Genomic DNA, 70,242 nt, shown 5'->3' on the forward strand with positions numbered 1-70,242 from the left:
ATTATTTTGTTAAATTGTAAAGATTCAAATGATAGAGAGACACTCTCATGCAAACTATGGAAGGAGTAGAGAGAATTTGATCCAAGAGGAGCTCTACTAGAGAACTAGAAAATCTCAGTGCTTGTGAGCTGTGACTCCAAGCTGCGGACTGCAAGACAGAGTGGTTTTATATTGCCACTTGATCAATTGATGATGATTAGTTCACAAAGTTATGGAAGAACAAAATGAGAAGGCCAAAAATACAGAGATCCAAAATTTATTTGCATATTCACAAAAGCTACATTGAAAGCATCAATCTCCTATCTTCTATTATGAAGGAGTTTTGAAGCCTTTCAGATTTTTCACCTCTCACTTCAGTACAAACAGAGAAGATAGAAAAACCCCAAAAGACAAAGACCCTCTAAAACTCACATCTAAGAGTCTTCACCTCCCTACACCCTAAAAACACAAGAAAAAAACAGCAAAATCTACTTGCACCACATCACCAGAATTTACAGCAACCTCCTCTGTTTCCTCTGCCTCCAGCACAGACCAAAAGGGCCAAAACTAGCTACATGTAGCTTCAGGTCATGTCTCTATCTCCTTCCAGTAAAACCCTCCACAGTTTTCTCATGTCACATTCACAGTGTCACCAGCACTCAAGAACCAAGGGTGCCCTGAAAATCAAAACCCACAAGCACAATCAGAATCAAAACCCCATAGCAAAATTTCAATTGAGAAATGCAAAGTGAAAGTGAAAACAAGAACATACTCAATGCTTGTTCAGCTGAGATTCTGTTAGAAGGGTCTCTGCAAATCATCTTCCTCAAGAGATCTTTAGCAGCAGGAGAAACATTCCGGAAGATTCTAGAAGGAAACCTGAGATTCCCCCTAATAACCGCCTCAAAAATCTCCGCCGCAGAATCACCGTAAAACGGCGGCGTCCCACTCAACATTATATACAAAATCACCCCACAGCTCCACACATCCACCTTCTCCCCATACTCCCTCCCCATCAAAACCTCCGGCGCAACATAATACGGCGTCCCAACCACCCCACTCATCCTCCTCCCGTCACCAAACCACTCCGCCGAACCAAAATCCGCCAGTTTCAGATCTCCACCACCACCAAACAAAACATTATCCGGTTTCACATCACGGTGCGCAACTCCAAGGCGGTGACAGTGCGCCACCGCTTCAAGAAGCTGCTTCATCAGTCCAGCCGCTTCAACCTCCGGGATGGAGGTTCCATTAGCGGCGACGATGCGGTCGAGGAGGGTTAAGGGTTGGCAAAGCTCGATCACCATGGATAAAACGTCGTCGTCTTCGAAGACGTCGAAGATCTGGAGAATGTTAGGGTGAGGGGAGAGGAGGGACATGTACTTGGGCTCGTTTTCGAGGCAGTGACGGTCAGTGGAGTCGGCGAGGAGGGATTTATCGATGAGTTTGACGGCGAAGGTGTCGGTGGAGATGGGGTGGAAGCATCGGAAGATGGTGCCGAAACGGCCGCGTCCGATTTCCTCGCAGAGTTGGTACTGGCTTTTCAAGGCTTCACACATTGCTTACTTTCTCTCTCTAGATTGTTCTGTTTTGTTTCTCTCTCTAGTTTGTTACTCGTTTGGTGTTGCGGTTAGAGGGTTTATATAGAAAAACGGGAAGATGAGAATTAATGAAGGAAAGTGACCTAAATTGAATGTGCTTTGGTATATAGGAATGGAATATTCGTTCGGTGGATTCCGCCACGTGGGACCGGTTTTTATGGGCCGTTGGGTTTTTTTTTTCTGTTATATGGGCCGGTTTATTTTTTTTTTGTTGCTGTTTGATGTTTGTTTTGACAGTTTTTGACCTTGGAAATAAACGTATTTCTATGATTGGTTTTTTTTATTTATGAGATTTTTAGGTGGATTTAGCTCGGATCAAATTAGAATATGCTTCAATACTGTAGATTGTTTATAAAGATATCAATGCAGTACTTAAATCACTATGAATATTGAACTCTCAGGCTTTGTTTGGTTTGAAAAGAAAGTAAGAGGAAAGAAAAGTGGAAGGAAAGAAAGAGAGAGGAAGGAGAGAGAACGGAAAGGGAGATGATTTTTTGGGTTGTTTGGTATGAGTGAATGTGGAAGAAAAAGTAAGAGGAAAGAAAAGGAGTTTAATGAATAATTACTATTTTATCCGTTCCAAACATAACCTCAATCTTCTTAAAGGAATAAGTCTCCCTTACAAAGTCCAGCATGTGTTGGTATCATACTTTATTGGCTAAAAAACACTTTTGGCCCCTGATGTTTCAAGTTTGTGCAAGTTCTGCCCCTACTCTATTTTTGTCGATGTTTCTACCCCTCATGTTTTCAAACAGTGCACCGTCTACCCTCCTATCGGTCAAACGTTAAAAAACTAACGGAATGAGCTGATGTGGCTTTTTTTTATATATTTTTTGGAACTGTCACGTGGAAATTACAAGTGAAATTGGAAAAAAGGGGCAAGGGAGATTCAAATTCAAGACCTGTAAGTAGCAAAACATGCATTTAACCAGTTCAATTACATGCATAATTGATATATACATCAAGCAAAATTAATTTATATCATTTCCTTGATCATCATCAACTTCATATACTCTTCTTCATCTCTCCAATCCACTCAGGAACCTCTCCTAAGAAAGCATGACTGATGGAGGGGTAGACAGTTGTTTACACTGATTTTTGGTAAACAAATATCCTCTTAGTTCGACTAAAGGAAGTTTAGATTTCAGGGTCCTTTTGAGAAAACGCTTTGCCAAAGTGTTGTGTGTGTGAGTGTTTTTCGACAACAACGAATCGGTTCAAATAGAACTGGATTTCATTAAGCACGGGTTAATTACAAAGAAGTCACATACATCAAAATAACACGAAAGCTACGAGAAATGTGGATTTCGACAGGAAAAGTGCATAAAGGAACTGGAAATTAACAAGCTTAATACAAGAAAACTAAAGTGTTGGTTCTGCAACATACTCCTCCATCATCACGTCTTGCTCCTTGAGTCTCATTGATGCGGACGTTTAGAGCTTTTTGGTGAATTCTCAGAGTTTGAGTTGGGAACCCCTTTTTTCTGCTGCTGCTTCTTCTATTTATAGTGTTGTTTCTTCCTCCACGTTCTTGGCGGTTTTTCTTCAATGCATGATGGCTTCGTGGGTTTGAATTTTGGCGCCTTACCCCACGTTTAGCCGGTGGCTTTGCGCACGTGACTTTAGTTGGTTTGTTTGCGACGTGGGTAGCCTTGAGTCGTGGGTAACCACCGCCATTTGTGGCATCGTGGGTATGCACACGTGCTGATAATTGCCCACCACTTGGTAACTGCCTCCTTCGTCGAGCTTGCCGGTTTGTCGAATTCTCTTTACTTCCTTGACTTTGAGGGAGTGTCGCCTAATGAACCTCGAGCTTCATCATGGTTCTTCCTGTCGGGGAGTCATCCTCCTAACACCGGTGTCGATAATTGTAGCATTAGAAATCTTGGCTCAACAACAATGCATTATTTGAAAACATGAGGGGTAGAAACGTCGATAAAAATAGAGTAGGGGCATAATTTGCACAAACTTGAAACATCAGGGGCAAAAAATGCTTTTTAGTCTACTTTATTATATTTTATCTTTTTTTTTTTTTTCTGTTAATGTAAACTAAGAAGTAGTTTAGAAAATAATAACATTGATATATATCTAAATTATGTTCTTCATTCATTTTTCTAAAAAAAGTTTATTTAATTCACGTCAACTTAAACTATTATATGATTTATCATTTTAGTTTAATTTAAATTATTTTTTCTAATATGATAAACAACAGCTCCTACCACTTGAGCTATCATACGGGGACACAGTTATTGAATATGAGTGTAAAGATTTTTTTTTTACATTTGTAGTATATATACATTAAATCATTTAATTGTTTTTCTTAGTTAATTAATAATAAGCATTGAACATGGTTTAATGATTTTCGACACAATTTGAACATGGTTTAATTATTTTTGACGCAATTTGAACATGGTTTTGGTAATAACGAATATATTCAGGGGCTCCCCCCTATTGTCTACCAAATTCTTTTTCATCAAAAGAATAACTAAATATGTTAATCATATTCATATTCAAAATATGATGGCAAACTTCCTATGAATAACACGTTTGATTCCAAAATAGAATGCTTTTGAACAATTTCTGATAAAAAGTTTTAAGAATGTGTTTGTTATTTCCTTTTAATTTTCTGAGGAAGAATATTGAGATAATGGTGAGAGTAGGTTTAAGATCACATAAGTATATAAATTTTCCCAGCAGTAAAAGCAAATTCACCCAATTCATCTTTTTCATTCAGTTAGTAGCTTTTTACCGGCCCTTTTTACCTCATCATAATGTGGGTTAATGTACATTGAAGAATGGAGATGTTTCTAACCGAAAAACCAACTAAAGTACTCTCGAAATGTGGGTGATCAACTGTCCACATAAATTACATTCACTTTCAATAAAACAAATGCAAGATATTTTCTTTGAATTAAACAAATTGAGGATTCGTGGGGCACGTAGTCGGCAAAGTGTTCTCACCACCACGGCACCATGTCAATTGTTTTTTTCCTGTGAATCAAATTAAATTGCTGGGTGGGTTCCATTAGGGGTCCATTATATTCTAAGAAGCTAGTGTGCTGCAATCCATTGTCTTTTATTAAACTACACAAAAGCTAAAGCAATTGAAGATGGAAATCCAACACGAATTCATGATAAGGATATGGACCAAAACTTTTCTAGATATGAAGCCATTGTGAAAAGAGCACCTTAAAAAAAGATCCAAGATTATTTTCCTTTTTATAAATGTAAGTGGTACACGATGGTACAATGCTAGGACATTCACTTGGTGACTGAAGAGTACTATTAGCATATTTAGCAACACGTTGCATGACTTTATTGAGTCCGTCCAATGCGACCTTTCTTTCTACGAAAAAAAGGGAACAAATGTACGGAGGAAGAGGACGTACGTATACGAAACTTCCCTTAAGATTCTGTGGCCAAAGTGGGCTTGTTTTGAGAAAAATCTCAATTTCAAATCCACTGATCAAGACAAGTTAGGAGGAAAACAACAACACTGTTAGGTTGGCTTTTTCTAAGCCATCTTTAATCTCATAGCCATATTCAATCACAAGATGCAGAAAATGTGGGAATTTTGTCTGTGGGCTTCTATTAATGGGTCATCTTGATTTTTTAAAGAGGGATATTTGCATACTTAAAACAAATTAAATTTTTTCATAAAATATCCTTAAGTGACTTTGAATACTTCTAAAGTTATTTCAGTACTTCAGAAATTAAAGTGTATTTATTATGCGTTTTCCCCGTCTTGAACTTTTGAAAGTTAAATTTTTGTGTTTCAAAACTCAGTGTTTGGAAGTGTATTTTACATTTCTATTAGTTGAACTTACGGAACACAAAAACGTTGGTTTTTAGAAGTGCAAAATAAATATACTTTAAAAAATTCAACATCTGAAAGCTTAATTAATTTTTGTGTTTCGAAAGCTTAATTTTTGTGTTTCGGAAGTTTAACTATCAAAATTCAAAAGGGTATTTGTTTTGCAATTCCGTAACTTGAATTTTTGGAAGTTAAATTTGTGTTTCTTAAGTTCATCTTGCGGAAATGCATAACAAATATAGATTCGGAAGTTCAACTTCCAGGACCTCCTTTCTTGTGCTTCATATGTGTAATTTTAACTCCCAGAAAACAAAAATCTAACTTTTAAAAGTTTAAGTTTCAGAAGAGAAAAAAATTTCTACATTCATTCTCGATGACCATTCGGGATAAAGGAAAATTACATTTTTAAATATAATCAAACATGACTTAACAAAAATGATTTAGATGTGTTAGGTTGTGAACATAAACTAGAGCTATAGTGGAGAGGGCATTCGAACGAATGAAAAGTTACATAAAAAATTCAATAAATAATGAGCGTATAAGATGTGTAAATTAATAGTAATTTCTACCTTCAAATATTTTTATTTAAACGATTTTATTTAAAGGGTAGTTTTGGAATTATAATTTTAAAATAAATTGGGTGGCTTTTATTAGCATTTTGGGTGTGCAAAAGCACCTCCCTATAACAGGTTGAGTGTATAACTTGATTTTTTTTCTTCCTAAAAGCCTATAATTATTTGATCCATTATTTTTTTTTGTAAAAATTCATTATGAGTTTAAGAACCATCAAGTATAATATTTATATTTATTAGGCTTAAGCCCAATTGATAAGTATGTTGAATTATTTGTAGGGCCAAATAACGTAGGGCCCATGATGGATGAGAGCTAGGGTTACTATCATATTATACATATAGTCATGATCTCTTCTCATCTCTTGAACTCTGACTGCGCAGTCGGTCTTCTCATCAAGAGCTACTGCTACTAGATTCTTGAAGTTGCGATTGTTCTCGTTATCTCCGGAAGAGGTATACAATTTATACATTATCATGTTGATGTCCTAAATCCTAATATACTTTCATTTATATTATCACATGTTTCATGTTTATAAGTGTTATAATCGATTTGATATTTCTTTTACAATTGATTCCAGTTTCAAAATTGATTTTGGAATAGATTCTTGAAGTTGCGATTGTTCTCGTTATCTCCGGAAGAGGTACACAATTTATACATTATTATGTTGATGTCCTAAATCCAAATATGCTTTCATTTATTTCATCACATGTTTCATGTTTATAAGTGTTATAATTGATTTGATATTTTTTTTACAATTGATTCCAGTTTCAAAATCGATTACGGAATGAAATTATAGATCATAACTTTCCATTTGAACATAACTATGAGATTTTACAACTAGATTTCACATTATCTTTAAAAATCAATTTTTCGTAAATTCTTGCAAATAACCACTTCATTTTAAACCAATTTTACCAAAATCAATTGTATCTCCAATCTATTCTAATCATGTTGGTCCAAATACATACAAAATGTAATTTATGCTATGCTTGGATGTTGCATATGGTTTCAATCCTAAGACAAACTAGAAATGGTACAATTGACGTCAGCGTCAAAATCAGTAGTAATTGTAATTTACTCCATGGACTTTTCATTCGCTTAATTTTCTTTTTTTGCTGATTATAAGTATTTTTATAGTTTTTTTTATTCTTAATTTGAACTCAAAAAAATTTATAGTTTTACTCGGGCCCAAAAAAAATTCATGGATATGCCTTGTGTCTCATTCATGTCATATGAGGTGAGGGTAAGTAACCCTCATGAGTCATTTAGTCAACATTTTTTATTAATCATCAATATAAATTTTACTTTGAACTTTAAAATATCATGCATATAATCTTTTTAATTTAAAAAAATAGTTAATTACAATAGAAAAATAAATTTATATAGATAAGTCTGTAGGATATCAAAACCCAATTTGGTAATTAAGCATTCAAAATCAATTTTGACAAAGTTTTTTTTGTTGTTGAAAGTTTTGACAGTTATTCAAACAACGTACCTAATGGATATAACTTTTCTCGTAAATGTACTTAAATATAAATTACTACATTTTATCATTATATATTTATTAAAATCAGTTGAACCCAATATTTGACAAAGATGATCCAAGTACGCAAATAAGTTTAGTTTTGGCACAAGCACAAACGTGCTCAGGAGATGTGACAGGATTGCAAACAAACACATAAAATTAAGTTTGCATAGCTGGGTGCTCTTATATAAGTTGAAATTTATGACTCAAAATGGGTCCCTGAAGTCTGCGCCTAACCAATCAAGTTATCAATACGACTTTGCCAAAATTAAATGTATAAAATAACCAAAACAATTAAATGTCGATCAATTGACTTCTCAAGATGCCCATCTTGAAGAATAATCTTCTATACCTAGATTCTGACTTCTTAGTCGCTGAACACGCCTGGATTCAATATTTGTATAAGTCAGACAGCAATACCCATGAGGCCATGACGATTTCAAAGCTTTCTTTAAAGAAAATATTTGACAAATGTTAAGACTGATTAAAAAAATACATATCCAATGTACAAACTATAAATGCATTGAATAATAGTATGGAAGTCTTAAAATAATCCTGCATAAATCTTGAAACTTAAAGATAAATCTAATTGTTCAGAAAAACGAGACATTTATGTCTAACATTAATCTCTAAATCTTCAACTCCTAACCAAAAAAAAAATTCAGATAAAGACAACAACCAGATGCACAGATGACAAGCCAATGTACTTGTGGACAGATCTGGGGCAAACAGGACTCATCATTGAAGCAAACTACAAAAAGATCCAAACGTGACAAAATCCTGCTTAGGTGCCCCAAATAACAACATACTCAATGAAGTCTATAATTTATCATGGCAAATCACTTCTCAGCAAATGTTGCCGCTTAGCATCGATATTGGTACAAGGCAACAGAACTTCCATGATAATGGCACCAATGTATGTCACCACCAGCAGATCTGAATATTCTTGCAACTAGGCCATCAAAAATACATTCAACAGTTAAGCTTGGAATTTCCCACAATTTGTTGCAAAGCTTGCACAATCCCACCTAAAAGCTGATCCTAAGTCCTCTGTCTGAATAAAGGCCAGTCTTTTGGGGCAAATTCTTTTCATCCCTGTCGTAATACATATCATGTAAAATAAGAGAAATTAGTAACTTCCTGAGTTCATACTTAAAGTGTTGAGTAACATAAATAGAACCTCTAAGCATGTATCACACTCAGAAGAGATCAAGAGTCACATTTCAAAAGCACTTACATAAAATATCTCAGAAGGGAGACTCTAGTGATTCATCCCAGACTTCTGCACTTCCGTTAGAGACATCTTCTACGTCTTCTTCCATTGAAAGCCTAATGTATTCTCTATGAGCAAATCGGTCCCACTCTGTCAATGTTGGATTCTCACGTTCCTATTTAAAAAAGACGTGTACCAATTATACCATAGAAGTCACAAACAATGGCTAACCATACTAACTCAACAATTCAATAACTTTTATCAAATATTTTATTCACCTGACGAATCAAAAATGGGTCACGAGTTTCAAAGGCCATGAACTTATTCAGATTGAACAGGATGTTGAAGACACTTCCTGAAAGTTTACCGCCTTTTAGGTCACGCAGAGTTATGAAGTTTTCATCCTATAAAGCAAGGAATTTTAATTTCAAAATGTCTCATAATAAATCAGTAATGACATGATATCAACCGTAGATAGAGACGGCACTTTATGAACTGCTAAATAGATCTGTACTCATTTTTCCAATGTTGCTTCACAACAAACCAAGAAGATCAAACAATCATTCAAGAAAAAGATGGAAAGGAAAACCTCAGGCCCAATCATGTCAATCATCTGGCACAGTATGTCCTCAAAAAGCACAGGCTCTTGGGCCATGCACTCCATCCGATGCAATTGCTCCTCATAAAAAAATTGCAGTTCGTTCCTTGTCAGAACTCCATTTCCATCCAAATCTATGCAGTTAAACCTAGTTTGAGAAGTGTTGAAGTCAGCTCATACATCGATGATTTAATTAAAGGAAAAAGTCAACCACAATGTTATATATTGAAGATTTTCCAAACAGAATGCTTCACGGTAAGATAAAGAATAGGGAAGGGAAAATGTGAAGCATTTCACTTTCGCTCTATGATACTTGAAAGGATGGAAAGTATTCCAATATCTGGTTTAAAGCACACGCGTAAAGGTGGATCTATTTTCCTCCATTTCTTCCACACAATGCGGCCCGAATTTTCAACCAGTTCAGTTTCCACCGTCTATTTTCTAATGCTGATCTAACCAAGGTAGTCAAAATTAGGATTACGCCTTTAATCAGGGAGGGGGTGTTAATCGTAAATAGCTTATTCGTAAGATTTAACAAAAGTCATATATATGTATACATGCATATAAATTCATATATCATATATATGCATATAAAATGGCATAAATAACAAAAAGAACACTTAAAATAACTAGAAATGCTTAAATAAAGTTGTACTCATAACTCAAGTCATAAAACATAGCTCAGAAGTCATAGGTATGCCATACTAAAACAGCCTCGTAACCAGCCAGTCACAGTACCACCACTTGACTTATCAACCACAGTCACAGTACCACCACTTGACTTATCAACCCCATTCCCAGCCTCTCATCACCGGTGGAGGAGCCCGTCGAAGGTGTCAGAGCACCGTCCCGGTGCAGTGGGGGAGATAAGGGGGCTCAACTGCTAAAAAAATTAGGGGTATTGCAAAACAGGTCACGTAAAGAAAGCGGGCCAAACCCATGTCACATGGACCAACCTTAATCACATAATCATGATTAAGTGCTATTATGCGGTTTAATCGTGTAAGGACAGATTTAGCCAGAAAAGGTATATGCGACAGATTTTAATCGCCCAAGCGCATTGAAATCACTTAAGCGTAGGATTAAGGGATTAAAATCGGGATTTGACTACCATGGACATAACACCTGATCACCATAAAAGCAGTTACACACAAGGGGCAGACCGGTGCACAGAACTCCTGCATGTGCGGGTCCGACTATTTGGTCTATTGTACGCAGAACTTGCAATAATATATCTGTTCTCCCTAAACTCCATGGGTCCCAAGCTCAGAGGGTAAAGTCCAAGCTTAGGTCCTCAGTCAGCGTTAGAGTGAAGATGGTTTTGCCTTGTCTTCCCTGGTCCTTTACAAGGTCTCTCCCTTGCCTCTTGGGTTGCTAGGGGTTTCAGCATCATTATGTGTTTTATTATATGTTAAATGCGGTAATAATTGTCTTAATTTCTCCTTGGGGGTTACGGGTTTCTATTTACCGGTGGAAGTTATTGCGCTTAGGCCTTTGGGTTCCTTCCAATTACGACGCGATCGACCAGATCGTTGTCTCGCGATGACTCAGGAGGGACGCAGCTCTAAGCCCTTAAGCGTGTTCGCCTGGTGGGCTTAAGAAGTGTTCTTGGCATCGACCAGGTCATCGTCTCGCGCTGACTCGGGAGGGACAATATCCATGCTCCCAAGGTGAATAGGCACAAGGGACTGGATCAACATTATTTCACTAAGAATTGTACTCTTCAGTTACTTGCTTTAAATTACATAACATTAAAGACTGCCAGCAACAGATTAAATTAACCGATGAAGTTCAAAACCATGACTCAAACACGCGCATGTTTACAGTTCAAAAAAAAAAAAACATGTTATAAACATGCCTAATTTAACATTGAATCTTCCTCATATTTGCAACTGCACACCAACAAATCTGACAAATCCTTTCAGAAAAGGAAACTAATAAATGAAATAGATAATGAATGGGAAACAAATACCAAAACTCAAGACTTGGTTCAGATGATTTGTCCTCCTCTGACAGTATGAAGTAAACAAAGTCTTCATATCCCATCTTCCCCTCAACCTTACTGGTAAACTTTCTTGCGACCTGAAATAATATTGAAGAGAGTCAAAATCTGCATCCTCAATAAATCATCTGACAAATCATATAAACAGAAGTGGTGGACAGTGAAGTGAACCAAACTCTTATCATGTTTGAAAAGAAAACAGGTGTAGGGCTTGTTGCTGAATACAGAAATAGTTAAATCTCAAGACAGAAGAAATATGTAATAGGCACAAACCTGAGAAAATATTCTATCAACAATTCGATAGGTAAGCGCGTGGTTACCATATCTGATGAGATTCTCCTTGTCTATCAAAAAATCATGATCTGTATCCAGCTCCCAAAACTTGCAGTATATAACATAAAAATGCTCATACGAGAAGTATCTGCAGAAAATAATTCGAAAAATAAAATTGATCAATGCATTTTGGTAATACAATATTTTGACACAAATGGTAGTATATCTACCTCAAAACCTTGTTGATGTCTTCTTCTTCATCGGCATGCTGCATTGCATCAATTATGTTTCCACGCTTCAGCTCTCTCAAGGTAAGACAGCCATTTCCGGATCTATTAATGTAATAATAGATTCTGTATACTACAGTTTCAGCTGCGATATTGGAAAGACGAGTTAAGAATATTGCACCGAATACCAAAAAGAAAAGAAAAAAATTATACCAGAAACAAAGACAAGTTGACACCAAACTATACACACATATCAAGAATTGCCTTTAATGAAGAAGTCCCCCCTGGAACTCTACATGAAGTGTTACTCTATTCATAAAAAATGTTATCTAATATACTATGCATTATAATTGCAATAATCAGAGAATAGAAAATAGAAAACTATAGACAAAAAAACATTAAATGGTATTTATCACAATTTATATTTATTGGCTAGTAGTTCCTTTGTTGCAAGGCATTTCTGTATAAACTAATTACAGCTATGAACTTTAGGTAGTATCATGCATACGAAGTATGAAACAAAGATGTTCTAAGGGAAGATTAGTTTCAATTGAGCATTGAAGAAGCTGTCATGTAAGTGAGCACATGACGCATAATTTTGGCCTCATAGATGACAGTGGCAACATAGTGGTGAGATTGCTACAGATGGAAAAACACCAGTTGGAATCGTTTCAGCAGGTAAAGATGAACAAAAAAATGGATCTGGCGCAAAAGTGGTCGCTAAAGTCAGAGAAAAGCAAATGTAGAGGAAAGTCATTAGAAACAACACAGCTTTACAGAGGAATAAGAAGAAACATCCTTTGGCCAACCCCATAAGTTATTATAAGTCAACATAAGATGCTGATGAGGAAAGAAAAAAAAAGATGCTGATAAGAAAATTTAGAAAAAAAAAATCCTGCTTTATTACCATTTATCTTGTTTTTGTCTTGTACATTATTTCTTCTAACTTGGATAAATTTTTGTTCCATATGCGTGTGTGTGTGTGTGTGTTCTTACTCAGTAACACCCACTTATCTTAATGCATGCAGCTACCCTTATCCATAAACATAGAATTAACTAAGAATTTATCATATAAATACTGTCTACGGTCACAGAGGAAGCAGATCCTGGGTATGTCACCTGGATTAGTAAATGAAATAAAAATCTTCAAGGAAAACGAAGTTTCAAACGAACTAAGTATTACAAGAATCTAAACTCATTTGCATCAGTCTACAATTACAAACCATATCTCTCTTGAAACTCAGGTGTGCTCTGCAGGAACTCCAGCCCTGGATGAGTTGCTAAAAGCTCACGTAGGACAGGTTTGAAATCATCCTGACATGTAGCAGAATATTGTTTATAAGGGTGGATACAAATATATATACATCAAAGCCAAGGACCATAGAAAGTTAAATCATCCTATCCTAAAGTGAAACTGAACCTGAATAATAATAAATTTTGATAAAGGCCAAGCCAAGACTGAATGTACCTTTTGAAGGCCCAGAAGAAAATTAAATCAAATGAAAAGCAGAACAAATAGAATAATAATAATAATAACCTGTGTAAGGTAATTCAGTTGTGGTTGCTTTAATATTGTGTATATTTGAGTAGCTGTATCCTTCATCAACATGTTGCCATTAATCCAATAATCAATAAATGCTTTCCTATAGGAACATTAAATCATAGATTTAAGCATAAGTAGTAGGAAATAGGAAATAATAGTTACAACGCACAAGACCATTCCACAACATCATGGGAAAAGAGAGAATCAAATAAACAAGATTTACTTTTAATATGATATTTCACACAATAATGTAACCAGCATAACATCTGAATCAAAAGATGGAATGTTCCACTCAGGAAAAGGTAAGATTTGCACATGATGCACTACTAACATGAGCAGGATGCCCAGAAACATATAGCCAAATTATAATTGTAATTTGCCAAGGAGATTTCTTGTTTGGTGCCAAGTATAACAACAAGCACCCTCTCATAAAAACTTATAATATTTTTACAGCATATTATTGGCTTCTTCTTTCCTACACCTCACAACTCCTTCTAATGCTTGGCTTCACCTTCTTTGAGCCGTGGACAATAGTCTCAGATATTATATTATACCACATTAGTACAAAGAAAAAAATCATAATTAAATAGAAGATTTAGAAAATAAAACTTAAGTTCTGTTTGAAAACTCAACTTAGCACTGAAAATAAAATCAATCAGCGATGAAGATATTGAAATATTGTGAAACTCATTGGCTTAAGACAATTTTTATGTGATGATGAAGATCTCAAGCAACCAAACATATCAAACATGATGGCAGTAACTCTTTCAACCAGAAAAACACATAGTTAATTGTACATACACACAGAGGCTGGGTGTATAGATCTAATATGATTTTTTTTTTACTTTTAACTTAACAAAATTTTCGTTGAGGTAAAAAAATAAAAGCGTCCATTGTCTAGAGAAATTACAAAAAGAAATACAACAGACTAGAGGGAATGGATACTGTTAGAATATAATATAAAACCATTAAAGTGACCCTTACCCAACAGCTTAAGCTTTTGGGATAAGTGGTTATTTGACATGGTATCAGAGCCTCTATGACCGAGAGGTCTAGAGTTCGATCCTTGCTCCCCTCATTTTCTAATTAAAAAGTGGAATTTAATTAAGCACATGGTAGGTGGGCCTGTGCATTTATCCACGCTTCAAGCCCAAAGGGCTCTTGCGTGAGGGGGCGTGTTAGAATATAAGATAAAACCATTAAAGTGGCCCTTACCCACCAGCTTAAGCTTTTGGGATAAGTGGTTATTTGACAGATACTGTAGATAAGAAGCAAAGCAAATGGTTGGTTTCCTATTTGATTAGCCAGCGAGAGAAAGTCCAAGCTTATCCTTTAACAAAAAGAAATGCCACAAAATTCTGGAGCTAAGCTGTGAAAAATCTTTCTGAATGACAACAAATGTGATGCTACTCCATCACCTAGACTCAAAACTTTGAAGTGCCCAACAGCTCAAACAAGAATCACCATCCATGACAAAAGAAGGTTAAAGAGTTGTGTCCAGAATAAAATAAAAAGGTACCCACCTCGTCACAATACCAGTTCCATTGTCGATCTTTTTGAAAAGAGAAGTGGAAAAAAATGATGGCAGCTTGCATACTTCCTTAGTGATTGACTTGAATTCTGATATACCAAGGAAACAAATAAAACAATTATCAGGAGGCATTAGCAAGTAAACTTTATACAAATCACCCCTTTTTAACTTTTGGCAACATTTAAAGTACACCAATTTTATGCAACTTAAAGAGGGGAGAGTGTGATAACTCAGAAAACAATGATATAAAGCTCATTTAAGAACACTTTTCCCAATTACTTAGAAAACTATAATATGAAACATTTAAAACCTCTTTTCCCCAGTTGCAATAATATGATATCTCACCATGCACCTGCAGGCCATCCAAGTGATCATGAAATAACTGATCAATTCTGAACAAACATTGTTCTTTCAATTCATTTGGAGGTGGACATCCATGTTGAAAGTAGAACTGCAGCCATGCAAATAATTATGTAGTAAGTATTAAGATAACAGGAATCAATAGAAGAGGGCAAAAGAAAGAATAAACACATACTGCAGAGTGCAGACCAGGTATGAGAGGAAAGTATCACTAAATAAAGTATTAAAAGAACTGGACAGAAGTTCTTAATAGGATTAATATAAATAACTTGCAGCAAGTTCATGGGGCTTCAGGCAGGGGTGTCCTTGAGAGTTAGAACAGCTTCTTATGATTAAGTAACAGATTTGAGCAAAACAAGGTAAAATTTTCATGGCAATCAACAGTTTATACTTTATACAATTCTTTGGGGGCATTTGGATGGAGAGTTGTGTTTACATATTCGAGGGTGTCTCTCGACTTGCTATGGTCTGGGACAGGGTTGTGTATGCCTTTGCGTTGGTGTTATGCAAATGACTATCTCAAGAAAAGTTGTCATTTCATACGTGCAATGAGATTAGGCAAGTTGGCTGCAATTCATTTTCTTTTTAGGAATGATATCTTGTTCTCCTTTATACTTTCCCTTCCATTTTCGTAATAAATTTCACTATGTATAAAAAAAAGTGCAAAAGACTTGCTGAACCTGAGGTATCACTTCTTTAATTGGCTCACTGACAACTTTTAAAGGAGAGCCCAAATTTGAAGGAGCTCTTTGTTTCACAATGCGAGGGGAACCAGATGTACTTCTTGGAGAAAGAGGTGGAGCAGTGCCAGCCGGAAACATGGAAGGCAAAGGACTGCTCGCAGCATTTGGACTAGAGCAATTCCCTGGGACATTCAAGGGAGCACCTGACTTAGCGTCATTCAACAACGATGTTACCTATACAATTAGCAAGGGAGTTATTAAAACAATATCACCAAAGCACATATGTTATTATATTTTGTATAGTGATCAAGGAAAACAAACAACTTAACCATTTCAAGAAACCCCAAAATAAAAATACCAAAAGGAATAGCATTGCTAACCAGCTTTTCATATATTTCAAACAGTGTTGTTAATTGCAGCTCGCGGACTATAGTGGTAAGCCAAAAATCTGTAATTTCCAGCCTCTTAAAGGGAAAAATAGCGAATAATAGCAGGTAATAACGGAGTAGTGGTAAGCCAAAAAAGCACTACACTATAGCACTATAGTGCCGCTATAACCCCTATTTGACAACACTGATTTCAAGTATTGCCAGGGGATTATTTATTTATATGACTTGGGAGTAAGTAGGACTTAGAAGCATTTGGATGGCCTATGGTGATTACTCTTTTTTGGTTTTACCAAGGTATCCTCACAGTCGGCAGCCGTGAGACCAATTCCCTCGAGACTCAGAGATGACATTAAGTGGGTAGGCCTCTCCCGACAAATCCTTCTCCATAAACACCGCCTAATGATCAAACCCTCGACTAAATGCTTAAGGAACCCAGCTATCTAGCAATTTTGCTAGACCTTGTTGGTATGGTAATGGTGATTCCTTTTAAGAAATAGAACTATAACAAATGAAATTGATTTCTACATAATATATGGTGAGGATGAAGAACACTCGCATTGAAGTAAACACGCGGAATGCTATAGAAACCAGTGGTATCTTTAATTACACCACTTTTGAGCTAAAGTAACAACAGCATTGCCTATTGGCAACAGGACAATTAGTTAAAAGTAACGTAAGAAATTGAATCTATCTCACAAAATAATCATTGCTTAATAACCAACAACAGTTACTCTATGAATCAACAAAAGCAAGCTAATAAAACCCTCAAAAAAATGCAAATTTCCAACGTAAGAAATTGGGAATGAAATGAAGCCTTACAAGTCGATTGCTTTCAGGAAGCGACAACCACTCCTCAAAAAGCTTCTCAACGAAATTGAAGTTAGACTTGAGAGCCAAAGCTGAAAACTCCGGCAGCTGCAACAATTCGACGTCCAACGACGCCGCATCAGTGACGACCTCCATGTTGTTCATCTAAAACAACACCTATGAATCTCTCATTCACAAACACCAAATCAGAGAGATCAAAACGAATCGGGAATTCAATTATTTTCACGAGTTAAATTCCAATGCTATTGATTAGATTCGATTCTATATCGAAATTCAGAATTGGGAGCTGCTGATGTGGATTCAGCTGGAACCCTAGATCTTTCAGGTAATGGAATCGATCAATTGGAAATGTTGTACAGTGAATTTTGTGGCGGTGATCTGGTGATGGATGAGGAAATTGTTGCGAGGAAAATAGTGCAGAGATCCACGCGATTTTGGAGGGAGGAGGAAGAAGAAGAAGAAGAAGAAGAAAAATGTGCAGAAGAGAAACAAGAGAGAGAGAGAGAGAGATTTGTTATTATTAATTAAAATAATAATAATATTATTATTATTAAATTTTTTTGTAAAGAACTAAAGAAAAATGACGTTGTTGACGCACGTGATCGTTGAGTAGAAATTAGATAATACGGTTTTCCGGATTTAATTTAAAAACTGATAATAAGAAAGTAAACAATTTTATAAGATACATTGTGAACCATGAATCTATATACCAAAACATTCTAGGGAGAATCGAATATGCACCATTTTTAGTGATTGGGTATAGCAGGTCAACACATTATTTTTTTTAAAAAAAATATCACTAAAAATTTGTCATATATTAAATTTTTTTAAAAAAAGATATGTTGACTTGTTATAGCAGGTTAAAAAAAGTGGTCTAAAATTAAATCACTTTAAAAGTGGTCCACATTATGGGTCACCAACATTCTAAACTAAACAAAAAAAAAACTTAAATGCGAAAATATACATCCCAGAAAATATTCTATTAATAATTAAATAAATGTTTGATTTTTTTTCCAAATGTAACAAAAAAAAATATTAATAATAAATGGTTGATAAAATGTAATTTTTTAATAATTAAAAAATATGTTAAAATGTGGAATTAAATTTTAAAATGTTTTAAGTAATTAATTGAAAATTATTAATTAATTAATGATTCTTAGAAAAATCTTAGCATGTTCATTAGAGAAAAGTAAATGTCACAAAATATAAAAAATTAATTTTACTTAACTATATCATGAATAAATAAACTAGTAATGTGATTATATATTAAAGTTCAAAAATATGTGTCATAAAATGCATGTATGAATTATATAATTATTAGTAACATTAAATAAAATAATATCAAATCTAAAAATCAAATAAGTAATTTTTCTAATAAAACAATTTTGCTATACTCTTATAGTATTGAAAACTAAATACACTCACACTCAAAATGTGATAACTATTCTATTTAAAAAACATAAAAAAAACTTACCATACATATCATATATAATGTGTTAAAATGGAAGGGAATTCATTTTACATTTTTTTTAACAAATCCAATACTTAATCCTAGAGTTTTTGTCAAAAAAATTTAAAAATTACTCTTAGAGCATTTTCAACCATGTATCTAAATGGAGAAATTATGACTACCCAATTGTTCTTCCCTTTTGTGTTCTTTGTAATTTTCCACATAAACATTTGAGTCACTTCAGGAAGCAAACTTTATTCTTACAAAAAAGAAAGGAAAAAAAGTAGAAAATAATTAAGGCTTAAAGGAGCATCAACAATTCAAAGAGAGGAGGATAGAAAGTCTAAGAGGAGGCAAAGTCCATAGTTTTAGTACACAAACACCGATCTCTAATCCTAGACATGTCATGTAATCAAGACCTTTATGCCTAGATATCATATAATAAATAAATAAAAATCTTATCTCAAAATACGACCAGGTGCATCATCTCTCTCAATAATATATAACTCGCACAAGGGTGGATTAATGTATACATTCCCTTAGCCTTCAAAAAATAAGTGTATACACCCCCTAGTTTCAATAGCTGCCCTCCTTGCTCCCTATGTGATCCTTCCTTACATCAATGAACCAGACAATAATACTGATAGTATCATCTTTAATGTGTTTGAGAACATGCGCTATGAGAGGAGGAACATATTCATTGTCGCAACATGTTCCTCCTCTCATAGCGCATGTTCTCAAACACATTAAAGATGATACTATCAGTATTATTGTCTGGTTCACTGATGTAAGGAACAATCACATAGGGAGTAAGGAGGGAAACCATTGAAACTAGGGGTGCATACTTTTTTTTAGGCTAAAGGGGTGTATACATTAATCCACCCTTATGTGAGTTATATATAATTGAGAGAGATGATGCACCAAGTCGTATTTTGAGATAAAATTTTTATTTATTTAGTATATGGTATATAGGCTTAAAGGTCTTGATTACATGACATATATTGGATTAGAGATCAGTGTTTGTGTACTAAAATTTTGAACTTCGCCTCTTCTTAGACTTGTTATCCTCCTATCTTTGAATTGTTGATCCTCCTTTAAGCCTTAATTATTATCTACTTTTTCCTTTTCTTTTTGCAATAAAAAACTAGTCTGTTTCCTGAAGTGACTCAAGTGTTTACCTGGAAAAGCACAAAGAACACAAAAGGGAAGAATAATTGGGTAATCAGAGTTTCTCTCCCTTTAGATACATGCGTTGGAAATGCTCTAAGAATAATTATTTTTTTTTTGACGAAAACTCTAGGAGTAAGTATTGAATTTGTCTAAAAAAGTGTAAAATGAATTCCCCTTCATTTTAACACATTATATCTGATATGCATGATAAGTTTTTTTTTTTATATTTTTATATAGAATAGTTATTTTGAGAGTGAATGTATTTAGTTTACAATACTATAGAAAAATTGCTTTATTAAAAAAATATAAGTATATGATTTTTTAGATATGGCAATTGTGCCTTCACAGTTTCCTTCGCCGATTTTTTTTAACAAAAAATTGTCGTAATAAAAAAATCGTCATGGTGATTGCAGAACCCAGATCTCCTCCAACAAACCATGCATCGGTGAATTATATTCCGATCGATTTTTTATAAATCAATAATAAATAAAAATTGAGTACCTCTCGAGGAAGATCTTGATCCAAGAGTGCACGTCAGTGCATGACATCTCATTGCAAGTAGATTTCTGAGGCTGCCAATACTTCACAAAATAAAGGGCAGTGGTGAGCGCATAACCTATATTTCCTCCAATGAATCATACATCAGTGAATTATATTCCGATTGAAATTTCATAACTCAAAATCAATCAAACTTAGATCTAATAATGAGATTTTACCAATCTTAAATGTCAAATTTTAGAAATTTGTAAATTAAAATTTCAGTGTTTTAATCCCAGTACAATCGACTCTTATACCACATGTAGGAAGTAGAGTTAATAGGATCTATACTAGAATTTTGAATACTGATGAAATCAATGCACATAACTTACCTCTTGAAGGAAAAATGAGAAGATCTGACAACTTCATGAATCTACCTGCAATGAGATTCATGCACTCGCATGCATTCTAGGATCAAGATCTTCCTCCCTTTATCCTTCTCTATATCTGCGCTCTTGATGACAAGACTGTGCAGCCAGTGTTCAAGAGAAGAGGGGTTCCTGACCATATATATAATGTAGCGATAACCCTAATTTTCATCGATCATGGGCCTATGTCACTTTCTTGGCCCTACACTTCTATCCAGCATACTTATTAATTGGATTTAAGCCCACTAATATAAATATATTCAGGGTGATTCCCAAACCCAATATGGATCAAAGTAATTACATGGGCTCCCTAGGAAAGCATCATCAAGTTATCCGGTCAGCCTGATTTAGCAAATCAAAATCCACAATTAGTTAAAGGTCAAACTCATAAGTTCCAACATCAACATAGGGTAGGTTTGAATATTCATTAGCTCAAGCGGTAAAAGTTAGGGACATATACGTTAGGTGGGAGAGGTCCATGGATCAATCCATGGTGGGTACAATTTATCTTTCCGATGTATAAAAAAAAACTCAATTATACTAAGCTTAATTCTTATAAAAAAAAAACTTAATTTTTTGTTTTGGTCCTTGGGCCACCCGTCTCCACCGGGAAAGGAGTCTCACGTGACTAATCTGGCTCGAGATATGGTAGTTATGTCCCTGACCATAAATGTATTATTTTTAACCTCGGAGGGGGATCGAACCCGGATCAGAAGTCTAGGCGAAATCCCTTAAGGAAATTGACATTCACCACTTGTAGTTAAAAAAAAACTAAATTTTATCTAATTTTTTTATTATCTGAACACACAAAAAATCAAACTAATTCTACCCAACTAAATTTGAACCTAAATTTCCCGTTACAAATAGCTCAAGTGGTAGTAGTTTGAGGACATATGAGTTGGATAAAGGGAGGTTCAGGGATCTATTTCAGACAAAAGCAATTTATATTTCTGATGTAAAAAAAAATAATATTTGAACCTAAATTATGTTTGGACTTGGTTCACTGTTGACTGTTCTGTTGCATTCAGGGAGGACAATCAGGACATAGGAAACGAAACAGAACACGGAAGGGAAAGTGCTTATCAAAAAAAAAAACTGAAGGTAAAGTGTTAAAAGTCACGTGGTTAATTGAATAAACTTTCTTCTTCTTCAACAGCTAGCACATGAGCTCCGATGTGAAGGCTTTTTCGTGGAGGCTCTTATTGGATAGAATTCCTTGCCTCATGAACTTGAGGAAGCGCAAGGTTTTACAGACTCAAGAAGAAACGATCTGTAAGCTGTGCTCTTTGGAGGTGGAATCAACTGCTCACCTTTTGTTCTCTTGCCCAATTTCTTTGGATATTTGGCGGGAGTGCTACCGGTGGTTGGGTATTTGTACAGTCCTGCCAAGAAATCCCAGAGACCATTTATTGCAATTTCATTTTGGCGGGGATCAGAAACAACAGAGAGGGGCTGATTCAATTTGGTTGGCGGTGGTGTGGTCAATTTGGTTGATGAGGAACGAACTTATTTTTAGGAATGGGGTGCTGGATATTCCTACAATTATGGAAGTGATTAAATGGAGATCATGGATTTGGATAAAGCATAAGACTGGAAGGCTTAGTTGTTCTTTATTTGAATGGTCTTCTTACCCCATTATTTGTTTGAAGGAACTGTAATGTCACTGGCCTTGCAGTGTTGAGTCCATGGATATTGGTTTTGAGTATCAGTTTAGGCAACAGAATTGGGTTGTTTGTGGCTTTTACTGTATCAGGTATCTGCTGGGGTAGCTGTTGAGGTTTGGTGTTTGTTTTTATTTTTCCTTCTAGACTCTCTTTGTTGTATTATGGGTTGAGTACCCCTTGTACTCCCATTAATGCATTTCTTTGCTTATCAAAAAAAAAACATGAGCTCCGATAAATACAAATTTAAAAACGTGACGTACGTCTCCAATAGTGACGTTTCCATTTTCTCATTTCATTTTCTGGTCTGCAATATTAAATTAACTTTAATTTACTCCCCCAACACCCACACACACATGTATATATATGCACATACATGCACACAATTCACCAACAAACACACTCATCTCTTAGAAACGGAAAACCAAACAATCAATCCGCAGCTTCTGGGAACTAATCAACAACCTTCTTCAACGACTCAGGTTGAAAGAAGGCTCATAGAAAAAAAAAACAGAAGAAACCAGATGAAGATCCTCTATTCCAAACTCAACTCTCTTCTCCCTAACTATAACCCTAAGGTATAATCCCCCCCCCCCCTTTTATTTTTTTCCCTCATTGTTATTGTTATTCATTCATGCATGGACTCAAATCATGAGTGTTTCAAACTTTGAAAACATCTTGATTTAGAATTAATAGTGAAATTAATCTCTAAAAGATATAATAACAAATTAACAATGACATCCTAAGTTTTATTCCAGCGATATGAAGTGTGTTTTTAGATTTTTGTTAAATTTAACGCTGATCTACGTTGAGGTCAACACTACAAAATCTTGCTTCTTAATTTATGTGTTGAGGTATATGAAATTAGGTTTGCTTTGGTGCAAACAGACTGAAATTACATCCAAAGTTTGTATTTTGTCTCTCAAATTTATGTTTAAATTAGTGTATTGTTCAAAGGCATGTGTATATTTGATTTCTAAGGTACTAATTTAACTATTTGCTATGATGATTTGATGTGGATTTAGGAAGCGGTGCCATTGCCTGACCAAATAGATGAGGCCATCAACTACATCAAGAGCCTTGAGGAAAAGATGAAGATGGCTCAGGAGAAGAAAGAAAGCTTAGGTGGAAGTAATAAGAGATCCCGTGGTAGCTGTTCTAGTTCTATTTCTGCAACGGCGGTTTCAAAATCGCCACAACTTGAGGTTCATGAAACGGGTTCATCTTTAGAAGTTGTTCTCACATGTGGGTTGGACAACCAGTTCATTTTTTATGAAATCATCCGAATACTGCAAGAAGAGAACATTGATGTCAGGAGTGCCAATTCCTCAATGGCTGGAGATTCAATGCTTCATGTGGTGCATGCTGAGGTATACATATGACAAGAAATGAAAATTGAAATTTTACTTCATAAGTTTTAGCATGTTTGGATCAGCTTCTCTTTTCTCCGAATCAATTATAAAACTCAAGCTAATTAGCTTCTTATAATTGATCTTGTTTTCAGAATCAATCGTAGAAGAATTTTCAAATAATTACTAAGCATGTACCAAGAAGGAGATAAATACAAAGTTTAACTTGATGAAAGGTTTTCAATAAAAGTCTAAATTATGGGAATTCAATATCACGGAAAATTGTGGATACATGCAGCTAATATGCAGCTATGATCATGGTCATTGCAACTTGCAAAACCCTTGCAGCTAAAATTTTGGTTGTGGACTGTAATTGAAAACCATCATACATCAAAAAGAGAGAATCAGTTTTCATATATAATATCATTGATCTCACCTTACATCTTCGTCATGTGTATATTCTTCTTAATGTATATGTTTGGTGAGTAAATTAGGTCTTTGATATTCTCTTAATTTACTTATGGCTTTACATGCAGATTCCTCAATTTTGAAAGGTTATTGATAAAATACGGAGCTGATATTTCTAGTTACATTTTCCTTTTAGTTAATATTTGAGTGGTGTTTGGTTTTAGGGTCTTAGAGGGCTTTTGTTTTAATTTCTTGGTGATTTGGGTTTTGTCTCTCGGCTTTGGGGATTTTTGTTTCTTCTTTGGTGCCTTGTAGGGTGAGGTGATGCCCTTTTTGGTTGGGTTGTCTCCGGCTTTGCTGGTTTTTGGGTCATTTTGAGGTGAATTATATATCCTTCACATTTTCCTCGTCAATATATATTTTACTTTTGAAAAAAAAATTATTTATATATATTGGGAAATTATAAAAAAAAAAATCAGAAACTAATGAGAACTTTACAGCTATAATTAATTGTCTTATGCGACTTGAATTTGATTGTCTCAATGAAAAATACACAAAATTGAAACTAAAAAGCAATTAAATAAAATACATGAGGTATCCTAACCCTGAGTTACAAAGATACATAATATTAAATTAGGCATGGCTTCTTTAGACTTGTATTTTTCAGATAAAAAAGTACTTCTTTTTAATAACATTATATTTGGATGAAAAATGAAAAATAAACGCGATATATATTAGAATTTGAGACGTCTGTTTTCTTAATTAATTAAAATGTGGGTTGTACTGAAAGTGATAAGGACGTTCATGTTTCTTTGTGAAGACCTTGATATTTGGAAATGTTGACTAAACTCTCACTTTATTATGAGTCTAAAGAAATTTTGTTGTGGAATGTTGAAAATATGGGCGATGAATAATTACAACAGTAACATAATCAACTTGCTTTGCTTCACAAAACTTCTAATGCTCTGATTATTGATACCATTCTAAAAAAAAATCAAAGTATTGGAGTTTCATTCTTGATTTTCGAAAATCTCAAACAACTTACCAATTGTAATTTTCAGCAAAACAGTAATGCCAAGAAACAGGAGAAATTACGTTATGCAACTATAGCGATCCAAGTAGCATTCTCTTTTCCACTTATTCCTCACATATTCCCTGTTAGCTAGCATTATGTCAACGACAATGGACCTGGAATTTCAAATTTATGTCTGGATAGCATCAATAATTTCCATGTAAAAGTTGAACAGAAAGCAGATAAATATAAGTGTACAATAGCCTATCCAAAAAAAAATATAAGTCTACAAACAACATTTATCTGCAAGAAATCTGTAGAGTTCAAAACAGAATTAACTGATCAAAGTTCAGAACTCTACATAAATTCTCATCTCAAGAACCACTAATTTAAGCTTGAAGATACCAAACTTTCAAATAGACACACCACTTAATTAAGCAACGCCTCCCATTCAAGTGTTTGACCAGCACACATGGGAACAATATCTCCGAATGGAAATGACAAATACTCAGGAACTCTCCATGGAGCTTTCCTCAGTTTAATCTTTAGCTTGTTCCTGGGGAGGCCGTAGAAGTCAGGTCCGTTAAAACTTGTAAAAGCCTCCAGCTTGTCAAGTGCACCGGCCTATAAAACAACAATTTCATAAGACATAAAGATTAAACTCCTCACACTTTCAGTAGGAAGCATGCAGAACAAGATTCTAAATGCTGATTAATCTTGAAAACTCAAGCATATATCCCAGTTCAACCCCCCAAATGCGCTTTTGTGAAAAGAATACACTAATACCAACTTTGGCATATTATATTACAAGCATTACAATAAGTGTTACCTCTTCAAAAACCTTCGCATATATGGATAGAGCAACCAGGGAGTTGTATATGCCAGCACATCCACACGAACATTCCTTGTTACGCCTATCATGTGGAGCACTATCAGTTCCAAGGAAAAACCGTGTACTTCCACCAGTGACAGCTGAAACAATGGCCTGTCCTAAAAAAGGACTAAAGAAAGTGAGCTTCAAGATAAGATGACAAGACATGTACAGTTCGGTAACAGACTTGTCTAAAAGATGATCCTTGTCCTCATTCCTCAGTGACATTTATTTAAACTAACTTAGAATTAGTCAATCAAGTCTAAAACTATTCAATCAGATTGTGTATTCTCTGCAGCCAAGTTAAAATTTACAGAAGAATAATGATGCTCAAACTTCAAAGACCATTCAATGTGCTACGAACATATTTCTCTTTTCCCATACAAGTCAGATAAATCAGGAATCTGATTAATTTACTTAAGACAACATAACACCAGAAGAGAAATCTAATTCATAACTTTTAAATCATTACTTCAAGTTCTTAAAATTTGTCACTGAATCATTATTTCAAAATCTCAACCAAAAAGTTCACTAGAAAACCTACAATATGTTGAAACTTGAAACTTTCTAGGCAGTATGGGAAAGAAATCATAAATCAAAATTACATACTATGGATCTCTCTTTTGAGCACTGGAAGACAGTAATTGTGAGGTTGTAAGCCACCTTGGAACAAAGCATTACGATTGAGAAAAAGATGCTGTGGTGTAACAGTTGCTGCAACATTGCCTAAAAAAATAGCAAATCATGAGGATTTTACATCTGGCCAGTAGAATACTATGACACAGGCTCTCACATGTATTTTATTACAATACCTTCTTTGCAAGATTCTACAAATTTAACAGCATCCATGGTGGTAATATGCTCCATCACAACCTTCAGCTGTGGAAGCCTTTGAACTAAAGGCTCTAAGATAGTTTCAATGAAGACCTTTTCCCGGTCAAAAACATCAACTTCTGGATTTGTAACCTCTCCATGAACCTGTCATGGATATTGATTCACATATAAAAATGCACAATACAAGTTTTGAGTAGATATATATAAATAAGAACATACATAAAGAAGGAAACATGTCACTGGGCCATGGTTGGCTTGCCATAAGCACCACCCAGCTCATAGTTAAGTATTGAAGAGTTGTATATATTTTCATTTGTACCAGCTCTAAAATCTGTGTCCAAAATAATACGTTCAACTACAAATATAATCTCTCACACACACTAACAAATGAAAAATTGGGGAAAGGAGAGACAATATAAAGAAAGAAACATAACAGAGCTACAATTAAAAATAAATAAATTACCAATAATGGTAAATCTTGCTCAACCATTTCATGAAGAACAGAGTAACATTTTCCAAAAATATCTGTAACACCATCTTGGGAGTTTGTTGTTGCACCAGCAGGATACAACTTCACACCATAAACAACTCCACTTTTTTCTGTAAATGCAAGCACCATCGTTAAGTAGTGCACTATATTACTACACAATAAAAATGGTCAAAGGTGGATTGACAAAGAGAGTGTGATCTAATAAAATGATAAATGATTATTGATTGTCATTGCCAACAGGAAAGAAATTTGTCAGTGGATTGAACGGACATCATCATACACAATAAATACAGACTGGTCAATAAGAAGTAAAAGCTACAGCCTACAAGGTAAAAGAAGATAACAGAATTTTCATTTAACTGGATTCAGAGCAAAACTTACAAATATAAAAGTATATTAGACAAATTAAATTTACTGACACAGCTAAAGTTTTCTCCTTTTCATATTTCATTGGTAATATTTCTTAAATTTGCCTAACCCACTTATTAGACTCACTTGCAAGTTTAATCTCATCAGGAGTTGTCATATCTGTTAGGTAAAGTGTCATCAGAGGAGTGAAGTTGCTATTTTTAGGTATTGCTTTCAAAATGGACTCTCGATAAGCAATAGCAGCAGCTGTGGTGGTGATGGGTGGTTTCAAATTCGGCATTACTATAGCCCTTCCAAAATGCTTTGCACTGTGGGAGTGATAGTTATGAATCAGAATACTTGTAAATATCATTTAGAATGCAGTAAAAAAATGAACACCAAACTATAAAAATGTGATGTGTGCAAGTATTCCTTACATTGACCCCACAAAAAATTAGGAAATAACAGAATATCATGGAGTATTTTTCCTATAACAAGCGAAATGACCTGTGAGGGATGACAGCTTCAAGGAGGGCACTATCACGAAGGTGAAGATGCCAATCATCAGGTTGAACAATAGTGAGCTCCATCGTTGTCCTTATCAATCTTCTATATTAGAACCTTAATACCTATAACAGAAGGGTAACAACCAAATAAGCCCTAGCAGAATTATCAGGCGAGGAAAGTGTTGTGCCTATTCTATCCAACCTTTCTCCAGTCTGATTAACTCCTTTCAAATCAATGTCTTTCCTTGTCTACAGTTATTGTCAAATAAAATACAATAGCAAAAAATTACTGATACTATCTTTTTCTTAAAACAAAGGATGAAGAAAATGTCAAACTTGGTGAAAGGCAAGAACAGTGAGGGGGTAGTCATTTTGATTGAGGAAAACTTGATTAGAAGAACTAAAGTAGATATAGTCGGTACATGGTAGGACAACTAAGATTTAAAGAAGAACAAAATATAAGGCGCAATAAAGGAAAAGGAACTGAAATGAAGAATTGGAAACTAACTCTGCGAGGGAAAACCTTTATCCTGTGTTTGGATTATGTATTTGAAAATTTAAGTCCCTTCATTTATAAGGTTTTGTTTAAATAATTAATTCAGAATTTAATAAAGAATTAACTTGTTTAAGAATTTTGTTTCTTCAATTTAAACTAAGATAACAAGGTTTCTCTGTACTTCAAAAAGGAGGATAGGAGAAACATAAGGACATTTAATAGAATCCAAGGATCAACAAGACTTCATACCATTGATGCCCTCTATGGGCAGCCTCCACCACAGGTATGGCTGCAACTTGATACACCACTTCTAAATTGGAATGTAGTCCAAAAACTCTATCTGCAATGGATAAAGTCATAATTCTAAGATTAACATCCAGAAGTTCTAGTTTCTACATAAATGCAAAACCAAAGTCATGCCAATTTCCCAGTCCAAGACTCATTGACTGATCAGAAAACCAGTTCCAAGAAAATCAATAAAAACTAATAACAAAAGAACCACAATACAATACCAAATGCATAAGCAGTAGCTAGATTGTACTCATTTTGAGCAATTTTATCACCGTCCACGACAAAGCAATCTTGTCCCCTCTATGATACTCCCTTTCACTGCAACTGAACCATTCCGTGATACTCACACAATACGAAAGCCAAAATTGAACGATTAAATCGAACAACGAATGGATCTAAAAGCCTAACCTCAGATCTAAGCATTACCTTAATGGTAGAAACCGAATCGTGTCGAAAGAGAAGAAAATCAGCGACATTATAGCAAAGCATCCATAAATCGGAGGTGACGGTGGCGTAGAATAGGTGGTTAATGCCTTCAACGATGTTGGAGGAGAATCAGTGGCTTCGGACCTGATCGCCGGAGAAGCGCACGGCGGCGGAGAAGGGTGAGCTTCGTTCGTGGAACTTCGCGTGTGGTCGAACAAATCTGAGCAGGTAATGGAAGCAACCAAGTGAAAACTCTGAAAATGTGTAAACGCAGACGGCTGAAAACGTGAAACAAGTTTTAAACGGTTACTAACCCATAATGAATTAAAATTAGTGATGAAAAATATCCGTCACTATTTTCATCATAAATTACTAAAACATGTTTTTCAACGGAATTATTTAGTGAAAAATAATTTCGTATCACTAAACGCAAAATTTAACATTTTAGTTACGAAATTAGTGACGAAATATTTTGTGACCAAAATTTCCGTCATTAATTTGGTCACTAGGTACTTGGAAAATTAATCCGTAACAATTTTACTAAATCCGTCACTGAAATCGTAACTATTAGTTATGAACTGTAATCCGTCACTAATTGACACTTTTTTAGTAGTGAGGACCACAGCAGAATTGAGCATTTATGTGATAATTGATACCCAGCCCAAGGTACGAATAAAGGACAAATACAACCGCTCAGGATAATAATATTATTTATATTATTAGTTTTTTTGATATGATCTGTAATTTGAACAGGGAAACGAACTTGATGTGCATGAAGAGGGTAGGCTCATTCCTTACACAGGACTAGGAGATGGGTCAGTTGATTGTTATGGAAAACCAGCAATAAAAAGTAAGACAGGTGGATGGAAAAGTGCACTATTGATATTAGGTAAATATGTTTGAAGACATGTTTAATTCAATTACATTATGTGTTTTTTAATCATACATAGATTGTTATTGATTATAGAATTGATTAATGGAGACAGTGAATCAAGTACTAATTGCATTGGCTTTCACTGGAGTTGAAGTGAATTTGGTTCTGTTTGCAAAGTTAGTACTGAGACAGAGTAATGCTGAGTCTGCAAATACCTTCAGCAGCTGGATGGGGACTAACTATTTCTTCTGTCTAATTGGAGCATTTCTTAGTGACTCATACTTGGGAAGATACCTCACTTGCATTATATTTCAAGTTTTACTCATCATTGTAAGACCACTTACAATGGTTGTTGAATTTTTGTTGAAAATTTGTGTTGAGGATTGTTTAGACTTTGTAGTGGTTGTTGAAGAATGTTGAGGGTGATGTGGAGGAGAGAGGGAGGGGAAAAATGTTGAGGAAGCTCAACAATGTTGAGAGACCTGCCGGACGCCACGTGGCACGCTTCGGTTGGGCACCGACAGGCGCGTGGCTTGCACGCGGGGACAAGGCGCGTGACGCGCCTGGGATAAGGAGAGAGAATCTGACGGATTTCCTTGGACTGTCACGTGTTAGGATCTGATTGGGTCGCCAGATTTCTTTTACCCTTATCTTTTGAACTCAATTATTTCATAAAAAAAAAAAATCTAAAAAAAAAAATTATACCAAAATTCATGATTTTTTTTCTCTATAAATAGAGACTTGGTTCGTTTGATTTGGACATAGAAAAAAAAAACCAAGTTTTTCACCATGTTATTATCTCTTTCACCATCTTATTTATCTTTCATTTCTAAGTTAAGGAAATAAAATAAATTCTTGTCTATATTTAAAAAAAATTAAATTGTTAAGTTTTTATTGCTTTAATTTAATTTAAAATAATAATTGTAATTTTATGTAAATAAAAAAAATATATAATTAAATAAAAATATGAAATAAAAAAGTGGTGGGGTAGGGTGAGTGGTGGGGTAGGGTGTTGAATGAAAACCATTGAAGTGGGTAATTGTTGAGAGTTTGTTGAATTGGAGAGAGAAGATGATGTGAAGTGTTGGGAAGAGAAAAAGTGGTGTTGAGAGGCGGTAAACTAAACAAACCATTGTAGATGGTCTAAGTAACCAACCTCCTAATCTGAACTAAATACTCACATGCAACTAAGTTTATGAGTTCATATATTTATGCAATGTTATCTATTCTATTAATAAAACTTACTTGTAAACAACTCTGAACTTAATTGAAGGGATTCAAGTTTCCTGCAATCAGGACACTCTGAACCCACACATTGAAGGAATCTGAACGGTTTGTTTAAGATTGGTAGGTTAATATATTTCAGCAAGATTACAAGTTTAAAATATGAGCCGCCTGATTTTTATCGAACGACTCAGATTGCATAACTGTGTGAATTCAGGAAATCACTTATTGCAGAAAATCCACTTAGTGCATTTTTAGCAGAGTAACTCATATAAGTGCTCTTTAGATCTAAACACTTTGTTTCATCCTAGACAACCAAAATTTAACTATCAACAAAATTGTGCATATTGAAAACTCAAAAGGGTTTAATTTCTTGTTTTGTTATTGCAAGGTTGGATTGAAAACACTATCTATTTGTTAAAAGAACATCCAAACTATAATAATCTTTACAAAATCTGAAGTTCTATTTTCCTTCTCTTTATGCAGGGGTTGGTGGTGTTATCCTTGTCAACCCACTTCCTTTTGCTTGAACCTCAAGGTTGTGGCCAAATAGGGTTGCTATGTGAACCCCACAAACCAGTTCAAGTTGCAATACTTTACATATCAATATACCTTATTGCTCTAGGAAATGGAGCTGCTGACCCTGCTTTAGCAACAATGGGTTCAGATCAATTTGATGAGGAAGAACCCAAAGAGCAACGATCTAAGTCCATATTTTTCAGCTACTTTTATGTGGCAATAAACCTGGGCTCTTTAGTGGCTGAGACAGTACTGGCTTATATAGAGACTGCAGGAAATTGGGTACTAGGGTTTTGGATTTGTGCTGGCAGTGGTGTTGTTTCCTTTCTTCTTTTGTTGAGTGGAACTCACAGATACAGGCACATTAAGCCTAATGGAAACCCTTTCTCTAGGTTTGCACAAGTACTAGTGTCCTCTTTGAGGAAAATAAAATTTCAAATACCCACAAATGGAGAAGGCCTCTATGAGTTTAGAGAAAGGGATGATGCCAGTATGAGGAGAATACACCACACAAATGGCCTCAGGTAAGTCTCTTTAGAGCATATGGAAGTGTTTTTTCATTGTTGTGCATCAAACTGCATACAATTATAAAATGGTTTAAATACAAGGAAGAGTTAATTCTTAGGTTACACTGATTTAGGGTGTGTTTGGGTAAACAATTTCATTAAGTGCTTGTCACATAAACGCTTATTCATAAACTAATTTGAAAAATTTGTTTAAATAAGCTGAAAATATATTATAGGTGAGCATGAGCACTTATTCAAAAGCTAACCTGAACAACTTGTGAAAATAAACTTAAAACTCAAAATAACTTATAGGTAGTTCATAAACTATTTGCATAAGTTCTTCCAAAAACTCGCATAAGCATTTATGCTATAAGATAAACTTCAATGCAGGGTCTTAGTGTATGTTTGGATACACGATGGAAAACCACAGTGAAGTCAAAGTCACGATGGATAGCCACAAAATCTAAGGGAAGTTGCTTCTGTTCACCGTGATTTTTCCACCGTATATTCAAACAAGCACTTATTGTGCATTATTGGTGCAATATTAGTTAGGTTCAAAGATTAATTAGTACTTGAAGCAATGGGTTTCCTTTATAAATCAAATTCATGTAGCAACATTTTGCTATTTGTAAATTGAAAAACTAGATATAAAGAAAGTACCCTATTCTTACTCATAATTTCTCTGTTCATTTTGTCTTGGTAACACACAGGTTTCTTGATCGAGCTGCTATAGTTTCTTCTCAGGAAAAAAAACGAGTTGTTAGAGAAAGGCCAAAAACCAAACCCGGGGCACATATCAGAATCTCAAGTTCCCTCATTTTCCTCCCAAATTAGCATGAGAAATGCTTTTGACCAAAAAAAAAAAGCATGAGAAATGCTACAATTGACAAAGTTAGAAGAATTGATGGTCCCATAAACCATTAAATAAGGTTTATAATGAAAGTTGGTAGACTTCTGATTCAAGCATGACTATTCTTCTCACAAATGTATGGTTGATTTTACAACATACCTATAAAAAAAGAGTGGATGTATTTGTTAAAAGAAAGTCCATTATAATCCTTAAGCAGGTTTATTAGAAAAATCACAATTCGATTGGATTTTAATAATGAAATAATTTATATTTATTAAATATATCGTAATTATTACAAACTCAAATTTCCTATATTGATTAATTTTTTAAATTATAAATTCAAAAATTTCATTTATTATATGACAACACCTCCTCCAGAGCTAGTTCCTCTTGTGGGATATGGATAGTTTAGTTTTGTTTCTTCTTGCTGTTTTGTTTTTCTTTTCCCATGTACCAAAAAAAACAACTATACATTATTTTTAATTAAATTAATTTAGCGATATATTATATTTAATTGAAATGTGCATGACTATAATATAAAAGCGTGGAGTAAATTGTTGGATCCATTTAAACATTTCTTTAGAATTAGCCCTTAGATAAACACTCACAAAAGGAGACACTCGGTTTCCCATGAACTCTCCGACATATTTTTTCCGAATATCAAAGTATTCTTTTACACATGAAAATTTGTGGAAAAACCTGCAAGAATTTATTATCTTACAATTTGTGGCATTTTCAATTGCCACAAATGAATGACGCAATATTAGGTGTCCTCTAGTGTCACATTGTTTGTATATCTAATAGTATTAGAACTATCGAGTTGGACTAAAAAGTAAGGGGCAAATAGTCAACTTGGTCCCTGAAAGTGTCCACCGCATTCAACTTCATCCCTAAACTTTCAAAATGACGTTCGTGGCCCCTGAATGTGCCAAATCTCCCTCATCAGCAGTCTTTGGGTTAAAAAAAGCTGACGCCGTTAACAGAAATGTGACTAAATTTTTTTTTTGTTAAAGTTGAAGCTTGTGTGGCATTTGACTGGTGGGAAAGTTTTAAAAGCTTCAATTTAATCCATGAATCTGAAGAAAAAAAATTATATCCCCCATCTTCCTCTACTTCTCCCCACCACCATCACCCTCTCTCCATCTCCATCTTCTTCATCCTTCTTTTTCTACTTTCCACCCTCATCTCCTCCCTCTCATGCTCTCTGACGCTCTCCCTCACCTCAACTCTTTTTCCCTTCCAAAAACCAAAATCGTTCAACCCAAAATCACAAAACCAAAAAACCCACCCACATCTGACCGTCACACACACACACACAAACCCACCCAAGATTTGGGTGGTAATAAAGATTTGCAAAATTTAATCTTAGTCTTCGGTGTAAATACTGCTAAATCCATTTGACCTTGTGAAAATTAGGGGTTGGTTTAAGATGATATAGCAGTACAGAAATAAAGGAAGTTTTAGAGCAAAGACTTGAGAAATGGGAGGTGGAAGTGGAGGAAAAGGGATGCTCTGTGAAGATTGTAAGACCCCGAATTAAATAATTAGATTATTTATTTACTTTCGTCGTGTTGATTAATTAAGTAATTATATTTTATTGTTTTATGTTATTTTCATGACTCGAATCCTATTACGAGTCACAAAAACTATTTATATAATAATTAAGTTCAAATTATGTTTAAGGTTGACACTGTAGTCAGCTTAAGTAATAGCACGAGCCATATTCGCACCCGACTACGGTCGAGAGTGTCCGAAAAAGGCTATATCCGCTCCTAGAGCATTGTTTAAGAGAATTTTAGAATTGAAGGGAGAATAAGAACCTCTACGTATTTTTCCCATGACCATTGTTTCGATACGAAACCCTGGACTGTACGCTTGTTAGGTTTTGCTTCCCGGAAGTTCGTCGAAGCTAGACTTTAACTTCTCGGGGACTTTAATTAAGACCCTGAATGAAGAATTTTTCTATTCGGAGCTTCTAACGAAGTTTCCATCCGCAATGTCACAATTCTTTCAGCAATTGCAACATTTCTTCAGAAGGAAGTTTCTCCATCCGACGTCGACTGCAAAAAGTAGTTTTTCGGCGTAAATCGACTCACACCGTCTTTGAGCCGTTTTCCTCAATTAAATGAACCTTGATTTGAGTTTCGACATTCTGTCGCCGAATACTCAATTTTTATCAGCAGATGAAAGTACCAAAACGACCGGAACCGCGAAATCTCGATTTTTCGGATTTTCCCCTCACCTATAAAAAGGGAAATAATGAGAAATTTCTCATTTTCTCCCAAGAGTGGCTGAGAGCTAGAGAGAGAAAGAGAGAGGAGCTAAGCTTTTTTAATTCTTGCCCGATCGTCCTGATTTCGGAAGCTATGCGTAGGAACAGAGGTAAGGATGCTTAATCTTACTTCTATTTCTGCTTTCTGTCGGCTTATTCTATCTATTTCTGTGCTCAAAGTTTTGAGCTTTTTGTAAAAATGTTCGATTACCTTGATTTTTCTTTCCAACTATCTTCTACTGCAACCCAACATGCTATAATCACTGTCGGATCGTTCGGATTTTCACCGAGTCGTCGTAGATCTGAAAAACTGACTAAAAACACATTTTCTTCACATGTGCTTACTTTATTATCAAAAAGTCGCAACCAAGCTTAGTACCCTTGAGATTAAGTGCTATAAACGTCGTTGTGAACAACCCCATCAATTTTGTTTTTCAGAATTTCAACTTTGAGTTTTTGGTCATTAATTCTGGACCAAAATACCCCTAAGTCGTATTTTTAGTCGTTAAATATTTCTGAGAGTTTCCCTGGCCTAGATATGACCTACGAATACCTAGGAATTAAATTAGATCGAAGAAAAAGTTCGGAAACCCTATTTTCTAAAGTGGCCGAAACTTTTTGGAGCTGTACCGTGTCCAAAAATAATTTTTGGGTTAGTATAGCCTGAGCCATAGCGTAGCCCTTTCCGTTGTCGAAATTTTGGCTGTGGTTTCGTGTCATTCCGAGTTCTGTAGCTCGAGTTATGCGCGTTTTAGCGAACGAAGTCTCCGTTGTCCGTTCATGCCTAAATGTCGAACTCTAGAGCTTCGAAAGCTTCTTTTCGGGTTTTGATAGTGTATTAGTTGTATTGTTTCTTAGCAACTAAGCAATGATACTTTGCTTAAGGTTTGGAACGAGTTGAGCTGATGAAAGAGACTTTGGAGCAATTGGTGAGGTTTCACAACTAAGGAGGACGCCCGAGGAACTTGCTGAGTTCGGGAGCTTTATTTTGGATTGGACTGGGATGTTGAGCTTGGGTGGAGAAATTGGCTAAGGTAAGGGTAACTCAGTTTTAGAGCGTCATTTGAGTCTTGCATGATTTATTCGCACTGCATGCGCTTGAGATGAAGATGTTTAATTTGATTGGCGTTGATTGAAATATTGTATGCTTGGAATGTTGTATGCTTGCTTATTTTGAATGTTTTCTGAGGCTTGTGCCAAATGTTTTCTGAGGCTTGTGCCAAATGTTTTCTAGAGGCTTCGGCCGAGTGAACTTATTGAGACGTGTGTCTCCGTTTTCTGAGAGGCTTCGGCCGTTTACTGGTTTATGTCATTACTGCTTTCTAGTGGATAAGACATGGTTATTGTTGATTCCTTGATTGTTGTTATGTTGAAATAGTGAGCTGAGTTAGTATGCATTTTGATGAGACGTATGTTTGTTGATAATATGAATAACATGTGATTATGTTGATTTGATTATTGAATTTGAGATTGTTGTTTGAGTGACTACTGAGTTGGATGAGATGTTTTGATTTGCTTTAAGTGGCAATGAGGTGGGGTATGGTCCCGCGTGATTGTCCCGTCCTTCGAGACGTTATACAGTGGCGATGATGTGGGGTGTGGTCCCGCGTGATTGTCCCGTCCTTCGAGACGTTATACAGTGGCGATGAGGTTGGGTGTGGTCCCGCGTGATTGTCTCATCTTGCGAGATGTCCTAAAGTGGCGATGAGGTGGGGTGTGGTCCCGCGTGATTGTCCCGTCTTGCGAGACGTTATTGATCGATCCATTTTGGTTGCAGCATATAGTTGCATCATAGGGGAATAATATTTGCTTCTGATGTTTTGGTTGATAGTTGATTTGATGTTATATTGTTGAGGTTGTCGATATCTGATTTGATGTTATATTGTTGATGATTGTTGATATCTGATTTGATGTATATTGTTGAAGTTGTTGATATCTGATTTGATGTTATATTTTTAAGGTTGTTGATATCTGATTTGAGGTTATTGCCATATGATTTGATTTTATATTGTTGAAGTTGTTGATATCTGATTTGATGTTATATTGTTGAGGATTGTTGATATCTGATTTGATGTATATTGTTGAAGTTGTTGATGTCTGATTTGATGTTATATTTTTAAGGTTGTGGATATCTGATTTGAGGTTATTGTCATATGATTTGATTTTATATTGTTGAGGTTGTGGATATCTGGTTTGATTTTATGTTGTTGATTTTGCTGATATCTTATTTAAATCTATGTTGTTGATATCTGAATTAAATTTAGGTTGTTGGATATATGTCGTTATCTATCTTGAATTAAGTTGTTAGCTTATGTACCATGTTACACACTTAAACTTTGATAGCATGTTTTTCCCTTTTATACGTGGTAATTGCATGGAGTTAACCCTTTTTGCTTGCTACTTGTTGTTTGGGCGCTTAACGCTATTAGGCGATGGAGAATCTTCGATGGAGCTTGACCTTCGTACGAGTCGGAGAGGAGAACTTGAAGAACTGTGTAAGACTTGAAGAATAGAGTCGGGTGTAGGGTTAGAGCCTTGGGTTAGAGAGCTAATCATTATTGGTTTAAGCTTGCATAATGATTTTAGAAATTTATATTTGGGGTTTCGGGTACTCGCCTTGTTCAAGGCTTGATGTAAATCCCTTTGTAGTTGGGAGTATGCATGACATGTTTTGGAAGTACATTTGAAAAGAAAAAAATATACTCGTGTTTATGTATCATTTTGAAAAATATTGCATATTTATTTTATCAAGTTGTTACCGTGACCCCTGAAAATCGGGGCGTTACAAAGATAGAAAAAATAAAACTGATTGCGGTCACAACATTGCTGTTTTTCAGATGCAATGGAAGCTCCTCAGTTTTGCATTTTGCTTTTCTCCCTCTCCTCTCAAGGACGTTCTTATTCTTTTTTTGTGCCTACTGTCTTTGGTCTGTGCATATCATGTGGTATGTTCCGTTGAGTGAGTCAATGAAAAAACAAAAATTCTCCACATATCATGAGGGAGGAGATGAGGGTGGAAAGTAGAAAAAGAAGGATGAAGAAGATGGAGATGGAGAGAGGGTGATGGTGGTGGGGAGAGGTAGAGGAAGATGGGGGGAGAGAAAGAATATTTTTCAGATTCAAGGACTAAATTGAAGTTTATAAAATTTTCTCACCAGTCAAATGCCACATAAGCTTCAACTTTGACAAAAAAAAATCCAAGTCACACTTCCGTTAACGGCGTCAGCTTTTTTTAACCTAGGGACCGTTGATGAGTGAGATTTGACACATTCAGGGACCACGGGCGTCATTTTGAAAGTTTAGGGACAAAGTTGAAGGCGGTGGACACATTCAGGGATCAAGTTGGCTATTTACCCAAAAAGTAAGTGAAATTGCTTAAAATAGTATAAATGATGTGACATTAAGAAATTATAAGAGGAAAATTATCTGATGACCTTTCTAATTTAGAGGGAAGTGTTGTTTCCCTCTCTCTACTTATCACTAAAATTTAAATTTCATGATCTTTCCAATTTAGAGAAACGTGCTGTTGTCCCCTCTCTCTATTTTGTTCGCTAAAAGTTAGATTTCAAAACTCATTATTATTTATTATGGCATGTCGTTTAATACATTAAACAATCACTCATTGGTCATTTATCAGGACGAAAGCAATTATAAGATTGGTTATATCAATGGGCAAGAGTCATCCTGTTTAGCATTCCTTTTGTATTACCAAGGTATCCCACATTTGCCATCCATGAGATTTCCAAGGTATCTCACAATTCCCACTCAAGAGTCAACATTTATATTATCTCTAGGCTTTGAGATCACATTAAATAAATAAATATATTCCAGTAAATCATTCTTCAAACACATATTTATATCACTTTTATTATTATGTTTGGATACACGTTGACATCAGTGGTAACTGGCGTTAGCACTCACAAAAAGTGAAGGAAACTCAACTGATAAATTAAGAATAAATGTGATTTCACTCAAGAACCATCCTCTAAATCATCTCTAGGCTTTGAGGTCACATTAAGTGAATAGACATTTTTTGAGTAAATCATTCTTCAAATACACATCTATATCACTTTTATTAAAATGTTTGGATACACGTTGACATCAGTAGTAACTAGCACTAGCACTCACAAAAAGTAAATGGAACTCAACGGATAAATTTATAATGAATGTGCTTTCACATTTTCTATCACACTACAAATATATCAATTGACTTGTACACTTTCAATTGACAGGTAAAGATACTAAAATTAGCTAGGATAAATAAAAGGTAGAAGGAGAGTGTGGATTGTTTTTGTTCATGTGATAAGGATTTGGATAAAGTAAACTAACATAAAAATAAAATAATAAGTAAGGTCTCTATTCAGTGGTGTTGGATTCACTCCTCCTATGTAGCATGTCCCATAACAGAACCCAACCCCTTATCCACAACTGAACCAACCATTCACATGTCTTCACTTCACCTTTCTCCCTAGATTTTCCCTGAACACAACACTCTGTCCATGATATTCAAAACCAAACCAACAACAACATCATCATTTTCATCATCATAGATGACAACAGTTTCAACTGAATTCCTGTCAAGGAATCTCCCAATCAGAACCCATTTGAAACATCATCGTCATCATCCAAATCCCAACACACTCATCACTCGCAAAACACAACAGCTTCTCAATGATGGTGGCACCAGCAACAACAACAACAACAACAGAAGATTCAACAACAACAAGGGTCAGGGTCATTATGTCAGTGTTGGTTCATATCAAAAACTGGATCAGGATTACGATTTCCGAGACCCCCATCTCATGAAAGCTCTCAACAGGTCCTGCAAAGCAGGGAAGTACAATGAGTCTCTGTATTTTCTTCAGCACATGGTCAGCAAAGGTTACAAACCTGATGTTATCCTCTGTACCAAGCTGATCAAGGGGTTCTTCAATTCAAAGAGGATTGACAAGGCGATGAGGGTCATGGAGATTCTGGAAAAGCATGGGGACCCTGATGTTTTTGCTTACAATGCAGTGATAAGTGGGTTCTGCAAGGCTGATAGAATTGATGTTGCTAACCAGGTGCTAGATAGAATGAGGAAGAGAGGGTTTGCTCCTGATGTTGTTACCTATAATATTCTCATTGGGAATCTTTGTGAGAGGAGAAAGCTTGATTTGGCTTCAAAGGTTATGGGTCAGTTGCTGAGGGATAATTGCAAGCCTACTGTGATCACCTACACAATCTTGATAGAAGCAACCATTATAGAAGGTGGGATTGATGATGCCATGAAGCTTTTGGATGAGATGTTCTCAAGAGGGCTTCAACCTGATTTGTACACTTACCATGTCATTGTAAGGGGCATGTGCAGAGAAGGGGCGGTGGATCGAGCTTTCGACTTTATTAGCAGAATAAGCACAAGGGGTTGCGCCCCGGATGTGATTTCTTATAACATTCTGCTGAGGGGTCTTTTGAATGAAGGCAAATGGGAAGCTGGAGAGAGGTTGATGGCTGATATGTTGGTGAAAGGTTGCGAGCCGAATGTTGTTACCTACAGCATTTTGATCAGCTCGCTCTGTCGCGATGGCCAAATTGATGAGGCGATGAATGTGTTGAAGGTTATGAAGGAGAAGGGGTTGACTCCTGATGCTTACAGCTATGATCCATTGATTTCTGCATTCTGCAAAGAGGGCAGAGTGGATTTGGCAATAGAGTTGTTGGGTGACATGATTTCTGATGGTTGTTTGCCTGATATCATCACCTACAACACAATCTTGGCCTCTCTGTGTAAGATTGGGAAAGCTGATGAGGCTCTCAAAATCTTTGAGAAGCTTGGTGAAGTGGGTTGTCCTCCAAATGCAAGTTCATATAATACAATATTTGGTGCACTGTGGAGTAGTGGTGACAAAATTCGAGCATTGAGGATGATTTTAGAGATGTTGGACAAGGGTATTGATCCTGATGGGATCACCTATAATTCACTTATATCTTGTTTGTGCAGAGATGGATTGGTGGATGAGGCAGTTGAGTTGTTAGTGGACATGGAAAGTAGCAAGAGTCAACCTTCAGTTATCAGCTACAATATTGTTCTTCTGGGATTGTGCAAGGTGCACAGAATCATTGAAGCCATTGAGGTGCTAGCTGCCATGGTTGACAAAGGATGTCAGCCAAATGAAACTACATACACTTTGTTGGTTGAAGGGATTGGTTTTGCGGGATGGCGAAACGATGCAATGCAGCTGGCGAATTCCCTTGTTAGCATTAATGCTATTTCTGAAGATTCTTTGAGACGTTTGAACAAGACTTTTCCCTTGCTTGATGTGTACAAAGAGCTAGCTTTATCAGATTGAACTAAATTCCTGGGCAAGAAGCTGATTCTTCCAAGTCTTCTCCATGAGATTTTTGTTCAGCTCAACTTGATGAGTGCTTTGTCAAACTATTACTTCCAAGTTTGAAGTTTAAAGGGCAAATAATATCCAAAGGAAAGTCATTACATCTAACAAAGATTGTTATATGGAGCCTCTGTTTCATTATGTTTACATAGTTTTTGCACTCAATTGTTATCCAATGACTTGCAGAAAAGTTCGCAGAGTCTGAAATTTGTAAATTGTGTAAATATCACACCTTGAAAAAATCGTTAAGATTTATGCAGTTATTAAGAGAATTTATAAAATAAAGCAAATTCACAAAATATGAAGTGTGTATAGACTAAAGAAAAATGTAGAAACATCTAAAATCATCCTAAAAACGCAAATGCATCTAGTGATTAGGATAAGTTGATAAAAGACTTTCTTGTTTAAAGAAAAAAAAAAATTAAGACCCCAAAATTAGCACTTGTTTTTCAATCTTTTCTTTCCTCCTTAAATGATTAAGAAAAACAGAAGTATGAGTTACATTACACTAGAACCTTAACTTGAAGATCAAACTAGTATCAGGATTAATGAATCACATGTGCACAATACCAATATCCCAATTTTGCATTCATACTTCTTCTACACAACTTCCATACTTATGAACCAAATTCTTAAGACAGAAAAAATCCTCAGATCAGATGTAGGCATGCAGCGTAATAACTATCGACAATCTTGGTGAGATGGTAGTGTGTTGATATTATGGTACTATACTATAACACTTTAACAGGAATGAATTTATAACTACCAAAACCAACAAAAGGTTCATAATATATTGTCTACACTCATGGAGTTATCTAAAATCTGCAAACTTGAAAATCAGATTTACATTAAAAGTAACTTAGACAAAGATAAGTTCATGTTGACTTCAACTATTCAAATTTTATTTCCTGCTGAAATGATATTGTCTCCCCTTGCAGTCTCAATGTCAAAACTTCTTAACAAGCTTTCCTGGCATTCAAAAATAACCACAGTAAAATCAGCAGCTATTAATAAACAATGCTAGATACAATGTTACTTCTAGTTTTCTGATAAGATCACGTCAGAGAATGAAATCAAAATTCAAGCAATTGATTGCAAGTAACTCAGTTTTTCATAGCCTTAGCATACCAAGGACAATTCATTTGTTTAGTATCAAAACAGCACTAGGTACACTAATTTTAGTTTTAAGGAAACTGTGCTTACATTAGTAAAATATAATAACACTGAAGATGAATAAGGATTGTAGACACACAGGTAATCCCACCTGATTAGTTGTTGGAATCAATTTGTTTGAGGCAGTTTGTTATAGGGGTGGGACAAGACTGTATATAAATATTCAGAAGAAAGAAACAGAGGGAAGTTCTAGGAAGGGTTTGAATGGAAAAGTCCAAGTCTCTCGACTACCTAGGAGGCTAGACACTACTATTCCCTATCTCTGTCTATATTTTGTTGTACTTCACTACGTCTCCTTCACCCATTGTGTATCCCATGGGTACCGGTATCACTAATGAGTTGGGAACATTCTCATCAATATAACATTCTTTTATTCAATATTCTGATCCAGTTCTATCAACATGCAAGAAACCACGTAAATTATAGCTGCCAAAAAAGGGAAAACGAACTTAAACCATGTAACATTATATGACATGATTTCCGTTTGAATAATCATCAACATAACAGATATTTTCAGTTAGGATAATCATTGAAGTAGCTGTGTCAAAATAAAAATAGCACGAACTAGAAGCACAAAACTCTTGGGAGGTAGCCATCATTAGTCATTACATTCTACAGATGATTCAAGGCTCCCACAAACAAGGAATTGAATCCTCTTTCATTAAGAGGGGATCTATTCCCCAGATTCTCTATCTTTCTCTAGTTTCTACCATGATTGGAGAGAAATAGAGAGAACTTGGGAAGTACGAACCCCGTCCAAACAAGACAGCATCCTAATCCCACAATCAAGAAAGATTTAAAAGAATCACCTGATAGGAATGTAAAATCTGTACATGGTCTGAATTTGGCAAATCTTTAAGGGCAAACTCCAACCTCAAATGATTTCCGTTTTAAGAATCTTCCATTCGATCAACCTTTGATGCAAATCATTAGCCTCTTTCACCATACCCGAATCAGCAACAGCTTTAATTAAAGCATCATATATCTTCTCATCTGGCTTGCATCGACTTCTAACCATCAAATCTAGAGCTTGAATTGCAATATCAACCTTCCTTTGTTTACATAATCCTAAAATTACACATCTGTAAGCAGTATGTTTAATCTTTTCATCTTTCTTATGCATCTCCTTTAATAGCTCCATAGCTTCCTCAAGTTGGTCCACCCCACAAAAACCCCAGGCCAAACTACTGTGGGTAATTTCATCAGGAACAATTCCTTTTCCTATCATTTCACTATACAATTCTTTTGCTGACTCCATGGATCCCATTCTAGCCAACCCATCAATTGCAATATTATAGGTGACCAACCCAGGAGAACAATTAGTACCTGTCAACAAGTAAAGTAACTGGATGCCCTCATCTACAAACCCCTCTTTACATAACCCACTTAGAAGAGTATTGTAAGTGACAATGTCCGGAAAACAGCTCTCAGAAACCATTGTGCTGTACAAGCTTATGGCACGGTCTAGAAGTCCAGACTTACATAAACCATTTAGCATAATATTGTAAGTAACACGCGTTGGAGGACTGGAAGTCTCATTCATAATTTCCAGAACATCATCAACTCCATCCCAATAACCATGGCTACTAAGGGAGTGGATAAGAGTATTGTATGTTACAGCATTCGGTTGCATCCCACGGGATAGAAGATTCGATATAACCAAATAAGTCTCCTCATATACTCCTTGTTTAGCAGTAAAACTTACAAGAGAGTTGTACGTAATGATATCAGGATAGCAACCTTCCATTGCCATATCTTCTAGTACTTCCAGCGCTCGAATAGCCCCACAATATCTGCAAACCAGCTCAATTAGAACTGTATAGGTAATCAAATAAGGAGGGCACCCTTTTCTCAATTGGTCCTTCCAGAAACTAACAGCCTCATTGAAATTTCCCTTATCAAACATGCCGCGAATTATTGTATTGTAAGTAATCGCATCTGGGGAGCAACCACTCAAGCTCATATCTTCTACCAAATCAACAGCAGATTTTAAATACCCTCTTTTACACAGGCCACCAATAACCATGTTGCACGTAATAACATCAGGAACACCCCCAGACATGACCATTATGTTAATGATTTTGCAACCTTTATCTATCTGACCGATCTTGATAAGGCCTCGAATCAAATTTGTGCAAGATGGGAAATGGGGTATTTGACTTTTACGTGCCATAATCTCAATCAACCTTGCTGCAGCCATTAACCTTCCCCGAGTGCAGAGATTCTGAAGAATTTTGTTGTTGGTGAACCCATCATTTCTGACAAACGGTGGAGGCTTCACAGGCTTGCCAGGATCTACCAGTTCCCCAGATTCTCTCCTTTCAAAACTTTCAAGTCCCCAATCTTCATGGTCAACTTCATTAACTCTATCAATTACAGCACTTCCTTGAAAACTTCTACACTGCAATCTTCTCTGAGCCAAACAAGATTTATTTGTAGAAAAGCAATCATTAGAAGAAATTTGGGGCAGGGTAGATGATTTTTTCCTTAAACTATGATTAGAGCCAGCACCAGAAGTACTCCCTTGCCTGTTACAACCTCGCAGACCATTTGTAGGATGGATGCTTAAAATATTATTTTGCATAGAGGCTATATATCCCATCTTTGATAAAATCCGCACAGACAATATTGCATTCACCTTATCCTCTTTTCACTTGATACGAAAAATCCAAGCTGTAAAAGTTCAAAATAAGTCTGTATTAGGTATGATAAAGAGAAATCACACACAACAAGTAGGAAATGATAATAATTTCTTATTGACACCATATGTAATAATATAAAGGAAAATCTAGTAAGCATAACAATCTAGAGAGCGTTTAGGAAAACAACTTATTTAAGCGCCGTAAGCACTTGTTACATAAGCGCTTAATCATAAGCTAACTTGAGAAATTTATTGAAATAAGTTGAAAACAGGTTATCAATAAGCCTAAGCTCTTATTCATAAGCTATTTTGAACAGCTTATGAAAATAAGCTCAAAACAGCTTATAAGTAGTCATACGTTGTTTACATAAGTTCTTCCAAATACTTGCATAAGCGCATTCCAAACGGGCCCCTCATATTCTACCCTGTGATTGTTTATGCATTGAACGGATAAGACAACAATACACACAAACACAAAGTTCCACAGAAGATTACCCAGATGAAAAGGGTCAGCAAGAATGATAATTTATCAGAATAATAAACCATTAACAATGCCTAGCGTGTATATACTTTAGAAAAAATGGTTTTTACATGATACAAATTCAGGGTTCAAAATCTCCATTTCAGTGTTAACACTAAGACTCTGAGCACACTCACCAGTCACCAGCAAGCAAATGAATGGAAACGGAAGAGTGGAGGGAGAACCGGTAGAGGGGTGAGACAGTATGCGAACAGCAGCAACACGAAGAAAGGGAGTTAGAGGGTAAGGTCAAAGAAAATGGGGTTGAGATAATCTGAGCAGTGAGAAGTGAAGAGACATGTTTTAAAACCCCAAAACCCTATGACTAGAAACATAGCAGGCGGTGGAGTGTGTTTGTTTGTTTGTTTGTTTGTTTAAATTCTGTTTGGGTCATTTGGGCTCTTCACATTCTTTTTTTTTGGTGCTAGGCTCTTCAGATTCTTAAAAGACATAAACCCAACAACACTCTTTAACTTCACATAATAAGGTTTGAGAGGAGGGCTAGCAACACCCCACGCTGTCGGGTGGGATGAGTAGCTCACATAATTGAGCTAAGGATAATTGTAAGTGAAGGGTCATGGTTCGAACATTAAGAATATATAATTTATACTAATTTACTGATAACTAACATTTATCTATAAAAAAACACAACGCTCTCGTTTCAACACTCACTCATTGATTGTTGAAAAATGAGTGTTGCTAACATTTTTTTGAGTTGTTATATATTTAATTTATGTTCAAACTCCAAATAACATCAAAGAAAAATAAAAATAAAGAAATAAATTACGAGAAGTGCTAGTAAAACACTATTTTAAACACTCCAACACGCTTTATATGATTTATTTATTCCTAAGCTCCAGTCCTTAGCCTTGAGTTCCTTAGCGGGAAATCCTATTTGATACGATTGTTTTTTCAACGACACTACACGACTTATTATGTGTCATTGACTTCTACATAATTTATTATCTTCTCAATCACAACCCCTCCGTGATTTCCGCCAAGAGTCCCACGTCTTGATTTGTTCTAATCGTGCACTAAAATTGTCGTGTTATATAGCATCTCTCTTCCTTTGCACAAGCACTGATGTAAGCCCATGAAGGCCTTAAATATAATACCTACTAGGACTTAAATTTAATTTTCAAATAGGCTACTTCTTTCTTTTCAGTACGCTAGGGTCGTTCGGGCAAAAAACCGAGTTACATTTTTTAAAAAGTCAGCATTTTTGTTAATATTTAAGAGAAATCTGTTGGTTTTTTATAAAATAAACGAATAACATGAAAAGTGAATTAGCGTGTTAAAAAGTGTATTGATTCCTCACAGATTATTGATATTGATGAGTGATGTGTTAGGGAATAAAAGAGATTAGATCTATATGCGTCGTTTGTAAACTTTATTTATATTGTCGTCCAATTGAATTCCGTCACTTCAGAAAATATATTATTATTATAATTAAATTAACCACTAAAAATTAGTATTTCTCATAGCACATAGCATTATGTGTTTGATTATCAGTTTAAAACACATACATATTCATTAAACTCAAAAAAGATACAAAAGAAAAATGAGACAACTGAACTGAAAAGAAAATGAGATGTGAGAATGTCAAAACCTCATGTATGGTTGGATAAGTCAACTTATTTTCATTTAAGAATCAATTCTCAAACCTGAAGCTAAAGTTTCATTTAATTAATTTTTAGCGTGTTTGGATTGATAGTGACACATGATGACTCTATAAACTGCGGGTTGTAAACTCTCTCCAAAATTGATTATGAAATTTCCCAACACAGAACCAAACAGAGTGTTTGTTTTCAAAAATAATTGTATGCCATGTTCCCAGTCATGTTATATGGTATGTTCCCAGTCACGCTATTTTTTAAAAAGAAAAATAAAGAAGTCAAAGTTTACGGTCAAAGCAACTCCTATTGGTCCACATCACTGAGGTATGATACAATTGTGGTATGGTAGCATTTACCATAATAACACGTTCATAAAAATACTATTAATAATTATGTTCATAGCAGGGTAATTCCAGAGGATCTCTTGTAAACTCACAGGGACTGTTTCCAAAGAGTTTCTTATGCTAGTCGGAAGGATACATACATCAATTCCAAGTAGAATGAAAAATCCAAGATTCATGGGTGGCATACATATTTTTAAGTATGCATGCCTATATTTATCAATTACAAAAATGTCTGCGCACCGGTATTTACACTCCCCACCAGGCATCACCTTGACTTACACAGATTCTGGCCCATTTCACTTGTGTAGAACACCCTTCCTTGGCAATTTCGGTTTCTTGTGTAATTGGTTCTGCCATTCAAACAACAAAAGAATTAAGTTCGGATGTACAAGAGGATGTTCAAATCACTGACAAAGCAAATTGCAACCTTCTGTTTTTCCAGTGCCTCGTAATCTGTCCTCTCCTTCCATTTACTCTTTCGTAGTTTTATTGGCCGATTTCCAACATATTTACCTGAAATGAAGATATCAAAGTCAGTAATCAGGATACATGTCATTGCATTTGTCACAATATTCTACATCTACAAAGACAAGATTCAATGACAGATAAAGGATAAGCCATAATTCCATTCATGGCCATGCACAAAAGAAAAGATATTCCATCATCATTAGGGTTTTGGATTGCACAAGCTATGAGTTTCTACCCCTGTAGAGTTGTATTGTTACTGCACATGTTTGTATAGGATTTTCATATTTTTAAGGGTTAAATAAGTTTTTCGCCCCTGAACTTTAGCTAGAATTTGGTTTTCATCCCTGAATTAAAATTTTGATGGTTTCCATCCCTTAACTTAGTAAACCGTTTGATTTTCGTCCTTTGACCATTTTGTCTGCTAATGTGGCATGCCAACTTGTAGGTGACTGCTGACGTGTCAGTCAATTAATCGGTTTTTAATTTTTTTTATTCCACATGGAATATATAGAGGGACTAAAATCAAAAAATTAAAATTTCATCATACTCTATCATCTTCATCCACAAGTGAACAAGAGAGATAAAGAAAAAGTTTAAGTGCCAAACACTGATAAACTAATACAGAAAGGAGACTAATTATGTAATCAAGCCATATCTAGCAAATATAAAACCAGAAAAATTTAACACCCCACTATACGCAAGGCACCCTGCACCATCCCAACCACTTCAAAAATCCACCAACATGGCAAGATTGATTAAGAACCATAAGTATAAATATAAACAGTTCCTAGTTCACCATAATCTAATTAATTAAGATTTAAGAACAAAAATCTATGTTTTATGCCTCATCATCACAAGCACTCAAATAGAGCTTGAGGCTGTCGTCTGCACAGAACCAAATCTGAAATTAGAGCAACTAGTTTGCTTCATCTAAAGAGAAGAACTAAATCCAACCATGGAAGTTTCAAAATCAAACTGAACCAACACATCCTCCAATTGATACACTCCAATCACAATCGGATTTCTCTGGTTCACACCACCATCCAAGAACCCCAAGCACATAACATCATTGTTCACCCGCACCATCGAATTCCTCCCATAAATCCCCCACTTCACCATCTCACTCTGCAGCACAAGCTCAATCACCGGCACGTCAGGCGAGATTCCTCTCTGCGTTGAACGAATTGAAGAACTGTGACGAGAAAGAACCGCGAGATCTACCAAACCTAACCATGCCTGAAGCAGTTCTTGCCAAGCCATTCAAGAGCAGGGTGGGGGAAAATGAATCCTGCTGTTGTTGTTGAAGCGCCGTATGAAGCGCATCTTCTGGAACGAGAGAGGAACCCAAAAGATGCGATCTGGAACGAGAGAGAGAGAGAGAGAGAGAGAGAGAGAGAGAGAGAGAGAGAGAGAGAGAGCGTGGCGGTTTGGGTTTGGGGGTGAGGGAGAAGGTGGAATGAGAGAGAAAGAGGTGGGTGAGAGTGGAGAAGAGATGAAGGTTCAGTTGAAGGTCAAGTGGGAGAAGAGAGATGAAGGTTCTGATGTGGAATAAAAAAAAATTGAAATTTGTAAATTTTCCAACCTGTAATTAAAAAAGTTAAAAACCGGCTAAACTGGTTAATTCACCGACACATCAGCAATCACCTACAAGCTGGCATGCCACATTAGCAGTCAAAATGGTCAAAGGACGAAAATCAAACGGTTTACTAAGTTAAGGGATGGAAACCATCAAAATTTTAATTCAGGGACGGAAACCAAATTCTCGCTAAAGTTCAGGGACGAGAAACTTATTTAACCCTATTTTTAACCTAATATCTTATACATATACTTAATATCAGTCTTTGTTTTATAACATGACTAATGAGATGAAATGATGGTGATGGAATTACAACACATAAACACTATAACCGCCTTTTTTTTGTTTCCATTGTAGCTCCTAATAGCTTCCTTGCCCATCATGCAGATATACTTTGGTCCCAACCTAAAAAAGGTGAAATATGAATACAAGACATTTAATTCACTCCACTTAAATATTGTATACCCATCTTGTGCCCCTTCTAAATTCCCCCGATATCAGGGAGCCCAATTTGAGAGAGATTTTGGCCACCTGCCCTCCCCTTCCCTCAAAAAAATTGAACCAAACATGAAAATTTTAATACAATCCCTCCCCTCCAACCAATTGAACCAAAGTCCAAACACTATAGACCTATATACCTTTGCTCAAAAGTCAATATGTGTGTGTGTGTGTGTGTGTGTGTCTATAAAGAGCTCCTGTATAGAAGACTGAACCATAGAAAAGAAGGCAGCACAAAACAACCAGATCAAGAGAGAAGATGTTCATAGAAATAGTCTGCAACTTACTAACCATTCATTTCTTTGAGAGCAGCTGCAAGGTCAGCAGGATTGGCAAAACTTACAAACCCATAACCCTTTGTTTTTCCGGTCCTCTTATCTCTGACAACCTAGACAAAATCAAACATACCCTAATCACAGATAATTACAAGGAAAAAGAAGTTGCACCAAAAAAGACATCTAAACAATAAACCTTAAGTTCTTTTACAGATAGATTACCATAAGGCTACTAAAGGTTTTTTGAGATGAAATTTAAATATGGCCCCGATTGGAAGAGCTTATTTGAGCTTATCTGACAGCATAAGCTCTTATGCCAGTGTTTGGGAGGGCTTATGCAAACAGCTTATGACCTGCCATAAGCTATTTTCAGCTTATTTTTAATTTATTTCAATAAATTTTCAAAAATAGCTTATGAATAAGCGCTTATGACCATAAGTGCTTAATTAAGCTGTTTTTCCAAACGGGGCCTATATCTCTAGTTCTCCACTCTCTAATAACATGCCTTCACCGTTATATAATTTCAAAATAATAGTCACAACACTAATTTTAAATGAACTGATTTTGAAATTCAACTGCATTAAACTATGTCACCGTTATATAATTTCAATTGCCTTTGATTAGTGAATAGTGAGAATGACGAAGAAAAAACACCTGAGATGACAAAATAATGCATCGCTTTAATCATAAAATAACTCATCTAATCAAATGTAAATTATAAAGCAAGACCTACCTTCAAATCATTAACAACTCTGTCTCTTCAAACAATAATCTGAAGAGGAAATAGAAAATGCTCACACTAACCCAATCATTACTAGAATTGAAGAATTTAAGTTAGACGCGAGTTCCACTTACCCGGGCGATGTTAAAGGAAGGGAATCGTGAAAATGCTTTTGAAAGAACATCATCATTCACTTCATTACCAAGATCACCACAAAAGAGCCGATAGTCATCTGATTAGCAAAAGCAATAAGATATATTAATCCATAGAAAACTTATCTAGTTGTGTGTGTGAGAGAGATAATGGGATATTAGATTTCTACATAAAAGATAAGGAGAAATTCCTAAGAACGAGATCCCCTCAGTCATCACCACATGTAATCATAGTATCATACTGATAGTAAAAATGGCAAGTAGCCAAGTACCAAGGGATTTGCCATGCTACTCAATCAGAGTAGCCTGGGATTAGTTATAAATCAGTCTGTCTTATAATAAAAATGTACAAGTTAAAAGGACAAATGACATTATTTAGCTTTAAAGAGAGAGGACATAAAATAAACAAGAAGCCAACAACAACTATAAAGAATGCAGGGGGCAAGTACATGAAACTTCTGGCCCCCACACCAATAACAATTTTTCAACATATCATTCAAATATAAAAGTATAAAACCTGTTTAATATAAACAAAAAGAAAAAATTAATTTATATGCACTGACAATGTAAAAGAGTTCTGCACGGTGAGCCAATGATATCTCAAAAAGACCCCACATCAATTTAAAGTCAACAGGGCAAGCTGCATTGAAGTCTGAAGACCCCCACAACAACAACAACAACAATCTCTCAACATATTGTTCAAAAATCAATGGTATCTCAACAAGACACCATCAATTTAGAGTCAACAGGGCAATCTACATTAAAGACCCCCCCCCCCCCTCCCCCAACCAACCCCCCTAATGATAAATTCATTATATCACAACAGAAAACTCAGCCACAATTTCTTGTTTCTCATCATGATTCGCTGTACATTTTACTTACACCTAGCATTAACCATTTCATGACTGCTACTATAATCACAGTCCACAAGTTGAAACCCTTACTAACAGGATTATTATCAGTTATTACACTAACAGGATTTTGACATCCCTGAACAAAATCATGAACTGAAATTCCACATCCAAATTACTTGTACAGAAACTGAATTAAGGAATAACAGATTATCATGCACGAGATAACAACAAATCAAAATCGAATCCGTAATCTGTAAATAACAAATAGCAATGTCATAGATGATACCTTCAGGCCACTCTGCAAGAACAGGATCCTCCCATGTCTGTCCAGCAGCTTTGCGAGGAACCGCTTTCTTCTTGGTATCAGCCTTGTGCTCCACATCACTGCTCGCGATCGCCGCCTTGACACTCTCAAGAGCCTCCGGTGTTATTATCTGCGCATCCCTCTCAAACAACTGGTGCGCCTGTTCAATCAAAAACCGCATTCAATCAATTTCACAGAATCTTCACACTTTCCTTATTCTAAACACGAAGGATAACACTGACCGGATATTGTGGCACGGTGTACGCGGCGGCGACTACCGGTGGCGGAGGAAGGGGACCGACGATAGGAGGCGCGGCGTAGTGAGTGGTTGCGGGTTGTTGAAGGTGGAAGGGGACGGGGAAGTAGGAGGCGTCGGAATAGGTGAATTGTGATTGCAATGCGGTGGAGGAAGCCGGTGTCGCCATGGAAATGGAAATGGAAGGAATCGGAACTCGAAGGTGGTTTTTGGAGAAGACGTGTCACTATTTGGAGGCTTCGGAATGATTCCAAATAACTCCAGAACCTTCTTCCGAGTGGGCCCACACTACATAGACGGATAGACCAATAGTTCATGGGTGCGGGCCTAAAGTTCAAGGAAGAATAGTTTCAGCCCAATGAAAATGGTGATCCCAACTTCAATGGACTTTTTTCGTTATAAAAAACCTTCGATGGACATTATCCTAAGACAAATAGTTAATGGGGTTGTTTTTTGCACAACTCTTTTTAATGTTAAATAAGGTATCCAGCTGGTAGCCGTGTGACTAATATGTCGCCTCATTATTAGCATACTAATTGGTAGGTGGTTGGCCAAATATTTTAACCTCATTCACAAGAGTTGGAACATAACACAGCCATTTACTTAGGGCATGTTTGATGTGACGTATAGTATAAGACCTGATAGTATTAGGCCTGATAGTATAAGCCTTTATAACTTTCTTATACTATCCAGCGTTTGGCCATACTCTGTATAATTTATCATATCATTTAAATTAATGCAATTTTATGTTTGATGAAGTATTGAATAATGATATATAATAAAAATCAAATATGGAGGTGATTATAGCGGTGGTGGCAGTGATGATGGAAGTGGTGGTAGGTTGGTGGTGGTGGTGGCAATGGTGGTAGGTTGGTGTTGGTGGCGGTGGTGGTGACAGTGGAGATAGGTTGGTGGTGGTGGTGGCAGCAATGGTGGCTGTGGTGGTGGCGATGATATGGTGGTGGTGGTGGTGGCGGCTACAGTGGAGGGTGGAGGCAATGGTGGTGTAGGTGGCGATAGGGTGGTGGTTGTGGTGTTGGTGGTGGCAGTGGTGGCGATGGTGGCGATAGAGTGGTGGCGATATGGTGGTGGTTGTGGTGTCGGTGGTGGTAATCGGGTGGTGGCGGTGGTGGCAGCGATGGTGGTTGTGGTGTTGGCGACGATAGGGTGATGGTGGTAGTGGTAAGGCGGTAGCGGCTTAGTAGGGTGGCGGCGACGGTGGAGGGTGGAGGCAATGGTGGTGGTGGTGGCGATAGGGAGGTGGTTGTGGTGTCGGTGGTGGCAATAGAGTGGTGGCGGCGATTATGGTGGTGGTGGCGGCGGTAGGGCGGTGGTGGCGGTGATCGGGTAGTGGTGCCAATGGTGGTGATGGTGACTTATACGTCACAACCTTATCATGCCTTATCCATCACTCACATGATGGATTAAATAATACGTCATTTTAACGTATAAGGGGACTTTGATGGATAAGCTTATACAATACAATGTCATCACCAAACAATGGATAAACTCATAATGTATTGTATAAGCTTATACTATCATGCTTAATACGGCGTGCCAAACGAGCCCTTAAGGAAAGTGTTAAACTACCACATCAATTATCATTTTTTTACGTAGGTAAAATATAATTTACACATATATCTAATTTTTCAAGTCCAAGATTACCTTTTAAAAAATAGACTTAATTGCACCTTTGGTTCCCCAGTTTTGCCCTTCCTGTGAAAATTGTCCCCCAACTATGAAATTATAAAAAATCGTCCTGAAAGTTTACACCCCACCGATGTCTTCCTGCGAAAATCACACACCCTTTTTGCATACCTTTAAATTCGAAGTCTTACTTCATCCGTTCCAAAATTGTTGTAGTTTAAGGTTATGCACAAAGTTTAAGAGTTTATTAATTGATGTTATAATTTGACTGAAACACCCTTATTTAATATGAGTTTTATGAAAAAGAGAAAAAAAATCATTGGTCAATTAATTGGTGAGAATTGTGAATGGTGGAAATAAAATGGTGTACTTGGGAGATACAATATTAAATGAGGGCATGAATTAAAGAGAATGAGAAAAAGTGCTTTAGATATGTAAAACAACAATGGTTTTAGAACGATAAAAATGTATTTATAGAGCACAATGATGTGATGTGTAATTGAAACACTAAGCCTTAATGAAGCTTTATGGGAAGACTTTTAAGATAATTGGCTATACTTGGACAACTTTTAATTACTTAATATTTGGGAAAATGGTGCACTACATGACAAGGTGTATGACGTGTAATGCACAATATTAATTTGTGGCAGTTTTAAACTGCTGTAATGTGAAAATTGCAAGAAATCGTTGTGACAACTTATTCGCTACTGACGATTTAGAACCACAAGAAAATGTGATTCATGCATAACACGACAAAGGACAAAAAACTGTCGTGTCATATAGCACAACTCTAATATTTGTGCCGGGTTTATTTTACTAGCGTATTTATTGAATAAAATAAATTCTACTTTAGAACCGTCCTGACCGACCAACACAATATTCGCTTAGTTGTTGGGCCTAGACCGGACTCTGTTAAACCAAATAAACATTTGGACCGATGGCAAAAATGGTACTACTTTTCCACTTAAAATAAGATTATAAGTCATGAATAAATTAGAGCACTCATGATTTCATATAGGTAGGGTAGGGGTTGAATAACAAGAACAAGAATAGTAATAGTAATAGTACACATGCATGTATGGGTCACGCGCTTAAAAGTAGAAGAGAGTGACGAATATTGATTATTTGAAATGTCTGCTCATCTTTGGTCACCATCATCACTGCTCACTGCCAAACTTTGTCCTGTTTTGGCACAACACTCTCCCTCCCCTCCCTTCATTTAACCCCTGGTTCTTCACAACAACTTCACTCATTCATTCCCCAACCCACAAACCTCCTGGTACCACATAACTCTCAGTTCCTTCCACTTTTTCTTCTAGAATCAAATATCTGCAGATAACTAGTATTACCCTGATCCAACCTTTTACCCCCCAATCATTCCACTTCCCCCAACACTCACTCACCATTCCCACAAAACAAGTAACCTCAATGAAACACAAACTTCACACAGTGAGTGATTGAGTGAGTGATTGAGTAAGCTCCTTCCTTCAAATCAATTGCCCCCTTCTCTCTCACTCTCTCACTCACTCACTCACTCTCTGACATATTCCACCTTTCATTTCTCACTGCCCAGGTTCCCCCTTGTTTTCTGTCTCCCCTAATTTCTACCAAAATCCCACTTTCTTTCTTTGCATGATATCTATATTTATCTACCTTCTCATGCCATGTTTGTTTCAAATTTAAGATAGTACCCAACGCCAAAGTAGAAGTTTTTTCTCTTGCATCGAGAACTTCAACAATTTGTACTATAATATCTCTCTCTTTCTCTCTCAGTATCTATATCAAACACATGGTGTACACTTTTCACTTTTCTTATATCACTCATCAGTATCTATATCTAATTAGTACTATCAAAACCAAAACCCTAGTTCTCAGAACAAGAACAACAAACCCATTGTTCAGATCCATAGATCAATCTTCATCACCATGGATTTGGTTTCTGAATCAACAACGTCAACGCCGATCACGCCACCAACCATGAGCATTTCAGCTTCCGCCACCGGAAGCAGCGGTACTGTAACCACCCCCACCGCGGCCACGACTCCGAGCCGTTACGAGAACCAGAAGCGGCGAGACTGGAACACGTTCTGCCAGTACCTTCGAAACCACCGTCCGCCGCTGTCGCTGTCTCTCTGCAGCGGCGCGCACGTGCTGGAGTTTCTCCACTATCTCGACCAGTTCGGGAAGACGAAGGTTCACAACCATCCTTGCCCGTTCTTCGGGCTTCCGAACCCGCCTGCTCCCTGCCCCTGCCCGCTCCGGCAGGCATGGGGAAGTCTCGACGCGCTCATCGGACGTCTACGCGCCGCCTATGAGGAGAACGGAGGTAGGCCGGAGACGAACCCGTTCGGTGCTCGCGCGGTGAGGATTTACCTCCGGGATGTTCGTGACTTCCAGACGAAGGCGAGAGGTGTTAGCTATGAGAAGAAGAGGAAGAGGCCTAAGCCCAAGATGATAACAACCACCGCTGCAACTGCTTCTACTTAGTGAAGGTTAATTTTTTGGCGAGCCCAGAGTATCCACCGCCGACAGCAACAGATAGCAATTAGTAGTCCTTTTGTCGCAGGTGCTCGCACTAGTGAAGCGTTAATTACCTGAAGATTAAGTAAAATAATTATAATTAACTGCAGGTATATATATGAATGATGATATAATGTGTATATGGTTATGTTTCTTAATTTCTATCTTTGATGTTTTGTTATGGATGTTGTTGAAATTGTTGTGATGACTTGTTTAGGAGTTGGGGGAAGTAGATAGTGGAAGTTAAGTTCCATGAGTTAGCTCTGTGCTTAGTAATGGGTTCTGATGATATGAACTACTTGAGGAAGAAGAGTTATGATGATTGTTTGTACTGAATTAATGGTGTGCTTAATTGAATCTCTACCCTCTCCTCTTGTGGGAGCTTATTGAAGATTATGGTTAATCATTATTACATGGGATTGATTGGGTGAGGTTATTCATTCAATGTGCTGAGATATTTGTGTAACATTAACTATGTATGGGTATGATGCTGTATGCTGGGAATTGAATATAAGTATCCATTGCCTGTGTGTTTTTTCATATTCACTCATGGAGAGTTTAGAATAGCTATAGGATGGTGATCTTCTTTTTCATGATGAAAAACACACTTAACACATGAATTTAGATTATCTGCAAGTTTAGCAAGTTTTTTTTCCAGATTAATCCTAGCTATTGATTACCAAAATCAATGACCTATTATTGTGCAGCTATAGACTATAGTGAATCTCTGCTTAAGAGGATCCAATTTCCTAAATAGATATGATATATAGAACACAATACAAACACCTCTTAAACATAGTACAAACACCTCTTAAACATCTAATTTTTCTCTTTGGCTATTACTCACTTTTTATCACATTATATCTTTTCATTCTCTAACTTCTTTTCTTCCTCACTTTTCATCCTCTTTGAATGTTTTGAATGTGAACATTTTTTTGGTGGTCTACCGAGCATTTTCCACTGCGAAACACATACACTAAACACCGCTTTTGGGCAGCTTTCTTTCTCTGCAATTCTGCATCCATGCATATTCAGAGTAGAGGGAAATTTAATTATTAGTAAGCTAGTGCTATCACAAAAAGTGATCTGTACGTAGCATTGATTTAAACCTAGAGGACGTACGTACGTGCGTTAATTGGAATGATTGTTAGCTAGTTAGAAATAATCAATTTATAACTCTTGATAAATTAAGCATTTATTAAGTAGAAGTCTAGAAGGCTCACGAGCCTAATATGTAATTGGTCAAATTCATATCAAAAAAAATATTGTAGTAGTAAAAGATGATCTAGCAGAATGTTGCTTGGCAAAAAGACAAATACTATAGATGCCAGCTAAAGGCCTAAAACTGAGTGTGTCAAAAAGCAATTGAATATGCCCATGAAAGATTAAGGGTACGTTTGCTTTAGTGTTAAATTGGATATAATTATGTTTGATATAATATTAAATTGGATATAATTATGTTTTTTTACCTTTAAAAAATAAATTGCACTCTCAAAAATTAATCTATGGACCTTCCCATCCAACTCATATGCTTATAAGAATAATTTGCGGATGGGAATGTAGTATCTAACTATCTAAGTAAGTTTTAAAAATTGAATAACTTTTAACCGAATAAATTGAATCACTTTTTTTTATAAAAGTAATAATATGAATATAAAAGATGATATGTATAGCATCAACATTTAGTTCTAAAAAGTAATATTAAAAAAAAAATTAACCAAAAAGTATTTGTATGTAACCATATTTTTTTTCTAACACATTTATAAAGTTTAAAAATACACTTTGTTTATTGTAGATCTAGAAAAGTTTGGTTGACAATTAAAAAGGAGCTTCTGAGTAAATTGATTTTAGCATATTATAAGAAGTATATTGTAAATAACATAATACTACTGATAAATGTTAATTGTAAAAGCTAGGTTCTTATAGGTGATCACTTTTTAACATGATCCACCAATAAATTGCTTTTACTTGACAAAAAAAGCTTTCTAGCAAGAGCTAGCAACTATGGCATAAACGACTAATCAAAACCCAAAGACCGTTACTTTTCAAAACAACTTAGCAGCCATTGGTATTACTCCCTACAAAGCTCACCCCAAAACAGGCAAACTTATTAGATGAATTCCCCAGAGCTCACACTCTTCTTGCTCTTACTTCCAGGCTCTCAACAACATTAGTTTGATTTGCTAGTACCACATTCATGGAACTTATAATATAACCATCTTCACAAGATCCCCAATGCACTAAGTTACCATTCATAATTTTTACAACCTCTTCAAATGGAATTGAGTTTACTTAACAGAAAATTAAAATACACAAACAAAATGACACATGTCACGACTAATTAATGTTAACACACTCACTTTTAACTGGCTTATAAAAAAAAAACCACTTTTAAATGAAATAGGAAAAAGTTTTTAAATAGACAGGCTCTTGGCGTGTGTTTGATTTCCTGTCTACCTTGAGTCAAATAAGAAAACACACATTTTAATACACAATTGAAGAAGTAAAATTATGACTAATTAACTTTAACATAACCTTAGTGTCCGTTTGGTTGGAAGAAAATTTTCATTTTTGTTTAAGCTAGAAAAAGTGAGTTAATGTACATTGAAATTAGTGCATTTGTGTTTGTGTTTTTTACACGAGAAAACCCTGAGTTTTTACAAAAAAAATAAATAAATAAATTGCCATTTTCACATTGTCTACCGGTCTCAAACCAAAGACCTCATGATCAGGATACAAGCTCCAAACCAATAGGACACTCATAAAAAACCGACGAAGAGTTAACTTTCAGTTAACAAAACTTATGTTAGCTACTGTTGTTTTACAATATTGACCCATTTTATCATTTATTTTCATATTATTATTTTTTTCTATTCAAATAATATTAGTTTTTTAACACTTACTTCTACATCTCATTCCTAAACATAAAATCATTTTTTAAAACTTACTTATATCAAACTTACTCTTATATAATTTTAAAACAAACAGACTCTAACTGTTGGAGTTTTAACATCAATATAATTCGCCTAAGCCTGTAGCTTGGAGAGTGACCCATTAAATTTGATATAAAAATTGTTGTCTTTGGTATGCTGATGATGGATTGCCCCCTCGTGGGAATGTCTGGCTAGGTCATGACATTGGGTAAAAATGGATGTCCTTTCTTTATTCAAATTATCTCAAAATATCAAAACCTAATATGTTGTTTGTTAGCTTGGTGGAAGAATCACGAAAAGTTGGACTGTCGCGCTTTTGAAATAGGATTATAGGAAGATCTTCGGTAGTGAATAATGTTTTGTTTACAGATTTATTCACTTCTACCTACATAAATACGAATAAGCAAAAGAGAAATGAGTTAGGGATGGCAGAGAAGCCCGAACCCATGGGCACCCGACCCGACCCGACCCGATTTCTTGGGTGAAAACCCGAGTTAAATGGGTTCGGGTTCGGGTTCGGGTTTTACCCGATCACTTTCGGGTTCGGGTTTGGGTTTGGCCAAACCCGCACCCGAACCCTACCCGAACCCGGATCTGTATAAGTGAAACCTAAGTATTCTGCTTATGCAGTACAATATATGCAGCATCTTGCATATTAATTTAACAGTAACATGGCAATTACAATGTTACATTACATAATATAGCTCTCTTCACAGTCTTTTTCAGGTCGGGTTTCCGAGTTCAACTGTTTGTTTGAGGTTGTGTGCGGGTGTGGGTACGGGTCGGGTGAACCCGAAACCCAATGGGTTCGGGTGTGGGTTTAAGTTCACCACCCATTTCGGGTTCGGGTGCGGGTGCGGGTGTGGGTTTTTGATTTCGGGTTTGGGTTTGGGTTTGGCAAAACCCGCACCCTACCCAACCCATTGCCATCCCTAAAATGAGTTATATAATGTGATAAGAAATGAAGCGAGAAATTAAATATGAAGAAAAATGTGTGAAAATGAGATGAAAAATAAAGTGAGGGTTGTATGATTCATTACTCCTTGGCTAACTAGTGATATATGATTAACTAGTACTTTTTACCCGTGCATCGCACGGGGGATATTCACTTTTAGTTATTGTGTGTTTTTTGGTTTAAATATGTCTTTTTTAAAATATATTTTGTTGATTAAAAGATATAAATTTATTTTAGACTATTTTCTTGAAAGTAATTTATCTTAGACTATAAATTCTTAAATTTTATTTTTTCTTTTTATCAAATGTTTGTTTTTGTTTTTTTGAGTTGTTATTTTGTTTTTATCTTTTGTACTTGTTGTTTTAAATGCTAGATTAATATTATTTTTATATCTATTGAATATTCTATCACGGGGAGTTGAAGTAACATGTATGTGCTAAGAATATGTGTTATTTTTTTGCAATTGACATTATTTCATTGAGAATAAAACTGAGTGTGTAGTATTTCACATTTTTTGTAAAAATATTTTTGTAACACCCCGATTTCGGTGGCGTCACTTTAGTAACTCAAAAATAAAATAAAGCGGAAAAGCAAGTATTTTTTTTTCTCGTTTTGTTTAAATAAAATGACTTGTCGAAATAAAGATTCAACTCAATTGCGATTAACAACGACTAATATACAATATAAGCACAGTCCTCGCTGTAACTAAAAACATCGTCACGAGTGTCCTCAAGTGACGGAAAGTAACACCAAGTAACTGAAAGTAGTGCCCGCAGGCAAATAAGTGCGACTCATAGTTAGAGTCATAAGTTTTATAAATACAGTCCTCCAAGAAAGTAAGTCAGCCCAAAACGGCCTCCAAAAGACTTCCTACGTCCGACAAACTCCCTGTGATCCTCATGGAAGGGAATCACACAAAAAAGCTAATAGTCGGTGTAAGACCCAAGATTTTAAGCTTAGGATCAGTGGAAGAGATTTCCATTTACGATTAGGATTGATGTATTGTGAAGGGAAACCTGAACTAGAGTTTACCAAATGAAATAAATTTATGAAGGAGAAAGTTCAGGAAAAGTCAAAGGATTACATCATGATCGATAAAAGTTATAGTACGATCGTTATACGCTTAACCTAGGTCAGAAACCCTAGTATATAGCTAATTTTCACTTTTAGGCACGACGGAAGTTAATTCCAAAAATCTTCAGAGAAATGTTAGAACTTCTCTTTTTCCATATATCACAATCGTTTCGAGGCGAAACTCTAGGATCTACGAACGTCCGATTCCAATCATCGGAAGTTTGCCGAAACCGAATCCCTGGTATTTCAAAACCCTAGAATTTCTCGACAATGAAGACTTTATCTATTCAGAGCTTCAAATGAATATTCTACACGCGTACACCCATTTCTCTTGATGATTTCAATCTTTCTTCCGAAGGAAGTTTTCTATTCCGACATTCGATGCAAAAAGCAACTTATCGGGTAAAATAGTTTTATACCGACTATGCTTTAGTTGCCAAAAATACAAAGAGACCTCATTCTAGTTTTGGAATTCTTTCGCCAAAACCTATCTATTAATTCACGGAGAATGACGCCGGAAAAATCAGATTCGCGAAACTTTCATTTTCCCGCGAATTTCCAACCTCTATATATAGCCAAGAAAGGAAGAAAAATACAAATTTTCCACCATTTTCCCCACCCAAACCCGCGGCCAAGAAGGAGAAGAAGGAGGAAGAGATTTTGTTCAATCCTTGCTTGATCGTCGATCAATCAGTTGCTGCTTCAAGGCTTCGAGGTATAGTCGCTAATCCTTACCTCTGATCGCTTTTTCCATAGCTTTTCTGTAGAGTTTTCTGAGCGGATAGTTTATGGGTTTTTGCAAAACTATCCTGAATCTTTCATTTCTGATTCTAAACCTCTTCTATATGTGCCCAAGATCACTTCTGCCGGATTAGATTTTCCGTTATGTCGCCGGAATTCCGCCGGAATCAATTTTAGCCTTAAATACCCATTTTTGGAGTTTTTGAGGTAAAGCTTCAACCTTTAGGCTAAAAACTATCGCCTTAGCTTAGTGTTAGTAGGATTAGTTGTCATAAACGTCGTTAGTAACGTCCCTGCAAAATTTGGTTTTTGGGATTTCAGTTTTGAAATTTCTAAGTTAAAAATCATGACCAAAATACCCCTGCGACAGTTTTCGATCCGATAATTTTTCCGAGTTCAGAATACCCTTAGTTACGGCTAATGATAGCATAGGAACCAAGTTTGATCGAAGAAAAATCGAGCCCCATAATTACCTAAAGTGGCCGAGCCCTATTAAGGGGGAGGAGGAAAATTTCCTTTTCCGAAAACTTGTCTTTCGCGCTAGATTATCGTACCTTAGAGTATAGATTACTTCGTGTAACCTTAGTAAGTATCGATAGCTTAGTTCTCGATAGATTCTGATAGTATTTCTGTGACTTTGCTTTAAAGGAACTTTTGAGGAATTTCCTGAGGAGCAACGCTTTGCTTGTGAGGAAGAGTTAGAAGATAATCCTGGAGAATCTGCAGGTGAGGGCTTCTCACTGAATCTCTAGTTAATGCTTAGGGTCGATGTTTCGACATTGTTTACTGTTTATGCACTGGAATTGTGTGTGATTGGAAAATGTTTTCTGAGGCTTCGGCTGACAGTGTAGATGATTCATCTACTGAATGTTTTTGAGATTGTCTTACATGCTATGTGCTATGTGGGTAATCTAGGATGTGTGGTGCATGCTTTATATGCTAAGTGCTAAGTGTTTATGATGCGATTTATTGATATATGACATGTTGTTGATTGTGATGATTTAAATATGCTCTGTACTGGAATATGAGATTCTGAATGGTGAGAATAGCGGGCAGGTCATGCCGATTTTATTTTGAGAGTTTTGAGAAAGTTTGATAGGACGAACGAGGTTCGGGCCTTAATTTTGTTTAGTGGATCGAGACATCCTCTAGAAGCGACTTGGGATTGGGAGATCCTGCAAATGTATAAGACTTGCGATAAGACGAAATGGAATCTATTTTATAAAGAAAATTCATAAGACCTTAAATAACCTCAAAATCTTTAAGTAATGATAACAACCTCGAAGGAAGGCATTGGAAGTCAAGTCATAGTTTTGGAAAAACGAGGAGTGTCGTCGGATCCAAGTGTTGAGGAGTTTGGTAAGTTCTGAGTATGTTGGTACTCCTTCGCTCGTTGAGCAGTTTGTTAGTCATCCAAGGGATGAGCCGAGAAGCTTCACTGAGGCGTGAGACCTTGTGAATGCGTGATACTCCACTGAGGCGTGAGACCTTGTGGAAAGCATGGACCTTCACTGAGGCGTGAGACCTCGTGAACAGCATGAAGCTTCACTGAGGCGTGAGACCTTGTGAATGCGGGATACTCCACTGAGGCGTGAGACCTTGTGGAAAGCATGAAACTTCACTGAAGCGTGAGACTTCGTGAGAGCATTGATGACCCGAAGAGTCATCGTGAGTGGTTGCACTCATCTTATGATTATTGTATTTTGTCGCAGAATCGACTTTACCTTAGGGTAAGCTTTTAGAGACATTAATTTAGCTAGAACACGTGGCGACGTGTCGAGTGAGGTCGGAGACGTTGTTTGGCTAATCACTGCATTGCATGCACTCATTAAGTGGTTTAAACACGGCGAGATACCGGACCACGGCGGATTCCAAAATTGGTTATAAGACCAGGATTTCCGCGTAAGAGCGCTGCTAGGTGACTCTTAGTAGCAGACCGAAATGGCAGACCTACGGGTTACGACTGATCTGACTACCTTTGTGTGGTGTAAGAGGCACGCGGGCCGAAATGCACCACCGTGGCTGGTGAAGGGCTGATCCGTTGATGTCCATCCGTTCCGGATTGCATATTGGTTGACTGGGTTAACCTGCATATCATTTCATGCAACATGCATACTGACATAGTTGATGAGTGTGTTTGGTACTTGTTAGTTCTATTTGAGGCATGTTAACTGTGATTTACTGTCGTTTATGTTCATTGAGAAATATGCAACCCTAGGATGTTATTCCTAGTTATAAGCCTAAGTGGCTATTATCTTATTTATATCTATTGGTGCTATTATTTACATAATTCTTTGGAGTTGACCCTCGCGTCTTCTGTGTGTGCTTTGGCGAACAAACGCCCTTTGTCAGATGTCTTTGGCGGGCTGATTCATGATGGTTCATCCTTCGGGAGGAACTAGGGTTGAGATGCGGGAACTGGAGCGTATCGCGGTAGCGAGAGGAGGACGGATGGTGTACATAGACTAGGTCGTTCCGGATTCAGATTCGGGCGACGATCATGCTAGCATGTAGGTTTTAGTGCTGGTGTGAGCTCCTCGAGATGGGATTAGTGTAGGAGTAGAGTCTTAGCTCTGAACATCATTTGTTTTCTTTGAGGACAGGGTAGTTTCCCACCTATAGCTTTTGTGTGGTTCTTTACGAGAATCACAGAGAGTTGGTTGGACTTAGGAGGTCTTGCTTCAGGCCGATGGGCCAGCTTATTCTCAGTTTTGAGGGATGGTGTTGCGGACACTTGACCTTTCTTGTGGATTGTACCTTTTGCCTTCGGGCGTTACACTTTTCTTTCCGTCACTGGAGGTTTACTCGTGACGAGGTTACTACTACAGCGGGGGCTGTTTATATATTGTATATTAGTTCTGATTATTGTTATTGTTGGGTTTTATTTAATTCAGTCTTGTCTTAGTTATTATCAAAAAAAAAAAATATTCACGTTTTTCCGCATTAAGTTTATTTTGGTTACTAAAGTGACGCCACCGAAATCGGGGTGTTACAGTCGGGGACCTACCCTAACCCAAAATAAGAAATGACAATCAGAGCTATGACAACGACACCCGATATACTACACCCCTAACATCGACCCCCATCCGATCCTGCATGAAGCCCGAGTCCACGTCGAAGACTCAGTAGTAGTCATTTCGCTCCGGGTTCTCCCCGAACGACGAAACAGCTGTTGAGCGTCTGGCAGCAGGCCGACCGCCCAAACACGAACATACACACAAAGCCAAGGCGCGAGGGTCAACTCACAGAATATGATAAATAATACAAGCAACATGTGAAGAATAAGGGGGTATATATATATATATATATATATATATATTGTGTACATACATGTATGTTCTGTGTTGCCTACCCTAAGGTATATACATGGCAGTTTAACGAATCTTTAATAACAACACAATATTCAACATCTCAGCAAATCAACAAATAACATAACGATGTTCAACACATCAACAAATATAGTTAGGTGCATGGCGTGCCAATGCAATGTCATGCTCAAAAGATGATCCGGATAAAATGTCACCATCTCGATGGATGGGACAAACCAAGCATCTAGCTGTTGAAAGATTTTTTACCACTCTACGTTCGAATCTCTCAAGACTCAATTGTAGTATAGTAAAGGGTTTTGTCGTATCCACTGGGAGGTGTAATACTTATGCCGTTCAATAGCTAACAAACTCAAATGATGGTTAACAGAGATATTAGGGGTTTGTTTAAGAACATGAAAATATAAAGAAAGCAGATAAAGTAATTGGATTCACCAAGGTATATAGTTTTGCTGGGATTAGAGTTTCGTTGTTTGACCTCTATGTATTCTATTGATTCACATACAAATATCGTTCTATGCAATTGATTCCTCCCACCATTTCTTATCTTACTACCCAGTCCCCCGGTGTAGAAGATTATCAACTCCCTATATTAACCTTCAATCCCTTGATCGATTAACAATAGTGAGTAGCATTAAGCATGGATGTTTGAATAGACTAATGATCTAACCCTATCCCTAGACCTTAGAATCATTAGATGATTTTACCTAATTCAGATTTAAATAGTTAGTTCCCACCATCCTATTAAATCTAAATTCATGTTCTAGGTGATCAATCCAAAACAAGCATGAAGCACAAGGTAAAAATCATTGAATCATGGAAAAGAAACATATGATTAACTCTAGTTCAGACTCAAGATCATGTGAGTTCCCTACACAAGTTTGAATCAATCAAAATACCCAAGGGGATCAACCTAAGATATAACTTGAAGCATAAGAGAAAACCATTGATTCTTTAACATAGAAGCATGAAATTTGCATGAAAGGAAATCTAATAGATTACATGAACATTAAAACAACTGGTTCTAATCCCAACAAATGAGAAATTAGCTATCCATTTCCACGGATAGCTTTACAATCATAAAAGAGAAGAAGAACGATGAAAAACCGAATCCGTGACGGTTCCCCGGCGATGAAATCGGCTCCAAAGCCTTCTCTCTAGCCTCCTAGGTCACCCTTGATGATCTCCTTTGAGTTCTCCCTTTCCCCAAGTGATGGGTTTGTGTATTTATCTCTGATTTTCGTGAACTCACTGTTTTGTGCTGAACTTTGAGTTTTATAGCATTGCAGATCTGTTACAGGGTGCTTAGCACTCCACTTTAGGTGCTTAGCGCCCTGTTTCTTCATGCTGAAGGATTCCCCACCGCCAGATGATGCTTAGCACTCCATTTTAAACGCTTAGCACCCTGTTACTTCATGCTGAAGGAGTCTCCATTGCCAGATGATGCTTAGCACCCTGGAACACATGCTAAGCATGATTGGAACAACAAGGTTGATTTCTTGATATTTCAAAGTTCTTGAGTGGGATTCTTCAAGGTTAAGTGGATTTCTTCATTTACAAGCTTTCTTTCATTCAAATCATGCACTTTCTCTAATACTCTTCACCCTACAACTCAAATTGAGATTGAAATCATTTTCTACATAATCCACATAAAAAAGAGTTAACTTATAAGAAATTTACCATAATAACAATAGATAAGTGCCTAAAATATGATGGAAAACATGGTGAATTTGGCACTTATCACTAGCTCCGCTAAAACACCTCGCTTTTATGAAGTAACACGCTCCTGTGAAGCAGCACGCTCCTATGAAGTCCGATCTAAGATCGTCCTTCGGAAAGCAGCACACTTTTCAAGAAATGTATGCATGGATGCAATATGGTTAGCCAAACAAAGAAACGTCCTCACCAAGGTACGCGGGTTTAGCTAGAGTACATTGTCTCTACAATACCCTAAAGTAAGCAAAGGAGTGCTAGTCGCACTTGGTAACTTTCCTAGTCACTTTGGCTCACCGCCTCGATGGCCAACCAAACTGCTCAACGAGCAAAAGAATGCATCTGGCACTCAGTGACTTTTCAAGTTACTTTGGCTCACCAGCTCGATGGCCAAATGGACTGTTCAACGAACAAGGAGAATGTTGCTCGCACTCAGTGACTTTTCAATTTACTCAGGCTCATCAGCTCGATGGCCGAAAGGCTGCTCAATTAATGAGCAAGGATGGTGCACTCGCACTTGGGGACTTTCCAATCGTCCCTGGCTCATCTTTTGGATGGCTAGGTAAACCGCTAAAGGAGCAAAAGGTGCTATCGCACTCAAGGATTTTCCTCACACTTAGATTGTCGACCCTTCCCGTTTTCCAAACCATTTTCACATCCTAAGTCTTTTCCAAGAGGTTATCATCATTATTTAAAAGTGTTCTATCTTTGATTAGTGTATTATGAATTTCATTTACAAATCAAGTTCTGGTTTCGTTTGTTTCAAAACTCTATAAGTTGGAAGATCCCAATAAACCCAAATAATTCCCGAGAAGGTCTCGATCCTAAAATGGCAATGGCTTAGACCTCAGGTTAGAATCTGCCTAACATTTCCCAAACCTCGTCATTAGCAATGCATAACATCACGTTTTCCCACACTCCGAAATCATATAATCATGTACTGTCTCAAGTCAGTACAATTCAATAGAGCATATGCAAGACATCGTAAACTCAACAGAAATAATGGCATATAGCTCAGTTCAATATTCAAACATAACAACAGTCAAATCATAAACACATATATCAACACATCCTATGATTAACCATATAACACATAGCATGTGAATCAATCAACAACAATCAAAACGATAAGTAAATCCCAATCGACAATGTCGGCCGAAGCCTCAGAAAACGGAGACACACGTCTCAATTTGTTCACTCGGCCGAAGCCCCCAGAAAACATTTCCCAGTGAATCAACAATCAAGTGCATAAACAATAAATTAAGTCGAATTGATCGACACCTAAAACATTAGCTAGCAAGGTAAGTTGCCCTCACCTCTAGTTCCTCCAGAATCACGGTGTAAGTCACGCTCACAAGCTTGCTCAGTCAAGCCCAAGGTTTCCAAAACCGAACCTTAGAGCAAACAAGGCAAAAATCAATCAAAATAAGTCGGTACAACCGAAACAATATTAACTAACGTTAGACAAAGCTCAAGAAGCTTCAGAGTGCAACATTTAGGCACGAATGGAAGGCTTTCCCCGAATGGATGAGTTTTGACTCGATTCAAGTTTTGTACCAAAACACTTTATTCGCTAAAACGTGCATAACTCGAGCTACAGAACTCGGAATGACACAAAACCGACGCCAAAATTTCGACAATTGAAAGGGCTATGCTATAACTCAGGTCATACAGACCCAAAAATTGTTTTTGGACACGGTACCATACCAAATAAGTTTCGGCCACTATCAAAATAAGGTTTCCCGAACTTCTTTTTATTCGATCTAATTCAATTCCTAGGTATTCATAGGCGATATCTAGGCCAGGGAAACTCTTAGAAAAATTTAAAATTCGAAATGCGACTTAGGGGTATTTTGGCCAAGATTTTTAGCTCAGAAATTGAAAGTCGGAATTTTGAAAAACATATTTGATGGGCGTGTTCCTAACGACATTTATAACAGCTAATCCTACTGACGCTAAGCTC

General features: G+C 36.4%; 9 protein-coding genes across 14 annotated transcripts; 4 read left to right on the plus strand and 5 right to left on the minus strand.

Annotated features, from left to right (window-relative positions):
* Positions 1-240: 240 nt before the first annotated feature.
* Positions 241-1,604, minus strand: LOC130718735 (phosphoenolpyruvate carboxylase kinase 1). The gene is made up of 2 exons (XM_057569358.1): positions 752-1,604; positions 241-656 (listed from the first exon to the last, which is right to left on the minus strand). Exons 1-2 carry the CDS (start codon positions 1,536-1,538, stop codon positions 610-612), a joined length of 834 nt encoding a protein of 277 aa, XP_057425341.1. The 5' UTR covers positions 1,539-1,604; the 3' UTR covers positions 241-609.
* Positions 1,605-7,996: 6,392 nt separating this feature from the next.
* Positions 7,997-17,637, minus strand: LOC130717436 (serine/threonine protein phosphatase 2A regulatory subunit B''beta-like). 2 transcript variants are annotated; one of them, XM_057567653.1, is made up of 13 exons: positions 17,131-17,634; positions 15,920-16,156; positions 15,225-15,330; positions 14,872-14,968; positions 13,343-13,448; positions 13,029-13,119; positions 11,809-11,950; positions 11,579-11,726; positions 11,276-11,385; positions 9,295-9,451; positions 8,984-9,109; positions 8,730-8,880; positions 7,997-8,587 (listed from the first exon to the last, which is right to left on the minus strand). In XM_057567653.1, the coding sequence occupies exons 1-12, from the start codon at positions 17,281-17,283 to the stop codon at positions 8,740-8,742; spliced, it is 1,614 nt and encodes a 537-aa protein (XP_057423636.1). In that variant the 5' UTR covers positions 17,284-17,634; the 3' UTR covers positions 7,997-8,587; positions 8,730-8,739. The 2 variants fall into 2 exon arrangements, with proteins under 2 accessions (XP_057423636.1, XP_057423637.1); XM_057567654.1 differs by lacking the exon at positions 7,997-8,587 and having other exon boundaries at positions 8,739-8,880; positions 8,984-9,060; positions 17,131-17,637.
* Positions 17,638-22,681: 5,044 nt separating this feature from the next.
* Positions 22,682-24,225, plus strand: LOC130719733 (transcription factor bHLH162-like). Its single transcript, XM_057570341.1, has 3 exons — positions 22,682-22,903; positions 23,351-23,695; positions 24,211-24,225. The coding sequence occupies exons 1-3, from the start codon at positions 22,682-22,684 to the stop codon at positions 24,223-24,225; spliced, it is 582 nt and encodes a 193-aa protein (XP_057426324.1).
* Positions 24,226-25,283: 1,058 nt separating this feature from the next.
* On the minus strand, positions 25,284-29,649 carry LOC130718591 (dihydroorotase, mitochondrial-like). 4 transcript variants are annotated; one of them, XM_057569200.1, is made up of 10 exons: positions 29,357-29,649; positions 29,152-29,254; positions 28,889-28,979; positions 28,145-28,266; positions 27,785-27,966; positions 27,263-27,399; positions 26,778-26,943; positions 26,575-26,691; positions 25,924-26,084; positions 25,284-25,718 (listed from the first exon to the last, which is right to left on the minus strand). In XM_057569200.1, exons 4-10 carry the CDS (start codon positions 28,225-28,227, stop codon positions 25,524-25,526), a joined length of 1,041 nt encoding a protein of 346 aa, XP_057425183.1. In that variant the 5' UTR covers positions 28,228-28,266; positions 28,889-28,979; positions 29,152-29,254; positions 29,357-29,649; the 3' UTR covers positions 25,284-25,523. The 4 variants fall into 4 exon arrangements, with proteins under 4 accessions (XP_057425183.1, XP_057425184.1, XP_057425185.1 ...); XM_057569201.1 differs by having other exon boundaries at positions 29,152-29,248; positions 29,357-29,638; XM_057569202.1 differs by lacking the exon at positions 29,152-29,254 and having other exon boundaries at positions 29,357-29,638.
* A 2,268-nt stretch (positions 29,650-31,917) lies between these two features.
* Positions 31,918-33,522, plus strand: LOC130720292 (protein NRT1/ PTR FAMILY 7.2-like). The gene is made up of 2 exons (XM_057570920.1): positions 31,918-32,497; positions 33,190-33,522. The coding sequence occupies exons 1-2, from the start codon at positions 31,935-31,937 to the stop codon at positions 33,311-33,313; spliced, it is 687 nt and encodes a 228-aa protein (XP_057426903.1). The 5' UTR covers positions 31,918-31,934; the 3' UTR covers positions 33,314-33,522.
* A 6,403-nt stretch (positions 33,523-39,925) lies between these two features.
* Positions 39,926-42,192, plus strand: LOC130717243 (pentatricopeptide repeat-containing protein At3g04760, chloroplastic-like). The gene has a single exon (XM_057567397.1). The coding sequence runs from the start codon at positions 40,152-40,154 to the stop codon at positions 41,928-41,930; it is 1,779 nt and encodes a 592-aa protein (XP_057423380.1). The 5' UTR covers positions 39,926-40,151; the 3' UTR covers positions 41,931-42,192.
* Positions 42,193-42,665: 473 nt separating this feature from the next.
* LOC130717244 (pentatricopeptide repeat-containing protein At1g08610) lies at positions 42,666-46,640 on the minus strand. Its single transcript, XM_057567398.1, has 3 exons — positions 46,444-46,640; positions 43,955-45,818; positions 42,666-42,941 (listed from the first exon to the last, which is right to left on the minus strand). Exon 2 carries the CDS (start codon positions 45,745-45,747, stop codon positions 44,020-44,022), a length of 1,728 nt encoding a protein of 575 aa, XP_057423381.1. The 5' UTR covers positions 45,748-45,818; positions 46,444-46,640; the 3' UTR covers positions 42,666-42,941; positions 43,955-44,019.
* A 1,643-nt stretch (positions 46,641-48,283) lies between these two features.
* LOC130720316 (uncharacterized) lies at positions 48,284-53,595 on the minus strand. Of its 2 annotated transcripts, XM_057570944.1 has the most exons (6): positions 53,357-53,591; positions 53,097-53,274; positions 51,939-52,036; positions 51,100-51,196; positions 48,694-48,779; positions 48,284-48,616 (listed from the first exon to the last, which is right to left on the minus strand). In XM_057570944.1, exons 1-6 carry the CDS (start codon positions 53,537-53,539, stop codon positions 48,563-48,565), a joined length of 696 nt encoding a protein of 231 aa, XP_057426927.1. In that variant the 5' UTR covers positions 53,540-53,591; the 3' UTR covers positions 48,284-48,562. The 2 variants fall into 2 exon arrangements, with proteins under 2 accessions (XP_057426927.1, XP_057426928.1); XM_057570945.1 differs by lacking the exon at positions 48,284-48,616 and having other exon boundaries at positions 48,694-50,715; positions 53,357-53,595.
* A 2,572-nt stretch (positions 53,596-56,167) lies between these two features.
* Positions 56,168-58,083, plus strand: LOC130720384 (protein LIGHT-DEPENDENT SHORT HYPOCOTYLS 4-like). Its single transcript, XM_057571018.1, has one exon. It carries the CDS (start codon positions 56,944-56,946, stop codon positions 57,502-57,504), a length of 561 nt encoding a protein of 186 aa, XP_057427001.1. The 5' UTR covers positions 56,168-56,943; the 3' UTR covers positions 57,505-58,083.
* The last annotated feature ends 12,159 nt before the right edge of the window (positions 58,084-70,242 follow it).

Source organism: Lotus japonicus, chromosome 5, assembly GCF_012489685.1.
Source record: "Lotus japonicus ecotype B-129 chromosome 5, LjGifu_v1.2".
Classification (NCBI taxonomy): Eukaryota; Viridiplantae; Streptophyta; class Magnoliopsida; order Fabales; family Fabaceae; genus Lotus; species Lotus japonicus.

Excerpts from the sequence above, each read along its gene's own strand:
- LOC130717244 (XM_057567398.1), bottom strand. The coding sequence starts at position 45,747 with ATGGGATATATAGCCTCTATGCAAAATAATATTTTAAGCATCCATCCT.
- LOC130717243 (XM_057567397.1), top strand. The coding sequence starts at position 40,152 with ATGACAACAGTTTCAACTGAATTCCTGTCAAGGAATCTCCCAATCAGA.
- LOC130720316 (XM_057570944.1), bottom strand. The coding sequence starts at position 53,539 with ATGGCGACACCGGCTTCCTCCACCGCATTGCAATCACAATTCACCTAT. Across the intron at positions 52,037-53,096 it reads TCTTGCAGAGTGGCCTGAAG|ATGACTATCGGCTCTTTTGT; the intron begins GTATCATCTATG and ends TTTGCTAATCAG. Across the intron at positions 48,780-51,099 it reads TGCTCTCAAAGAAATGAATG|GTAAATATGTTGGAAATCGG; the intron begins GTTAGTAAGTTG and ends TCTTCATTTCAG.
- LOC130720292 (XM_057570920.1), top strand. The coding sequence starts at position 31,935 with ATGCAGGGGTTGGTGGTGTTATCCTTGTCAACCCACTTCCTTTTGCTT. Across the intron at positions 32,498-33,189 it reads CACCACACAAATGGCCTCAG|GTTTCTTGATCGAGCTGCTA; the intron begins GTAAGTCTCTTT and ends GGTAACACACAG.
- LOC130720384 (XM_057571018.1), top strand. The coding sequence starts at position 56,944 with ATGGATTTGGTTTCTGAATCAACAACGTCAACGCCGATCACGCCACCA.
- LOC130717436 (XM_057567653.1), bottom strand. The coding sequence starts at position 17,283 with ATGAACAACATGGAGGTCGTCACTGATGCGGCGTCGTTGGACGTCGAA. Across the intron at positions 9,110-9,294 it reads TTGACATGATTGGGCCTGAG|GATGAAAACTTCATAACTCT; the intron begins GTTTTCCTTTCC and ends CTTGCTTTATAG. Across the intron at positions 8,881-8,983 it reads ACCCATTTTTGATTCGTCAG|GAACGTGAGAATCCAACATT; the intron begins GTGAATAAAATA and ends TTTTTTAAATAG.
- LOC130719733 (XM_057570341.1), top strand. The coding sequence starts at position 22,682 with ATGTATATATATGCACATACATGCACACAATTCACCAACAAACACACT. Across the intron at positions 22,904-23,350 it reads TCCCTAACTATAACCCTAAG|GAAGCGGTGCCATTGCCTGA; the intron begins GTATAATCCCCC and ends ATGTGGATTTAG.
- LOC130718735 (XM_057569358.1), bottom strand. The coding sequence starts at position 1,538 with ATGTGTGAAGCCTTGAAAAGCCAGTACCAACTCTGCGAGGAAATCGGA. Across the intron at positions 657-751 it reads CTCAGCTGAACAAGCATTGA|GGCACCCTTGGTTCTTGAGT; the intron begins GTATGTTCTTGT and ends TTTGATTTTCAG.
- LOC130718591 (XM_057569200.1), bottom strand. The coding sequence starts at position 28,227 with ATGGAGCTCACTATTGTTCAACCTGATGATTGGCATCTTCACCTTCGT. Across the intron at positions 27,967-28,144 it reads GAAGCTGTCATCCCTCACAG|TGCAAAGCATTTTGGAAGGG; the intron begins GTCATTTCGCTT and ends TCACTCCCACAG. Across the intron at positions 27,400-27,784 it reads TGATGAGATTAAACTTGCAA|AAAAAAGTGGAGTTGTTTAT; the intron begins GTGAGTCTAATA and ends TTGCATTTACAG.